This window comes from Cibotium barometz, chromosome 13 (assembly GCF_041138505.1).
Source record: "Cibotium barometz isolate CiBa-2024 chromosome 13, ASM4113850v1, whole genome shotgun sequence".
In the NCBI taxonomy this organism is placed as follows: domain Eukaryota; kingdom Viridiplantae; phylum Streptophyta; class Polypodiopsida; order Cyatheales; family Cibotiaceae; genus Cibotium; species Cibotium barometz.
In genome coordinates this window covers 44734385-44796614 of record NC_141058.1, presented here as the reverse complement: position 1 = coordinate 44796614, position 62230 = coordinate 44734385, and the positions used below count along the sequence as shown (strand labels likewise).

At 40.7% G+C, this 62230-nt stretch overlaps 1 protein-coding gene across 1 annotated transcript; it reads right to left on the bottom strand.

The window, feature by feature from the left end:
• Nucleotides 1–23113: 23113 nt before the first annotated feature.
• On the bottom strand, nucleotides 23114–33186 carry LOC147632725 (ras-related protein RABE1d-like). The gene is made up of 8 exons (XM_086807556.1): nucleotides 32861–33186; nucleotides 32595–32667; nucleotides 24777–24877; nucleotides 24627–24692; nucleotides 24442–24539; nucleotides 24036–24098; nucleotides 23808–23900; nucleotides 23114–23738 (listed from the first exon to the last, which is right to left on the bottom strand). The coding sequence occupies exons 1-8, from the start codon at nucleotides 32931–32933 to the stop codon at nucleotides 23658–23660; spliced, it is 648 nt and encodes a 215-aa protein (XP_086663682.1). The 5' UTR covers nucleotides 32934–33186; the 3' UTR covers nucleotides 23114–23657.
• Nucleotides 33187–62230: the final 29044 nt, after the last annotated feature.

The following is a 62230-nucleotide window of genomic DNA, read 5'->3' as shown; positions in this document are numbered from 1 at the left end:
TGATTGGACTACATTTGTGACAAGGTCCATCATACAACAAGTGTCCCCATAACAATAAAAAGGCTTTAAGCAAAACAAGAGAACAACATTTTACAATGTATAGGATTCACTCTGTAAAGTGACTTTCTTCAACAACAAGGTTGGCCTTGTCTTTCTTCTTGTCTTTGTAGTAGCACTTGTGAGGTGGATGGTTGTTCGTTCCACAATGCACTTATCAGGGCATTTAGAATGAGAGGTCATAACAAAAGTGGATGCCATAGGAATGAAGAAAGAAATTAATTTGTGTTCTTCTCACCTCCCAAAAAAATGCTCATGAGAGCACTTGCAAATGTTGATGAAGTTGGCCCGTGTTGATGTAGCCCTTCAAGTGATGAAGATTTTGAAAGATTGATGGAGTGCTTCAAGTGCTGATGTAGAAGAGATTCCTCAGAGAAAATAATCTTTCTTGAAGAAATAGGGTTAAGCAAGTGTTTAATTAACACTTGATTAGTGTTAAAAAACACTAAAATGAAGTTTTGGAATGAGCTTTCATGGAAGCTTCATATCCCGCCTGGTTTTTTTGATGTAGCAACCGCGTTTTGGGCTAAGGACTGAGGTGAAGGACCTTCAGACACAGGGCTTCAAAAGCCCTAAGACAATGTCAGCAGAGAGGGAGCCGCTCTACAAGCGCATGTGCGGTACGACCAGTAAGCTAGGGAAAACAATGCGCCGGCCTGCTATTCTGCTAATGCCGCGACTGGCTGTTCTCGTACGCCAAGCATTGATTGTACGAAATGGTGCACCTAGACTTAATGAGCAACTCTCTAGTTGAAATCACACCCTAAAGCGGCCTGGAATTACTCGGAGTCCTCCACTAGCAGGGGGTTGGTGAAAAAAGGTGAGATCCACTATTCAAGGGGGAGAATATCACCCTATTTTTCCTAGGATTTTGCTCTTGATACCATGTTAGATTTAGGATGGGAGAGTGAATGAGCCATTCATCATGAAAGAGAGTTGATAACATTCATATCATTGATCCTTATCAAATGAACAACTACATGAGGCATAAATAGCCTTGAGAGATACGTCCCATATGACTGGATACATGAGTGGATTGACATCATTGCTTATGTCATTAGGAGCTACACACAACCTTAGGCTTGTACATATCCTATGCCCCTTTTGATATATGGCTAAGGGACAATGTTGGGCTTATATTTTAACAGGCATCTCTTCATGGAATGGAAAATAAAACAAAAAGAAAACATAACTATCTCACTTGGGTGATACAAAACTATCCATGGAAAATCATGGAATACTAGGAACATGGAAGATGAGAGGAGCATCAGCCCCCAATATATGGTATACCACTCTCCAATATATCAAGCATGGGGCTAATGACACACGTGCGCGCGCGCACACACACACACACACACACACACAGGGAGGATGTGTTTTCTTTTACGTTTTCTTGTTTTCAAACTCAATTTGTGTGTGTGTGTTTGTGAGATCGAGAGACAGAGAAAGCGCAAGAGAAGGTGTGTTTTCTTTTATGTTTTCTTGTTTTCAAACTCAATTTGTGTGTGTGTGTTTGTGAGATTGAGAGACAGAGGTATACCACTCTCCAATATATCAAGCATGGGGCTAATGACACACGTGCACACACACACACACACAGGGAGAGGATGTGTTTTCTTTTACGTTTTCTTGTTTTCAAACTCAATTTGTGTGTGAGTGTGTTTGTGAGATCGAGAGATAGAGAAAGCGCAAGAGAAGGTGTGTTTTCTTTTATGTTTTCTTGTTTTCAAACTCAATTTGTGTGTGTGTGTGTGGAGAGAGAGAGAGAGAGAGAGAGAGAGAGAAAGAGAGAGAGAGAGAGAGAGAGAGAGAGAGAGAACATAGGATGGTTGATCATTCATGCCACCCTACGTGGTAGTTCTTTTTCACCTCATTGGCCATCCTACGTGGTACCCTTTTTTTAGAAATTATAAAAACAAAGTTTTGCGAGTATGTACGATGTTGGCCTATCCTACATGGTAGGTATTTTTTATATTTTCTTCAAATAATTATAAATAAAATAAAACAAAACTACCACATAGGATGGCCATTCTACACGGTAGTTTTCTCTCTCTCTCTCTCTCTCTCTCTCTCTCTCTCTCTCTCACACACACACACACACACACACACACACACCCTCATGCACGCGCGCACACACATACACATAGTCTCTCTTTTTCTCTCTTTCTTAGCAAACACACACCCTCTCTCTCTCTCTCTCTCTCTCTCTCTCTCTCTAACACACACACACACACTCGAACCCCCCTCCCTCTCTCCCTCTCCCTCTCTCACACACACACTCTAACACCCCTTCTCTCTCTCTCTCTCTCTCTCTCTCTCTCTCTCTCTCTCTCCCCCTTTCACACACACACACATGCCTCTCTGTCTTTGTGTCTCTACCTCTCTCTCTAACACACACCCTCTCCGTGTCTTTGTGTCTCTACCTCTCTCTCTAACACACACCCTCTCTCTTTCTCTCCCCCTTTCACACACTCACACACATGCCTCTCTGTGTCTTTGTGTCTCTACCTCTCTCTCTAACACACACCCTCTCTCTTTCTCTCCCCCTTTCACACACTCACACACATGCCTCTCTGTGTCTTTGTGTCTCTATCTCTCTCTCTAACACACACCCTCTCTCTCTGTCTCCTCTTCTGTCTCTCTCACACACACTTTCATGTATAGCCCCCCCCCCCCTCTCTCTCTCTCTCTCTCTCTCTCTCTCTCTCTCTCTCTCTCACACACACACACACACACATGCGTGCGCATAATTATGGTAGTAGGAAGTAGTGGTAACAGTAAAGACAACTTATTGTGCTTGCACCTTTAAAAGAAAATTCACACGATGGGTCATACCATGGACCAGGCTTCCACCCACCATGGCCCCCTATCAAATAATCAAACAGATGTACCTAGAAGGATGTTAATGGTGCTTATGAATTTTACAGTTCTTTCACTAGTGGTGGGTAAATAATTGCTTGTGTTTTCTCGTGGAGCAGCTTCAACTATAGTTAGCCAACTAAAATTAAGAATGACAAGCTAGTTATCTCGCTCATTGTTTGCTAATGATTATTTAGGAGCTTGGTAGAGTATTGTTGACTATGTGATCTACTCGTGTTTGTGGAGTTGTGCATTAAGTGTGACCTCACGGGCATGAAAATCAAGAGATTTTCATAGTTATGGCATGTGGGCATATATTGATCTCCTCACCTTGGACATCACTTGTAGAGGTTTCTTGATTATGTTAGCTCTCTCTCTCTCTCTCTCTCTCTCTCTCTCTCTCTCTCTCTCTCTCTCTCTCTCTCTCATCACACACACACACACACACACAAAGTTATGGTAATGGAAAGTAGTGGTAATGATAAATACATCTTATTTTGCTTGCACCTTTTGAAGGGAAATTCAAGCAATGGTTCAACCATTAACGAGGCTTCCACCCACCACGCCCCCCCCCATCAAACACATGTACGTGGAAGGATGTCAATGGTGCTCATGAATTTTGTAGAGTTCTTTCACCAACTGGGATAAGTAATTACTTGTGTTTTCTAATGGAGTATGATGTTGAGATGCTCCACTATTAATGATCCATGAACCATTCATGTGCCAAGCCTTTCTTTAATTGCCACAAATAACTCCAATTCTACTTCAACAGTGTACTTGGATTCCTTCAACGGCTTCCGTGTTGCTTCTCCTCATAATGCTTACAAGATGATTCTCAAGGTTTTGTATCCTTGTTTGATTCATCATCTCATTATAGTTGTTAAAAACTTGCTATGCTTCAGAAGCTATGATAGTATGTTGAATCAGGGTCATCACTAAATCAATGATTCTAGTGACATAATGTATCGACATTTCTTTGCCTCCACACCAAAGTGAGAGCAAGAACTGGTGGTATGCTTTGTAATGGATATGTGGATCTAGAATAGGACCCAACTTTGTATCAACCCCAGTTGTGGTTTTCCTACTATAAATCAAGAATGGAACTAATCTTGAATTTCAAAAGAGCGTTATTTGTCCCATCCAACTTCCCTTAAGGAGAAGTAAGAGAGACAACATAGGAAAATCAAGAAGGATTTCAAGATGCAAGATAATTCCACCAAGTTTGAAAACTTCTATGTGAAGATGGATTTCAACAAGACCCTATCTTTCTTCCAATTTAAGATAGCATTCTTTGCTTCACAAAGAAGTCTAAGCTAAGACATTTAACCATGAATTTAAAAAGGGGTTGCTAGTAATACATTGATGGCCAAAAACATTATGGGATAGCTACATCTACCTGGGAAGAGTTTAAGCAAATGTTCTACTATTAGTTTTTGTTAGTGAACTTTGAAGAATGAGTGGGATTTAGTTACACAAGATGAAGGGGAGTTGGTAGATTCCTATATTGACAAGTTTTGATACACTTCATAAGGTTATTCCTTGTATGAAACTTTTTTTGGGGAAAATAAAAATGAGAAAGTTTGATTTGGACTAAAAGTGCTTAAAGTTACCCATCATACTTTGAATTACTTAATGAACTCATCCACAGTCATGGAGCACCTACACATGGAGTCATACAAGGCAAGGAAGTAGCTCAACTATTGGTCTACTTCATTCATTTTATATGATTTCTTATTGGATAAATTAATTTTCATAAAGATTGCAACCAACATATGCCTAAATGTACCTTAGAATGGAGGGAGATATGTGCATGTGGTGTCTGTAATTAGCACTATATCAAGACCATGAGAATTTTTTAATGGTCCTTTGAAAGGCAACGATGGAATATTATTGATCCCATGGCATACATGCATGAACCCTAATAAAGATAACAAGAAAGAGAAGCTCACTTTTGTGCATATGGGAAGAGACCATCTGATTCCCTTTCAAGGGATTTAATTCTTGTTGTAAGTCACACTCAAATCTATAGGCAATGAAGAAGTTTATTCCTTAACTTTTGTTAGAGACAAAAAAGAGAGAGGTAGTACTCTAGAGGACGATTTAAACAGAGGGAATCGTTTCTTGTATCAGTTCCATGATTATTTTGTTGAAGCTCTTCCTTCCACCATAACACTTTATGGATCTTGGATAGACTTGATTTTTGGAAATTCACCACCAAATAGAATACCTTACAAGGTGAGTGAAAGTCAATGGGAGGAGATTATGCCTCAAGTAAATGAACTCTTGGAGAAGGAACTCATTTGGCCTACTTCTTGCAAATTCTTCTAATATGAAAGAAGGATGATAATTATCGTATGTGTGTGGACTACAAGACTTGAACAAGATCACAACCAAGAGAAGATTTTGGGTTTTGACACGGGGGATTGTTAACAACTTAGACAAGTTGGATGGCTCAAATTACTTAGCCATATAGACCTAAAGAGTGGGTAACATCAAATACTAGTTCGGCCTTAGGATCATCTTTTCAAACAACTTCTTGGTTGTCTCTTGTGGAACGATCAACGCTTCAATCACATTCCCCATATGATGGTATATATCTTAAAGGACTATCAAAAGATTATAGGTACTTTCTTCAATAACAAATTGAATTTCACGAAGATGGAGGAAGAACATCAAGCATATCCCACCATTTTGAACTTTAGCAAGATAAGCTATGTAAGAAAAGTGAATTCTTTCTAACAAACGTTCATTATCTAGGACACAATATAATGGTTTGAATTAAATACATGAGATCTATAGTTTTTCTTGGGTTGTGCTCATACTACAAGAGTTTCATCAAGCACCTTGCTTATATTGTCTCTACTTTGCATAATCTAACCAAGAATGTGCTTTTTAAGTGAGCAACCACTTAGAAGTAAACTTTTGAGAACCTTAAGGAAGCTCATATTTTTAACCTAGTATTGATCATATGGGATCTTTGTAGACTATTCAGTATGGATTGTAATGTGTGGGGTGACCACATTGGAGTGTGTGGATTACGGTATGTGTGGTGACTACATTATTGGAGCTATCCTTAACACTAGTTTGGTAACATTATGGATATAAAATTTTCCTTTTACTATATTGGCCAACTACATTGGAGCTATCCTTAACGGTGGTGGTTTGGTAACACTATATTGGACATACAAGTTTCCTTTGATAATTTTTTTAAAAAAAATATCTCTCATGAGAAACTTTGTTTGATAATTTCCTTATCCATGCTCTACATTATACCCAAAAAAAAGGCATGCAAAAAATCATATATCAAAGTTGCTAAATAGAGATTGGCATAGCGAGGATTGAAAATAAATAATGTTTTAGAAAAATCATTGTTTTCAGAGAAAAATAAAATAAAATTTCCTTAACCACCCCCAATGTCTATGATGAAGAATTTATGCAAAAAATATTGGCACAAGGAAATAAGAAACCATGTCAGTTGCACCATTATTTTTATACCTCTTTGCACCAATAGGCAAAATGAAAATTCAATTCTAAAGCTAGCATTGAATCGGGGAGAAAGGTAGGAAATGATCATGATCCAAAAGAGAGAGAAAGGTAGGAAATGACGTCTTTCATGTGTCAATAAAATTCTATGAGTGTTCAATATTAACACAAGATAAAAGTGTCCTAGGACACTTTTATGTCTTGTTTGCCAAACTATTCTTAATCAATCAAGAGTCTCAAAAAATAGCGTATGAGAGAAAGAAATTATAACCTTCTCAGATATTTATGAGAGTGTATGAATAATTCTTAGCTATGATTCACGCCTTGAAAATATGGAGACACCAGCTTTTAGGTGTGGAGATCATTAAAATAACTTCAACATTTTCTAAATCTAACTAAGTTTTTTACTTAGAACCCCATGAGAGGGGTAAACTTTCTTTCTATGTTTCATTTTCAAACCTTACACATATTTGTTTTAAAAAATGTAATGGTGGATGCCTTATCTAGGAGGCCCTAGGTCTGTGCCATTCAGTTGCCTATCATTAGGAAGTTTCTGATATGTAATATTCTTATCATTTAGATGTTGATTTTGCACATGTATTGGTAGACATAAATAAATCGAAAACAAATCTATCATTTAGAATGCAAGAGGGGTATCTTAGGATGAAAAATTCTATGTATCTTGTTCGGAATCTTACGAAAAAAATTTTATGGAGTAGTGTTATGCACTTGTGCATGCATGGCATAACAACATTTTACCATTTGCACATGCTCTCAAATGGTATTTCTTTTGGATGAGTATATCAAGGAGTATGTTAAGCAATGCTCTAAAACGGTATTTCTTTTGGATGAGTATATCAAGGAGTATGTCAAGCCATGCTGACCTTGCTAGATGGTGAAATTTGACAAGCATAAAACTTTGGGCCTACTTTGACAGATGCCTATTCTTTCTTAGCCATGAGAGAGTATAGCAATGGGTTTCATTATAAATTTTCCCATATGAATAACTTGATTTGGTCAATCAGTGATATTTTTTTTTCTTTTGGCTGAGTATACTAAAGGATACCAAAAGGAGTATGTCAAGCAGTGTTAACCTTGCTAGATGGTGAAATTTGACAAGCCTAAAACTTTGGGTCTACTTTAACACAATTACCTATCCTTTCTGAGAGAGTATAGCAATGGGTTTCATTATAAATTTTCCCATATAATAACATGATTTGGGCCATCACTGGCATGTTTATTTAGCAAACATGCACACTGCATACCTGCTTATAAGGAAAAACATATGGTTTTGACATTTTTGCCACCGATGTTTGAGCATCATGGAGCACTATGGTATGCCTCAATATTGCTATTGTTAGAGAAAGGGACCCAAGTACTACGAGTCTCATTTGCCGGGCACTATTCACTAATATGGGTAATGAACTAGATTTCTCTTTGGCCTATCATCCTCAAACACATGGGCAAAGAAAATTTACAAATTCATCCATGCTTGATCTGCTTTGTGGGAGAAGCTTTAACACTATTGGATTTTCATATAATAGCATAGTTTATTATTCCACAAGGAAATATGTTTTTGAGGTAATATATGGAAAATAATGTTTATGTATATTCTCCGAACAAAGGACCAAATTTTTTGCTCTTGGCAAGCATGTCATGGATCTTGAAACAAATTATGCACAAGGCAAGTAAATAGCTCAAATATTGTACTATATTCATTTTATACGATTTTGTATTGGACAAAATAATTCTCATAAAGATTGCAACCAACATATGCCTTAATGCACCTTAGAATGGAGGGAGATATATACATGTGGTGCATATAATTGGCACTATATCAAGACCATGATATTTTTTTTAATCGGTCCTTTGAAAGGCAATGATGGAATATTATTAATGCCATGGCATACATGCATGAACCCTAATAAAGATTACATGAAAGAGAAGCTCACTTTTGTGAATATGGGAAGAGACCATGTGATTCCCTTTAGAGGATACAATTCTAGTTGTAAGTCACACCAAATTTATAGGCAATGAAGAAATTTATTCCTTAACTTTTGTCAAAGAAAAAAAGAGAGAGGTAGTACTCTAGAGGATCCTTTAAACAAAGAGGGAATCATTCCTTGTATCACTTCCATGATTATTTTATAGAAGCTCTTCCTTCTACCACAACACCTTATGGATCTTGGATAGACTTGATTTTTGGAAAATGACCACCAAATAGACTACTTTACAAGGTGAGTGCAAGTCAATGGGAGGAGATTATGCCTCAAGTAAATGAACTCTTTGAGAAGGAATTAATTTGGCCTACTTTTGCTAGTTCTTCTAATATGAAAGAAGGATGGTAATAATTGTATGTGTGTAGACTACGACTTGAACAAGATCACAACCAAAAGAAGATTTTGGGTTTTGATATTGGGGATTGTTAACATCTTAGACAAGTTAGATGGCTCAACTTACTTACCCATATAGACCTAAAGAGTGGGTAACATCAAAATACTAGTTAGGCCTCAGGATCATTTTTCCAAACAACTTCTTGGTTGTCTCTTGTGGGATGATCACTGATTCAATCACGTTCACCATATGAGGACTACATCTTAAAGGACTATCAAAAGATTATAGGTCCTTTCTTCAATAACAAACTTAATTTCATGAAGATGGAGGAAAAACATCAAGCATATCTCCCCATTGTGAACTTTAGCAAGATAAGCAAAGTGAATTGTTTCTAACAAAGTTTCATTATCTAGGACACAATATAATGGTTTGAATTAAATACATGAGATGTATGTTTTTTTGGGTTGTGCTCATACTACAAGAGTTTCATTAAGAACTTTGCTCAAATTGCCTCTACTTTGCATAATCTAACCAAGAATGTGCTTTTTAAGTGGGCAACCACTTAGCAGTAAAATTTTGAGAACCTTAAGTGTCAGAGTCTGTTCGATACCCCCAACTACGTGGTTCTGGACACCTAGTTGGCTCCAAATGAGCAATGACTAATGCAGCTGTGCCCAATGCAAGAAGCCAATGCAAGGACGTTGAGCTACTTGTCTACCTTAGTGTGGGGAGACTGATTATGAATGTGCAAAACAGGTTAGTTCCTAAGGTTGTCCTGAATCTGAGAAGTATTCCACATCTAGATAGGACCAAACTTAACATAAGATTAAACATTGAATAGACAAAGATGACAAGACAAACAACAATAAGCAAAGACTAGTAAGATAAAGACAAATCCATTCTTGAGTAATATAGCACCATGCCTTAGCAAGAACTCTGCTCATGAACAACCCACTCAACTCTCATGTTTCCCTTTTTGGTATTGTTCCTCTCCTTTTTGGCCCAAGTAGACCCGACATGAGTCTTTTACTATCCAGACAGGAATGCACTCATTCCCTACCATCTCAGCCAGGTAGACCAAGTCTACTCTAACTCCTCTATCCCCTTATCTGATTATTTCCCATTTTTTCCCTTCACAACCGTGGGTACTACTCCTCCTCTCAAGAAGCTGTTACAAAACAAGAAGGCTCGGTTTGTTGCACAACGGTCAATCCGATCTGAGCGACAGCCAAATGGGCTGATTGCTACTACTAACACGTGGCATCACGGTGGACATTGTGCCAACAGCAAAGCCCACACTCGTTGTTTAGAAAAATTGTGTGTTCGGATTGCCTCTAAATATGGATCCTCCCATCCAAACTCCCTATGGGTTGTTCTAGCCGCCTTCATTTGATACCTCTTGTGTTGCAATGCCTCTCCTGAGATGAACTTGATGGGGAGATCCTGGGCATACCTTGGCTGATAAGCCCTCTTCCTGCTGCTTAGACATGCCCTATGCCCGTCCTCTTGTCATCGGCTCTTTGGAACTGTACATCAATGGGCCTTGCCTCTAGATGCCTTGCCCTTGCACTCTTCATTGTTTGCTATGGGATGATAACACCTCTTCAAAGACCGTTTGCTCAGGTTCCTTGGCCTTCTTTTCCTGCCAAACTCCATTTCCACCCATAGGACGGTATTCCTGGTTCGACGAACTGCGGCAATCCCCTTCCCCTTTCTTCATGGTGACTCCATTTGGCAAGCGGCTTTAGCAGAGTCACTCTTAGAATGAGATTTTGGCTCTTCACGTGGATCTGCGAGTCATAAGAGCCCCCTACTTCCACACACTATGCTTGATCCGAGGGAGGGGCTTCTTCCTTGTCTTGATGCTTCTACCTAGGAGTTGCTCTAGCCATGTCTCTCTGTCTTTGACACTTACAACTTACAATACTTACCTGATGCTCCTAACTAGTTGGAAGGTCTTAGGGTGCACAAGCTATTTGGATTAAAGTTTGCATATATTTAAGGGCAGTGCCCTTCCAGACACCCATGCTCCTTTGGCCCATTTCCTCTTGAACTCTTTTTTGCAGGTCTTCTTTTTTCCCCTTTTCCCTTTTTCCCCAGCCTTAGAAGTCCTCTATCATTTTATCTTTTGCTCTCACTTCCTGGATGCATACCCTCCTCACGGCATCCACCTGCTCCTATCTTTTCTTGAGGTCAACATGCTATTCGCACTTCTTTTGTGTGTACCCTTCTCATAGCATCCATTTGTTCTTGCCTTTTCTGAAGGTCAGTGTGAGTTGTCAATGCAACATTCAGCTCATTCACTATCATTTTTCCTCCTCTTCCTCTTGTCACTCTTGTAGGTGTGGTAACCTCCATCCTTTTTGAGGGCCTTTATTTGTCTGGCGGTCCTGTTTCTGCTGCTCTTTGAACTCTTCAACCAGAGCCTCCAACTCCAACTCTGAGCATAGCCTTGTCGTTTTCCTTCTCCTTCAGCTTCTTTGTAGTTGCCCATGCATGTTCCTTTAACTGCTCATTGGGGAATGAGGTCCATTGATGACCCTTTGTATATAAAAAGTTCTTTCCCGTTCCCATCTGTTTACGTTGGCTGGCTTCGTTCTATCTCCCTTCAAGAGGGTGAACCTCCTTTTCCAGATTTCCACTTCATTCTTTAGCTGCTCATTTTCCTTTTGCAACTCTTTTTCCTTGCTGGCACCTCCCCCACTGGTTCCGGCCTCCTTGCCCTCTTGGTGGCTAGGTGCAACTACTTCCAAAGATTTTGTCGGTTACACGCCTATTAGTTGGGCTGGATTCGGATGTCCGGATCCTCCCTCTGGATTTTCATCGTGTGAATGGTAGGGCACCATCTATCGCTGCAGCAAGGAAGGTGTCGGGGCTTGCATTACCGCCATTATCAGTTTGTTTAAATATTCCCCCACACCTCCTTTAAATCCTCAATTGCATGCCCTTCCCATTGCTCCATATTTTTTGCCTCCAGCTCGTAGACTTCTGAAAATTCTTTGGCATCAAGGACAGCTAGCTTGGCTTGTGCCTTGACCATCTGTCGGCCTTGGCCTGCGCCTCCTTTATGACTCTGAAGGGCTACTCTCTAATCAAGGCAACTTGGCCTTTTGTTATAGCCTAGCTTTCCTTGGCCATGTCCAAGTCTTCTTACAATTGCACATAAGCTTGTTCCTTCCGGGTCATTGCTTCCCTTTAATCTCTTTGTTGGCCTTCAAAGTTCTCATGTGGTTACATTAAAAAACCATAGAACTCTATCTACAAAGAAACTTTGGAGTTCTTTGCCAAAAGGCTTGTCTAGATTTTCATAGGCTTTTTTGGAGGTTGGGAGATCTGCAATATGATGTATGAAGTCATCAGAGAGGTCAAGGGCTATGAGGCCAAAGGCTCTTTGATCCCTAAGCTTCCATGCTTTCTAAGTTGTATCTTCAGTCTCGGGCATCTTCTCTTCTCCTTCAATGAAAGAAAAGGGCAAAGGCCCTTGCCCATGAGGCTAAATTTTAGTTTAGTTTGCCAACTATGGGAACTTTTCCCATTAAATTTATCAATGAACATATGAGGAGCCATGATATGCTATGAATTTGGGAAAGTCTTTAGCAAAGGAAAGTTTCCGATGCTAGTGTCTAATCCCTAACAAAAAATGCCCCAAAAAACAAGGTTTCTAAAAAATAGGGTTTCTAGAAATTAGGGCTTCCAAATAATGGGGTTTTGATCAATGATGCTTTAGCATGCTATAATAACACTTTAATGCTTGATTTATACCCTTAATTTTGAAAAATGATGGAGTAATTAGGGTTAATTGCTCTGATTAAGCAAGATTTTGTAGAACATTAAAAGGCCCAAATCAATTTTACTTTCCTAATTGATTAAAGCTATTTGAATTTTTTATTGTTGTAGGTAATTTTCTTTGTGTCGATTTGATCTCGCTTATTTTCTTTGTGTCAATTTGATGCATGCTCTCCCTTTTTTCTTCAAATTCAATACTCTCTACCATGTGTGTTGATGTGTTGCTGATTGATTGAAGCCCTTTGATTTGTTGTGATTGATGTAGGTGATTTTCTTTGTGTCGATTTGATGCATGCTCTCCCTTATTTTCTTTGTGTCAATTTGATGCATTGATGCATGCTCTCCCTTGTTTTCTTCAAATGAGTTGCTCTTTGATTCGTTGATTGATGTAGGCGATTTTCTTTGTGTCGATTTGATGCATGCTCTCCCTTATTTTCTTCAAATTAGCTACTCTCTACCATGTGTATTGACGTGTTGCTATCTAGGAGGCAGCTAGTGGGTTGATGTTATATTCTCGTGGTGTGGGCAATGCTTAGAGGAGACAATGGTTGTGCTTAGGCTTAGCTCGCCTAAGTTTATCCTAGCTAATCTAAACTTAGCCATGATGTTGGTGATGCACACAGCTATGATGGTAGGCTATTGGTGATGTGTACATAGTTATGATGGCATTGATGATGATGTGGTTGATTGGCCATAGAGATGGTAGCGTTAGAGAATCTGTATTGATAGATGGCTGCATAAGAGATGAGTTGTAGGTGTAAGTAGCAAACAGCTCATCCTTTTCACAATCTGACCATGAGTGCTTGCTGCACAATTTGTGAGGTCCTTAATGACTGGGCTGAGAATAGGCGACGGTGACGTGACACGTTTCCCTTTCCATATATGCGCTCTTTTCGGGGCGGTAACCTCGATTTTCCCACCAATTCCACATTACTACTGCCAGTTGACTCCTCAATCTTTATACACATTGCAATCATATTTACATATGTAATGCCTAATTTTGGATTTTGTTCTTTTCTATTTTCATTCTCTCGAGAATCCTGTCTGGCTTCTAATCCTTGATCTTGACTGGACTCGGATCCTTCTTGTTGGACATTCTCCATCATCTGATTGGACTCAGATTCTGCTTGTTAAACATTCTCAAGATCCAGATCTAGATCTAGACACACTTTTCTTTCTTGCTTTGTCATTCTTCCATGATAAGGCTTCAGCCTATACCCATTCACCAATTTTCGTAGGCTTTCTCCATCTAGACTTGCTAGCTCAAAGGTTCTTGTCCCCATTTTTCTGACAATTCTAAATGGGCCCGTCCATCTCATTTTCAATTTTCCTAGGTGGGGTCCCATTTTTTATGAAAAAAGCAGGACTGCATCTCCTTCTTTGAAGATCTTGAATTTCATGTTCCTGTCCATCTCTGCAACTTTCTCCTTTTTTGTACAATTTTGACTATCCATGCATTGTGCAGTCTCCTTTCATCCAACTTAAGGAGTTGCTCAATCATGTGCACCTTTGATTCTTCTGGAGAGAGCCTTTCTGCTCTACTACTATCCTAAGGCTCTGTGTAAGGAACTCCATGGGCACTACTGCAGGACTGCATCTCCTTCTTTGAAGATCTTGAATTTCATGTTCCTGTCCATCTCTGCAACTTTCTCCTTTTCTGTACAATTTCAGCTATCCATGCATTGTGCAGTCTCCTTTCATCCAGCTTAAGGAGTTGCTCAATCATGTGCACCTTTGATTCTTTTGGTGGAGAGAGCCTTTCTGCTACTACTATCCTAAGGCTCTGTGTAAGGAACTCCATGGGCACTACTGCCTCTAGTTCATACACCATGCTGAAAGGCGTAAGTCATGTTCATTCTTGTACGTTGTTCGGAATGCTCACAATGTTGAGTGTAGCTTTGTGTCCCAGTCGGTCATGTTCTCATTCACTATCTTGACTAGGATTCCCTTCAGGATTTTGTTGGTGGATTATGCTTACCCATTTGCCTGCAAGCAGTAGACTATTGACTTCTTATGTATTATCATATGCTACTGTGTTAGCTTCCTGATCACTTCATTAAGGGAGTGGGGGCATCTGAATCTTGTCATGATAGTTTCATAAATAAACTATTGACGATGCCTTACAATCTCTCAGGGCCTTTGCCTTTACCCATTTTGTGTAGTAATCTGTAGCCACCAGAATGTATTTGTTTCCTGTTCCTTGAGCTGGTGGCTTGAATGGGCCCACAAAGGCTCAGCCCACTTCTAGAATACCTCTAGGGAAAATATTGGGTTGTGAGGCATTATGTCTGCATCATTCGGTTTCCCTAGCCTCTAGCTCATATCACACTCCATTGTGAACTTGTGTGTGCGTATTTTAATGCAGTCGGCCGCCACAATCCTACCGAGAACACTTTTTGCTCTGTGACCTCTCCGAAAAAGTGTCCTACGCTTATTCCTTGGTGCGCTTCTGCCAACACAGCCTATTGCTCATGTTCGGGGATGCATCTTCCCAATGTTGATCAATGCCCACCCACCATAAATGACTTGCTCCAGAGAGTCAACTTTTTTCTGTGATCTCTGAACATGTACTCCGGAAAGGACAAGTCAAACAGAAATTGTAGCATCTCATCGTTTCAAACTGGTTCTTTCTCCGTCTCTATGAGGAAGAGCTGCGCATGCGGGAAATCATCTTCCACCCTCTTTCGATCTTCTCCTGACTCTAGTTCTGACAAGAAATCTGCTACTACTACGTGCTTGTTTTCAGAGGTGTGCCTTATGGTGAACTCGAATTCTTGTAACAAAAGCATACATCAGGGCCAATTTTCCTACCAGGTCTAGTTTGTTCACCAGACACAAGAGGGCTTTGTGATCTACATGAAATTCAAACACCTTTTCCACACATAGATAGTGCCTAAACGTCTTGATCGAGTAGATCATGCACAATGACTCCTTTTTTGTAGTGGAGTAGTTCTTTTTAGGTCTGGACAACCTCCTGCTTGCATATGGTAAACTGGTATGAACCAACCTTCTTGCACTTCCTGCATCAGAGCACTACCAATGGCGAAATCAGAGGCATCAAAAAATACATGAAATACTCTTGGGATTCCGGAATGCCTCCAGACAGGATCCTGACCAGAAATATTTTGCATCTTTCACCGTCATACTATATAGGGAAACTGCCACATTCGCCATGAACCTCATGAACCTACCAAGCCACTTGATTTAGTCCCAGGAATCTGGCAAGTTCTTTGCCATTCTTGGGTGGTTGCAGCTTTACAATGATTGCGACCTTCGCGCCGGATCCATAGTTAGCCATTCTACAGATACTATGTACCCTAATAAGAGGGATCTACTTGTTACCACAAAGGCACACTTGGCTAGATTAAGGCTCATTCTGGCCTTCCTGCACTTCTCCAGACACATCGTGAGGTGTGTTACATGGTCTTCTTTCTTTTCGAACACACTAAAATCATACACAAACACCCTCATGAAGAACATTAAATATTCGTAGAATATTTCCTGAGCCATCCTTTGGAATGTGGCTGAAGCATTCTTCAATCCAAAAGTCATTACATTGGAGGCAAAAACCCCCATTTTGTCATGAAGTCTTTTTTTGTTTTATCCTTCAGGGCCATCCATTACCTGGTTGGACCAACTGAACCCATCCAAGAAGGAGTATGTCACATGCTCGGCTATCGCGTCCAAAGGGAATCTATGAATGGTAGCGGGAACGGATCCAATATAGTGGACGCATTCAGCTTGTGGTAGTTAATGCAGACCCTTAGCTTTTTATTCTTCTTCGGGATGATGACTATTGATGAAAGGCATTCGGCCCTGTCCACTCCAAGGGTGATGAAAAGCAACAGTAGCAAGCCCCAGCTATCTACTAGGTCGCCAAAAGACCTCAAGTCAACAGACCGTATGGAAGAGGAGGTGGTAGATTTGGGCCAAGGGGAGCTTGTTTTTACTACAATGTTATAGGACATACAAAATGATTGTCCCATATTTCAGCACCGTCACTGCAAGAACTGCAAGAGGCAAGGCCGCATAGGGAAGCAAACCCAGAAGGAGTTGATGCAGCTATAAACATGGTAAAAGTGGACCATGGGGTAGGTAAAAAACAAGAAAAGCCACTAGAGGTGATGGCTGTGACAAGATCACAAGGACTTGTCAAGACGTATGAATAGGAAGGAATGCCGAGCCAGAACAGAACTAGAAGCCAGAACAGTGGGTAGGGCAGCAGAGAGTCCATGAACAAATCACCAAGTTGGTGCAGAGTGCATGAGGGATGGTGAGGACAATGCAGGAAAGTCCACTCTTGGGAGAGCATTCTAAGGAAGATCCGGACAGAATAAACCTGATCAAGAAAAGGGAAGAAATTGGAGTAGGAAAGAAGCTGGTGTGCAATGGTAGAGCAATCGAAGAAAGGATGTTGAAGTGCCAACTAGAGAGCCAATTATAGCCCACAGAGTAGCGAAAGTGTTGCGAGAAAGGAAATGGAAGAAAATATGGAAGGAATTCGGATAGGAAAACTAACAACAAGGGAAAGGAAGGAAAAGGAAAGGGTCGCAAAGGAGGAAGAAGGGGGAATGAAAAGAGCCAAGGGATGCCCACTGACAAGAAGAAAAGCAATAACTCCGGAGTGAACATAATATCAAATAACATGGCAAAAAATCCAGGTATATCACAGACATGCAGCTAGCTCCATTCCAGATCCGCATGGCTGACCAGAGAAGGGTCCGACCAGGTGGTATAATCAGGGGAGAACAAATAAAATTGGTAGGATGTATGTTCATTGTTCTGTTCATAGTCCTCAAAATGACGGAGATAGCAGGTGCATATCCCATGCTATTGGGAAGACCGTGGCTCATAAGTCGAAGGATTATGCACAGCTGGGATACAGACAAGATCACAATCCGGAGGGGAAAAAAGGTGGTCTAGGTCTCGCAAGAAAAGAGAAGCTGAATCTGGCCAGCCAACCGATGCATGAAAAGGGCCTAAACTACTTGGAAGGGATAGAAGACGATGAAGAAGAGCAGATCATGAAAGAAAATCCAGATCTGTTGTCACTATTTGAGGTGGATATAAAAAGGATTGTATAGAGATATGATCCAAAAGTCCTAGTGGCTCACCCTGAAGTGCTACTATAAGTGTTACTAAATGAAGAAAGTGTAAAGGAAGAGGAGGAGGACACTCAGGACAATGTGGCATAACTACAGGATGAGTAGGAGAAAGCCATGATGGCTCTCAAGCAAGAGGAAGCCCAACTCTAGAAGCGAAACATCAGAGTCGAGAAAGATGAACTTGAAGAAGTGAACCTGGGGGACGACCAAGAGCCAAAAATTATTAGAATCAGTGCCAAGCTGAATCAAGAATTCAGAGGAAGACTCCTGGAATTGCTAAAGTGCTACAAAGATGTGTTCGCCCTTGGAATTTCTTAGACATGAAGGGGATTGATCCTAGCTTTTACCAACACAAGATAAACTTAAAAGAGGATGCAACTCCTATTTGGCAGAGCAGATGTGGCCTTGATTACTACACCTTGTGCACCAGACGTATGATCTAAGTCCAGATCCTCCGTGTCCTCCGACAATCTTAGCTAGGGCGGCCTTTAGTTCCTCTTGAACATTTACTACCTACTTCTTACCTTTCTTTTTCTGGGGCTTTTGCTCTTCAGCATCATCCGACTCCTGGATGTACTCTAATTCTGAGGTGTCTTCTCTGGAATCTGATTCGGACGTTTCTTTCTCCTTCTTCTTCCTATTGTCCTTGTTGTTCTTCTTGGGGTCTTTGCTTGTTTGCTTCAAGATCCCCTTAGCTTTGGTTACTCCTGCACCACTTGTTCAAAGGTGAGGGTATCCAAGTCATATGAGGCCATTGTTTTCTGGAGCTTTTCCCTCAGTCCTCTTGCGAACCACTGGTTCAATGTGGCTGGAGCAGGTCAGTTGGGATGATCCAAGCGCATTAGCAATGCTCAAAATTCGGCTGCATAGTACTCTGTTGACCTATTCTTCTAAGTTAGCCTCTGCAACTTTTCCAGCACTTTTGTTATGGTCTTGTCTTTCCTGAATCTTTTCAAGAAAGCTTTCTTCAAATCTTCAAATGTCTAGAAGATTTCCATACCATATTGTGCATACCAACTCATGGCCTTGCCACCCACCAACGTTGTCACAAAATGCTCTGTCTTTTGCGACAATGGAGCTCTGTTGGCCAGGAATGTGATTTTGAAGGCAAAGATGTGGGCATCTGGATCCTTCTCGCTATTGCCCTTGAATAGAGGGTACTTGAGAGACATCCTTTCCACAACTGTCGATTCTTCTTCTTCTTGAGCTTCATGTCTACTATTTTGTGGTTCCTGGTGATCTCCTTCTTGATTTCTCAATGGTTCCTAAATCTCTCGTGCGGCTAGCATGGAATCCCTTCTAGGAGTCTTCATGGATGATGTAGTTGTCCTTTGTGTTTTGCAGCTTCGGCCTATATGTGACAGTGCCGTATTTCTCTATTTGAGCTACCTTCATTCTCCATGCATACTCTATTGTACTCTTATGACTCTCTCATGAACATTCTTGACACTAGTGTGTGTGCACTTCCTTTTTAGATCTATTTCAACTAGCTTCACTTTACTGACTCACTATGCATGATTGACCTTTCTACTCCCTTACCTGCTGGCACACTAGTTTCCCTGCAAGATCACCAAAAGTGTTGGAGTCCAGTCGAGACCCGGCACTTTCGTGGTTCTAGACCACCTAGTCGGCTCCAGATGAGCAGCAACTAATGCAGTTGTGCCCAATGCAATAAGCCAACGCAAGGACATTGAGCTACCTTTCTACCTAAGCGCGGAAAGATTGATTATGAATGCAAAGCAGGTTAGTTCCTGAGGCTGTCCTGAATCCGAAAAGTATTCCATGTCCAGACAAGAGCAAACTTGAAAGTTTGATTCTAAACGTAGCATTGAGTCAATTGTCCTTGGGGAAAAATGTCAAGTTTTTTAAAGTATGGAATGATCATGATCCAAAAGAGAGAGAAAGGGAGGAAATGGCGTCTTGGATGTGTCAATAAAATTCTATGAGTCTTCAAAATTGACACAAGATAAAAATGTCCTAGGACACTTTTATGTCTTGTTACCAAACTATTCTTAATCAATCAAGAGTCTCAAGCAATTGCATTTGAGAGCAAGCAATTACAAGCTTCTTAGATATTTATAAGTGTGTGTGAATAATTCCTAGCTACAATTCACACCTTGGAAATATGGAGATACTAGATGTTAGGTGTTGAGATTATCAATAACTTCAACATTTTCTAACTCAAACTAAGTTGTTTAATTAGAACCCCATGAGGGGTAAACTTTCTTTCTATGTTTCATTTTCAAACCTTACACATACTTGTTTTAAAAAATGTAATGGTGGATGCCTTATCTAGGAGGCCCTATGTCTATGCCATTCAGTTACCTATCATTAGGTAGTTTTTGATGTGTAAGATTCTTATCAGTTAGATGTCGATTTTGCTTAAGTGTAGGTAGCCATAGAGAAATGAGCAACAAATCCATCATTTAGAATGCAAGAGGGGTATCTTAGGGTGAAAAACTCTATGTATCTTGTTCAATATCTTACAAAAAAAAATTGATGGAGGAGTGTCATTCACTTGTGCATGCATGGCATAGCGGCATTTTACCATTTGCACATACTCTAAAATGGTATTTCTTTTGGATGAGTATACAAAAGGATATCAAGGTGTATGTAAAGAAATGCTAACCTTGCTAGATGATGAAATTTGAGCAGCATAAAACTTTGGGCCTACTTTAACAGTTGCCTAATCTTTCTTAGCCATGAGAGTATATCAATGGGTTTCATTACAAATTTCTGCGTATTAATAACTTGATTCTGGCCATCACTGATGATAGGTTTATTGAGCAAACAAACACACTTCATACCTCCTTGTAAGACCATTTAAGGCAAAACATATGGTTTGGACATCTTTGCCACCGTTGTGTTCAAGCATCATGGAGCACCATGGTATGCCTCAATATTGCGATTATCAGAGAAAGAGACCCAAGTACTATAAGTCTCATTTGGCGGGCTGTATTCACTGATATGGGTAATAAGCTAGATTTCTCTTTGGCCTATCATCCTCAAACAGATGGGCAAAGAAAAAGTGTGAATTCATCCATACTTGATTTGCTATGTGGGAGAAGCTTTAACGCTATTGGATTTTCATATAACAACATAGTTAATTATTCCACAAGGAAAGATGTTTTTGAGCTAATATATGGAAAAATGATGTTTATGTATATTCTATGAGCAAAGGAGCAAATTTTTTGTTGTTGGCAAGCATGTCATGGATCTTGAAACAAATTATGCACAAGTGGAGATAGCCATCAGAAGGTCTCAAGAAATCAAGAAAATCAAAGATATGTTGTTGATGTGCATTAGCTACAAAGGGATCTCAAAGAGGGAGATTGGGTCTTGTTGAAATTTGAGAAAGCCATGCTCAAGAAGCACTTTGGGAAAGATCCTGTGTATCCTAAGCTTTGCAAGTACTACCTTAAACCATTTTGGATTATAAAAAAGATCAATGAGGTAGCCATTAGACTAGGATTACCAAAACATTGGAAAAATCACAATGCTTTTGATGTGAGTCTTTTCAGCATCTAGTAGAACTCAAAGCCACCAAGACATGTTACTAAGGATCCACCGAAAGTGGAAGAACTCCAACCTAAGCCGGTAGTTTACCATAAAGAGCTTAAACTCAAAATGGGGAAATTCATCAAATTTATCCCACGTGCAATCTGTATGACAAGCAGCTGATTATCACCTGCACAGCCAACAACAGACTAACTCATCTGTACAAAGTGCCAGGGTCGCAATTTGTCAATGATTGGAGGTCCATGTTAAAGTGGCAAGCAGGAGATATTGCCATTGGTTGTTAGAAATGGCAAACCATGAGCAAGGCTGATTCTGCTCGGACTGCATTTGGATCTTATTTTGTTATTGATTGGAAGGTCCATGTTGAGTACTTGAGTAGCAAGCAGGAGACATTGCCAGAAAGCAACCATAAGCAACGGTAGTTCTGCTTGGGCTGCATTTGCATCATATTTTGTCATTGATTGGAAAGTCCATGTTGAGTACTTGAGTTGCAAGCAGGAGACATTGCCCATGGTTGCTGGAAAAAGCAGGAGACATTGCCCATGGTTGCTGGAAAAAGCCAGGATAAGATCTTTGCGAAGTACTCGTACTACATTCAAGATGCATTGCATGTGGTGGCTAATGAAAAGCAAAGCTACAAAGACTGGGCTCCTGCATCCTAGCAAGGGATCTCTAGCTAATGAGAAGCAAAGCTACAAAGAGCGTTCCTTGATTCTAAATTGGGTTAGCAAGGAATCACAGAAAGGAGTTAAAGCCATGAGATAGACCAGTTCTGTGGAGTTTTCACATCACCACCAAGTTTGTTCTGCAAAAGTTGCTTTTATACTGTTCCTCAGAAATGAAGGACTCGAAGTTCCAGCAGAGCTTTAAAAAGAAATCTTTTGCAGCCCATCTTTAGCCCTAGTGTGGCATGCCAGAATCTGCATCAGCATCCATGCTCCTTTTGCATCATGTGTATTTGTCATAATAAATTGGAACATTGACTTCTCTTGGGGGTTCTGACCACGAACACTTCCTATCGTACTCTAAAAAATATATCCAACACTAGTGGTGGATATGTGGGGCATATAACTACTCTCAAATCATATATGGCAACAATATGTGGTGCTTCGGTTAGAGGTCGGAAAAAGTGTATATTAAGCAATTGAGGAGCATATATATACGCTGGCCTCTCAAGTACCCTTTTTATAATGTGGTACTTCATGGAGCAAAAAGAATCCAGGGGCAGCATCACGCCTAGAGGGATGTTGAAAAACATGCAGAAGAAAGTACTCACAGATTACTCCAAAGTTCAACAACAAACTTCCTCCTTGTTTGTCCCTGCGAGATCCTCAGAATTCAGAAGTTAGTGTAATTTACAATCAAACTCCCCTCAGCACTGTTACCAAAAATTGCATGGGAAGTTTACATGCTGCAAAACACAAGCTGCTAAGTAGTGGTTTGCTGGATGGGGGTTCTCATAACCTCTTCAAGGACCCACTTGGTAATGAAGCAATTCTCCAATGGCAGTGCTCAGCTGGCAAACTGTAAGACGTACCACCACTACACAAAAATCCCCGCTTTGTGCAAAAAGAGACTTTGTACGGAGCTTGACAGAATAGGTGCCACGAACTACTAGTCACACCCCACTTTTGGATCTGAGACATGGCAATGACATTGTAGATCTGACCTTGAGAGGCCATCCAGGTTTATGCTCCAGAGACTAAGCAGCATGACTTCCGGAATGCCCAGGTTTTCCTACTTTTCACATTTTCTACCCTCAGATCCTCAAAGGTGTGTCAGCATTTCTCCTTTTTTCTTGCAAAAGGGGAGCACGAAGAGGCACTCCATGGACAGGACATCCAGAACGAACTCTTAATATAGACATGTACTTACGTGATTGGATCTCCTATGATGATCGGCAAGAAACAACTTGGCACAGAGAGAGGATTTTAAGGACAACAAACACTAATTAGAACACCAGAACACACTGAGAGAAACACAACCTGAAATCCCTCATTCGAAAGCTTCATTGACAATAAAAGAGTGCATCCATCCTTGCCCTTAGCGATTCAAGGTGCATGCACTTTGAGCACAAGGATCTGTTCACAAGGCATCCTCATGACCCAAACTACTAGATATGGCAAGCAAAAGCAAGCTCCACATCTCTTTCAACAAAGAACAATGCAGAAACCATTTATGAGTCCTGCATTTTTGGAGCAGCAAGTGCTTCAAAATGTTTGTTTACAAAAAAAAAAAAAAAAAAAAAAAAAAAAAAAAAAAAATCATGATGTGACATGACCATCGCTGCCGTCAGGAATTGCAAACCATTTAGTATAGTGGTGTCAGATGTATGCAAGCTCCACCCATTCATTCCCTGTTCAAAAGTGCCCACTTCTCCAAGTCTAGGCACTTGCTTTGAGTATCCATACAGCCCTCAATAATTCCTGCAACCAACCACCATGGCTCCACAATGCAATCCCCACAATTCCTAGGTTCACAGCAGCATGCTACTCCACTCCATAATTGAACCTTTCAACTACAGCAGGTTGATGTTCGAGCATGCTCTGATGACCCATTTGTTGCATCAGGCACCTTGATACTGATACCAGATGGCTGCAAGGGTGGAAACCAAGTTAGATCAATACATGAACCCAAGAATTTGAATGCACAGACCGTACTGACCTCAGGCTTGGTGGCTGTATCTGCTAGCCGCAACTTTATGTCTCGTGCGATGGTTAAAAACACATTTTCCACATTCATGCTTGTCTTAGCACTCTGCCCAAATCAAAAGAATGGTGCCACATTAACATCCCAAATGGTAACAATGCCTACCTCACAGACCATATGAAAGCATCAGCTGTAGCCCTTCCAAATATCCTATATATCCATCTTACATGGGAGACCACTTACAGTTTCAAAGAACTTGATGCCAAACTCATCAGCAAGTGCTTGACCCTGTGCGGTGGGCACAGCCTGCGAGACAAGTCACAAAACCAAACAATCAAGCACCTCATCATATGATAGGCTCTCACTCTGACACACAATGCTACAAAGAGCATAAAAGTGAAAAATAAAAAGCATAATAGTGTGCCCCCATGCAAAACGATAACCATAAGTGAAACGCCACGCAAGTAAAAGCAACACCAAGCTTGCCGGGCGTAAAAGCTGGGGCCAAAGCTGCCAGTGAAATTGCATGGCCACATGGGCAAGCACAAGGCAGCACAGGCAATACCACAAGGGCAACAGCAATGCCAAGTCTGAACTTGGATGTGAAATTCTCAGACACAACTAACACAGCATGTCCATAAAAACTCACCCTCTTGCTCTCATCCATATCTGCCTTGTTGCCAACCAAGATTTTGTTGACATTGTCGGAAGCATTCTGTTCTATGTTCTTGATCCAGTTCCGGATATCTTAGGTTACAGAAGTTAAGCACCAAGAAATCACTACTACGCACAGCAATAATTAAGAAACATCGTATCGCCACAATGGAGGGATACTCTGAAAGGATGTCTCATCCGTAACATCATACACCAGGAGGATTCCCATGGCTCCTCGGTAGTATGCTGAAATCGCACTTGATTAACAATGCATTCATTACAATATACAGGAGTAGAACCAACGGCTGATTAAATTTCAGTCTCCCCTACCAGTGGTGATAGTGCGGAAGCGTTCTTGACCAGCTGTGTCCCAGATTTGCAATTTTACACGCTTTCCATCAAGCTCCACCGTTCGGATTTTGAAATCTATCCTGAGATGCAACGACCCAAATGTTAAATCAAAGTACCTACAAATTCCCTTCAGTAATCAGAATTAAGAGATCCACACTTTTCATAAGACTTTGCTAAAAACTGTCAGACCAAGAAACTTACCGAATGCCTTGGTCCTCAATTGGCAAGATCCTCTCTGGCACAATTTTTAAAAAGCTGAATTAAAGAAAAGAATCCCCCAGTTCACCCGCACCTGGTCATGGTCCTGTGCTCTATCCACAGTTGGATCCCTGGAGGACTCTATGGCAGCTGCTCCCTCATCCCCGTCCAAGACCTGCAGCTCGTCTTCTTCTGTTCAGATGTTGGAAGCCACCAAGCTTGTCTGCCAGCTAGGTAACAGCCAGCCAGCACGAGACCCCCTGCGGGCAGCCCTCGTCAGGGACCAAGGACAGATCACTAACATCCAGTGCACCTACGGGCAGGTGTCCCCCTGCCGCCCCCCCCATCAGACAACCGTTAACGAGTCGTTAGCATCGGAGATCTCCTCAGAGCCACCTTAGGATTCGATTTCCCAGGATCGAGTGATGCCCCCACCTCCCCAAGCACCGCTTCACCACTGGTTGCACGCGGGAAGATCCTTCCCGACGAAAGCCACACCTCCTGGTCCCCAACTTTCGGGATTCTCAGGAAAGGACCCAAGCATGATAGTCCCTGTGCAAGCTCAGTGGCTGATTCTTCAAGTTGGGGAGACCAGACTCGCATCCTCAACATCTACGCTCCCAACAGATTGCACCACGTTTTGGACTCAGATGCGCCAGGGTCTACCCCCTTGTAGATGCTTGGTGCATGGGAGGAGACTTCTTTTCGACCATGCCCAAAGGATTCTCAACCTGGCAAACACATGGCACCAAGACCGCCACCAACAGTCAGCACAAATCATGGACCTCCTTCAAGACCTCATCATCGTCAAGAGGAACCCACCGTCCCTTCCTTACTGCATCGCGCATGGATGAAACCATTGCCCGTGTCTTGATCTTTTGGTGGTGGTGACTAGGCAACATTGTATCAGCATCAGGCTAAGTGTTGTTGCTGTCTGCTCAGGTCCAAGGAGAGAAGCGCAACATGTATCAAGACCCCCAGAAGCTGGTTGGTGTCGGGCACACCCAAGGGGAAGGTTGCATGAGAGTTGGTAGCCAATTGAAGCTGCCCCATAAGCTTTTATGGAGCACTCCAAGGGATGAAGTTCATCCAAGGGATGGAGCCAAGGGTGCTAGGATGTGGACTAGGACCCAGTCGGCCAACAGTGGAGCATCTATTTGAAGAAGTCGGCAGTGAATAGATTTTATGCATGTCCAAGGAATTGGCCAACAACAGGTCGGTTAGTTTATTATTCCTTCACAAGCCTATAAATAGCATCTCCTTGCTCATTGTAGATCATCTGGCATGACTAGGCGATGGGCACAACACACGGCCACCTTCAACGCAAGAAGCAAGGAGAAAAATGCCTTGATCGGGTGCATGAAGGAGCAGAGAACGTGGGGTGGGGCAGGTCATAGATTAGCATTTTGTTACCCTTTTTGGGAAGGCCAAAGGCCTCAGATGATGTACCTTTTTGTACTCTACGAATATCCTGAATATACAGCCATCTCTCTCTCTCTCTCTCTATTCTCTATCTATGATGATTGCTCCTGCATCAAGTGTTCCTATGTAGCACTGCTTCGGGCTAAAAAAGGACTCCCGAAGCTTTCGCATTCAATGGATTATAATCCATGGGTGGCTCGAAGTCTACAATACTCACCAGCATTTAAACTTATGTGAGTCTTCTTTATATCACCCTTTTGGAATTCTGAAACTATACTCTAATATCTACAAACACTTAGAATCCATGTTAACTAGTGTACTTTACACTTTTGATGCCACCCATATTGAATTTCCTAACATAAATCTTGAAGATATCCCTGACCTTCATGAGTATATGAAATCTCACAAACCTGGCCACCCACCCCCCAACTCAAGTCATGGTTAGGAAGAGGCACCATCTTCATCTTCCATCTCCACTTATCCCGTATATTCTAATGTTGCTAGTAAACTACTTAATCCCTATCCTAATGCCCCACCTACTAATAAGTCTCAACTGACTGCATCTTTTCTACTCTCACTCCTCAACAGATAGATTTTCCCACTAACCCTCTCGCCCCCGAGGAGATATTGGCACCTCACCCGTCTCCCCAACGGCAACCTCAGGAGGTATGCTATATTGTTCCCCATGTTACTCCCAAATCATCTTGGCCAAGTTCCCTAGCAGTGAAATGTGATCAAAAAGATCATATGAGAAAGTAAGGGAGGTAATCTTTGCCATGAATAAGGACAAAAGGGATCCTTCTCTTGTTACAACATCATAATAAAATACATGCCGATTCTGGAAATCACAAAAAAGCTAGAGGAACAAACACACGTTACGAGTAAAAATCTGAAAATAGTGGCGAGGAAAAACTTATCCCTGTTTGTGTGTGCAAGAGGAGGGTTGCGAAATCTACCTCCTAGCACTTTTGTCCAACGCTTGACCAAAGGAATCAACCTCTAGCTTCTTCTTCTTTTTTAATGCCCAAACTGCTTTTTCTTTTTTCTTTTTTTACAAGCGCCCCCCTTCTAGAATCCCCAAAAAGTAGATAATCGGCTAGTTTTAGAAAATTTTCCCAAAATTCAGCGTGCATGCTTTCTTTGTTTAACAACTTTGAAAAGCTTTTCTCTCTTCCTGGCAGCCTGTGCAAGCACAGAGCACAACAGCTCCTGTCAATACCTACATACACTTTCACACATCAATATGGACGATGCTCTCTTTTGCTGACTGTTGACTCTACTGGCCACCCTCCTTTAGTCTCTCTTTTACTCTGCCCTGTAGGAAACCAGTCTCTCATGCTTTTCTTCACATGAGACCTGTCCGCTGCCCACATAAGCCTCTGTGCGCAGGCTGCAATCAGCCCTCTGCCACAGGTTTCAGGGCACCAAAACTCTGTCAGAATACGCAGCGGAAATGATGACCAGATCTGGGAACCCAAGAGCAAAGGCAATGCAGAAAATAACAGCACAAGAGAGAGAGAGAGATAGAGGCGTGTAACTCTGCTCTATATACACAAAGAAGATCCCGGAATGATACAACAGTGGCAAGGGGCTGTGGGGCCATTTTATATGGCCCCCAAACAGCAGTCGGCCTGCTGTAGGGCAGCCGACAGGGCCTGAACCTCCACGACCAGCCATGATCACCAGTCGGCCAGCAGCAGGGTGTCGGCCAGCTCATGTGGGAGGTCGTGGACCTGAAGCAACACAATCGGCCAGCAGCAGCATGTCCAAATGCAGTCGGCCAGCTTCAGAGGTCCTCCTTCCACCACAGGGCTACCACCCAAGCCACAGAAAAATAGGGAAAAATGGGGACAAAAACGGGGAGTGAGGAAAAATGAGAAAACACCTACAAGGGCTGGCACACCCAAGGCCCTGGTGTCAACATAAAGACAGGAGATGACTTCTAACACCCCTTCTCAGCTCCTGGCTGTGAAACCAACCACAGGGAGCTGGGGTGCCATGTGAGCAAATCCTGAGATAGCGACTTCGTGAAGAGGTCCACCGTACTGTCCTCCGTCGAACAGAACTCTAGCAAGATGTCATCAGCAACGATCTGTTCACGAACAAAGTGCCTCTGGATGACCATGGGTTCCTCCAGTGAAACCCAAACCTGCAATGCAACCTCTGCAGCCTCACCACCTCGCAAGCAGCATCACAAGCAGCCCGGTACTCTGCCTCTGACGACGACAAGGCAAAAGATGACTGCCTCTTACTGCTCCATAAAACTGCTCCTCGGCCTGAAGTAGATCTCCTCGTGTCCGGATCTCCTCCCCAAACTAAGTCACTCCAACCATGGAGTTGGACTCCATCAATCAATCCCCCTCCTGTGTAAAAGAGTCCATGATCCGTCGTATGCCGTAGAAACCACAAGATATGCAGTCCTACCTCCCAAAGAGTCATCTACAACCATGAGCTCAACTGCCTCATCAGGAAGCTCCCGTCCAATCTGGTGTCCATCAACCAAATCAATGAACCATTCTGCTTCTGAGTCAAAGAGGCATCACACTGCTCACAAGGATCAACACCTGTTACGGTGCAAAGCCAAGTCCTAGAAACCTGCTGAAGACCACGCAAGGCCTTCTGAAACCTGTCAACCACCCCCTCTGAATCTGGAACAAAGCCTGGAGAATGCACCTCCTTCTGCAAGTAATCAACTGCCACCTGCCTGGCTTTCCGAAAGGTCTCTGTGGAAAGAACATCCCCATCTACAGGAATTTCTTTGTCCCGAATACTGCGAGACATCAGAGCATAAGTTACCTGTTCAGTTTCCTCTGACTGACGAACACAAGAACCACCAACATCACTACTGGAAAGTTCTTGCCAACTGCTGCCATCAACTGGCAAGCTATCCACCATCTGGACCCGGAAAGCCTACACCTACAATGTATCCACACTTAAGTGGCCATTACCAGACTGCCACTCATCACAATCCTGAGGACCTGTTAGAGAGAGTGCTGAAAGCTTGTAAACTCCATTCTCCACTCTGCCTTCCCAAACCGTGTTACAGCCTTTTGACTGTTGGCCAGTTAAGGCCTCCGAACCTCCACCCTAAGGAGGATTCGTGAATCGTTCCTCCTGGTCCAAGACCATGGGCACAAGCTCCTCCCACGTGATGGTGCTGAGCTTGCCACTGGTAATCAAAGACGAGCAAAATGCTGAGTACTGAGAGGGCAAATGCGACAGCAACATTATGGCCATGTCTTCTAACGATATCTCCTTCCCAACCTGAAGAACTTCCTGCTAAAGAGCCTGCAGCTTGTTAATATGCTCTCGCATCGTCAACGACTTTGCAGGGCTCATAACCCGCATCTGTACTTCCAAGGAAAACCTCTTCATTGGCAATACCCTGTTGTAAAGAGAAGCCAAAAGCTGCCATATACCTCTGGCCAGCATCATATGCTTTACATGATTGATTACCTGTGGTGTGCAGTGGAGGAAGATAAACGAACGGACCCTGGCGTTGACACGATCCCACATCTGTGCCTATGCCTCTCGGTCCTTTCGAATCGACGGTAACTCCCCTTCCTCTACTTCCGGCCGTGGAACCCCAACAACGATGAAATCAGCGAGGTCGTAAGACTCCAGAACAGATTCCATCATAACCTTCCATATGCCATAGTTGTTCCCATCCAACTGACGGTCCACTGGGAACGTGGGGAGTGTAGGGATCTTCACATGCCTCTCGGCCATCTCTAACAGATCTGCCATTGCGGGGATGGGCTCTGAAAAAGGGTGGGTGGGTGGGTGGGAACAAAGAAGAACTTACACCTGCAAGTGGCTGTCCAGCAAATCAGCCCGCCGTCCTCTTGCTTCTCCTCTTCCCAAACAGTCCCATACAGTCCACCAATCAGCAACACAACAGTCCCTCTCTTACTCACACAAATCCCAAGAACTATCAAGAGCCTATGGCTCTGATACCATGTCAGAATACGCAACGGAGATGATGACCAGATCTGGGAACACAAGAGCAAACGCAATGCAGAAAATAACAGCACAAGAGAGAGAGAGAGATAGAGGCGTGTAACTCTGCTCTATATACACAAAGAAGATCCCGGAATGATACAGCAATGGCAAGGGGCTGTGGGGCCATTTTATATGGCCCCCAAATAGTAGTCGGCCTGCTGTAGGGCAGCCAACAGGGCCTGAACCTCCACGACCAGCCATGATCACCAGTCGGCCAGCAGCAGGGTGTCGGCCAGCTCATGTGGGAGGTCGTGGACCTGAAGCAACACAATCGGCCAGCAACAGCATGTCCAAATGCAGTCAACCAGCTTCAGAGATCCTCCTTCCACCACAGGGCTGCCACCCAAGCCACAGAAAAATAGGGAAAAATGGGGAAAAAAACGGGGAGTGAGGAAAAATGAGAAAACACCTACAAGGGCTGGCACACCCACAACAAAGGCCCTGGTGTCAACATACAGACAGGAGATGACTTCTAACAAACTCAACCCCTTCCCTACAAGTATGCTAGACATGTCCGCCTCAGTAAAAATCGAACCCTGTCTGGGAGTTGAACCAGAGAAAAGCTAGGGTTTCATAAGGGTTCTCTGCACATCTAAACGCGCGATTTTCAGATCTTTCCCCTCTCAACATCCATGTACCCTATCAGCACAACCCTAAAAAACATAAACTTTTTCTTGAGATGAAAACTTAGGCATGGCAACGAGCAGATCTAGATACCTTCAATGAATATGCATCAAATCAACCTTAGCACAAAAGCGTAGAAAATACCTGGTTCTTGCAAATCCATGGAAACCAAAATGGAAAAGTTCCTAAGACCTTCCATGCATCGTGATAGATTAGTACAAACCCCCTAAGAGGGATGCAAGCTAGCTCACCTCCCAACCGTAGGTTCTGTGCTTCAAACCACACCCGAGCCAAGGACTAAGGTCCGACTCCCATAGATCCATGCCAATGTGTCCCATAGAGGCCTTCGGCATGCCAATCTATGCTCTGCCACATGTGTGGGCGCAGTCTTGGTCAAACTCTGACCAATAGTGAGGTTATGACAATAATAACCCATGTTTAATTTATATAGTGCTCGCTGTTGCTATTTATAATCATCTTGTTATAAATAGCCAATACACATAGATTTATTAATAATAACCTTGGGCGCCCATATTAGTTTGCTTTCTCCTAATCCCAAGGCTCTCCTAACCTTGCTGGATTAGGCCACTAATCCCGAGGATTAGCACAAGGTATGTAACATGCTCCCTCACCCCCATCTACCTCTCCATCTTGGCTTCCTACTGTTCTATACAAATCTAATGTCACATCACCATGTGCATAATCCTCTACAACTATGAAGACATTGCTGGCATGGATGGCATTTTGGATCTACACGCAGACATTTATAGAGGGAACCAAAAAATCTTCAGGCTGCTTCCTGTGACTGCTGCTTTGAGGTTGATTTGCTTCCAGTAGTACAAATGTGAAGGCTGAAGGCAACCTCCAAAATTGATATGTAAGCTTTTTCTTCCCCAAAACTGAAAATTTTCATGGCTGAACTTGGTTCAGTACCGACATCTTGAGCACTAACCGAAGAAAATCGAAATTGCACCCAAACAGCGTGTCGAAGATGTGTAGGATGGGGGGAGAGGGCTGATATTCACACTTGGTTAGTTTGGTGAGCAGCACACTCTTGCCTATTTTGAAAGGCCTAACTCCCACACACAACCTTGTCCCTTTATAGATTAGGGTTCACTGCTCATGACATGGGCTGAATCGTCTGCTAAACCCTGACACGTGAACCTTTATCTTTTTTTCTTTTGAAGACCTAGAGCTGACTTAATGAAAGAGACCATGTGCACATTCACTCGGAAGTGCTTTGTGATTCTCTCTCATCCCCCTAAATATCCTCATTGAGAAGCCCTTAAAATCATTGGCAGGCTTTTAGCCTAGTGCATTTTTTCCACTTCCTGATGGAGAATTCCCATTTTTTTATTTCAGAAAAAATCGTTAAATTTGAATTAAGTGAAAAAGATTGTAAAAGCATGTCCGCAAACACGGCCAATGATGACAATTTTCTCTACAAATTTCCAGTAACCAGTGTTTCTAGCTGTTTATTTAATAAGAGCAGAAAGCCTAGAATTGACTGCAAATACGCCTGCAGAAACCAGATGGATTATGGTGACTTACCCTATGGTTGTAATAAAGCTCGTGGTAAACGAATCATCCGAAAAGCGCAGCAGAAGGCAGCTCTTCCCAACACCTACATACCCCCCGCCCAAAATAAAAAGATGTTCTTGTCAAAATGAGGGGGAAAAAAAAGGATCCGAAAAAAGGCAAGCACAGCAGAGGGATCGGCACCCCTGAAATCTGATCGAAGGAAGGGGAGAGGGGAAGAAAGACAAAAAACAAACCGGATCCTTCTCAGAAAGCCAAAAAATGGCGATGAAACTCACCGCTGTCGCCGATAAGGAGGAGCTTTATGAGGAGATCATAATCCGTCCGAGCCCGCGGGGCTCCTGCGGCCATCGCGATGGAAGCGAAGCTTTTCCTGCAATCAAAGGCCTGCTATGGAGAGCTCGTTAAACCTCCCTAATGTGTGAGACTATGTACATAAGTATTGAAAGCTTACGACACTTAACTTCGACACTAAGGTGGGGGATTTTTTTTTTGGGGGGGGGGGGGGGGCGGGGGGGGGGATGGTGCTCGATGACCCAAAAGTGCACTTTGGAGCTATTGATTAGAAGAGAGAGAGACGCACAGTGCGCGGGCGCGCGTACACACACGCACACATGCATACACACACTAAACTTTTTTTGTGAGAATTAATGTGTATGACATATTGAAAATGATAGGATACAAAAAAAAGTTTACATCATGTCAAGTCCACAAGGACCTATTAAGTCTAATAAACAACTAGACTAAGAACATCCAAGGGGGTGATGTTAGTTGTAATAATTATATCACCTCGTATAAAATAAAGATGACTCTCAGAAGCCATTAAGAGTCCAAGAACTTGAGATCCTTGATATTGGAATGTATAAGGACATTATTGAAAACCCTACTATTTTGCCATGCTATATTATCTATAAAGCCTCAAATCTTATCATTTAGAAGCCTAGGTGCATTTCTTTAGAGAAGAATGCTCACATACCTAAAAGCAAATTAGGAAGGCTTTAGGTTAAAACAAAAGAACTAGGCACATATAGATCTCCAAGTCCATTTTAAGACATAGCATATATATGAGCAATGCCCACATACCTAAAAGCAAATTAGGAAGGCTTTAGGTTAAAACAAAAGAACTAGGCACATATAGATTTCCAAGTCCATTTTAAGACATAGCATATATATGAGCAATGCCATATAGTTTTAGTGTAGATACCACGTATGTTCCTCTAGCATGCAACTTATATTGTTATAGTAATAATTTTTCAAGGAATGGTTTTTTTAACAAAGAGGAGAGGTAACCCCCATATTCCCTTAAACAACATCATTCCACCAATCCATTGACCCAACATCTATATTGTAGGCTCTGTACACTACCCAACATCTATTTTGCAAGCTTTGTACACTACCCAACATCTATTGCAGGCTTTGTACACTGCCCTCCTAACACAAAGAGAGGTGTATAAAGCTTTTCTATATGTAGCTAGCTAGTGACACTTCCAAACCACTGCCAGTCCTTGTGTCTTATCTTCATTTTGTCCTAGGGGAGAATCAGAGAGTTTAGCTTGACCTTGGTGATAGTCTAGGCTAGATGTTATGGTAATTTCAATTCACTTTTTATCTCATGTCAATGACAGCTTTTTTCATTGCTATAAGGGGAAATTTAGCATCACATACACCGTCGCGCTGTTGGATGTCGCTTAAATGATACCTGTAGAAAGAGATTCAAAAATATCATATATAAACGACATATTATTATGTCGCATAAACGACATAGTGTCACTTCAGCGATGCATATTATTTTATTTTGGGTAAGCGGCACTAATACTGTCAGGACTATGGTCCTACAGAAGTCGAACCCTAGCATAAGTCGAAGGTGATCGGTGAGCGATCGTTGGCGCGTCGTTGGCGAGCGCGCGAGAATTCTCCCTTACTTGAGTGGCACAAGGGGGAGGCTTCACCATCCAAGGAGTGGGGTTTTGAACCCACCACCTCAAGCTCCAAGGCAAGTGTGCTAGCCACTTCACCTTTTTACTTGTGTTGTTCTTCTCTTCAAAAGAGCTCTACTTATTCTTTCAAGGAAGGACACAAACTACAAGGAAAGTGACACAAACTACAAGGAAAGTGACCTTTTCACCTTCAACTTTCCTTCTTTCAATTTGTGAGAGGAGTTTTCTATGCTCCAAGTTTGGAAGTTTTTGGTGGACGGATCTTCAACGACATGCTACATGCAACACACTTTTTTGCATGCATGTGTTGATTGACGACTCAAGTGGTGATTTCTTCTCGATTTTCGTGCATGCAAGAGGAATTCTTCTACGACGCTTCAATTGGAGTTCGCTTTTGAAGGTAATCCATTCTCTATTTGTAAGCACGTGCATACCATGGCCTCAGCGGAACCGTCTCATGTTCACTTCGATTTTGAGAATGATATGCATGATGTTAGTGAGGCACACCCTTAGGGTGGTGGTGTGGGTGATTCGCGACAGGCTGTTGCGCCTGATCGGGATGACAACATGACCGATGCCGAAGGGGGTGCGAGTCCAATAGATGATTATGGTTTGGTAGACACGGTAGAGTTTGGGCGTCTCACTTCAAGGGTAGTTGCACTTGAGCGCACTATAACAAATGTCAATACCAATCTCACAAACATGAGCACGCTTTTTATTGAATTTATGGCACGTTTTGCAAGTGGATCGGCGGCAAGTGGAGGGCCTATTCCGATAGTTATGCCTCCTCTTGTTCCAAATCCTATAGTAGAATCTATTGCACCATCTGCAACGCAGGAAGCGGCTATGTTGAAAAACGTGAAGCCGCCTGTGTTTAAGAGAGAGGAGCGCAATCGTAACAAGGATGCGGTCCATACATTTTTACACAAGTGGACGGACTTGCATCGCTTACGCCGCACTCCCGCTGCTGTTATGGTCACTGAGACGAGTCTCACACTTGAAGGTAAAGCCTACAAGTGGTGGATGAGTCTACCTATTGAAACTCGCCCTAAGACTTGGGAGGAGTTTGCGGTAGTATTTAAAAAGGAGTTCTTACCGCAAAACGAGAAAGATCGGAGTTGGACAGCCTGGGACAAGTGCAAGATGGAAGGTCTTACACTTAATCAGTATGTGTCCAAATACCGTGAAGTCATTCTCAAGCTAGACGGTTTGGACGACTTTCAAAAGGTTCGTGGGTTTGTTAGAGGCCTTGATAAAGAATATCAGGCAAAGGTTAAAACCCAGTATCCTAAAACTTTGGAAGCGGCTATCCAAAGTGCCCTTATCTTTGATGACACCATGGATAAGAAGGGCATGGATAGACCGGCCAAATTCAATGGCTCGCAATTTAATGCTAATAAGCGTAAACTTGCCAGCAATTCTACTGAAAACACAAAGAAGTCTAAAGGGTCAAGTGGTCCGTTGTCTCCACAAGACTTTGAACGGGCCAAGAAGGAGAAACTATGTTATCATTGCTTAGGTAGTGATCATGAGAAGAAAAATTGTCCACAGTTGCCTCGCAAGAATAAGGATAAGGAGAAGGTCAAGGAGAAGGCTGTACACATGGTGCAAACACTTCCCTTGGATGCTGATCCTAAGTATTCTGCGGTAGAGGTTTCGCACACTGCCGAGATGCATGAGTGTAATCTCACTGCATCTATGTGGCAAGAGACAGTTGGACCACATGATTTGGTCCGTATGCATGGCTCCATTTATGGTCATCGAGTACGTATTCTCATTGATGATGGTGCCACGCACAATTTCTTGAACTATGCATTAGTTAAGAAATTAAAGTTGCCGGAGACAAAGAGTTCTCATCGTTATGTGGTGTCCACCATTCAGGGGGATGATCACGATGTGTGGGATACTCTAGTACGGCAGGTGCCTGTGTTTGTGCAAGAACACACTATGGTTCTTGACTTCCAAGTGATGAATTCCAGAGGGAGACTCACAGCGCGGACTGGCACTGTTTCATGTGCAGGACAGTGCACACATGTTAGGACGGGAGTGGTTGTATGGGTTAGGGTCATCACTCAAAAGGAGTTATGAACATAATACGTTTACGTTTGAGGCCAATGGTAAGCATGTTTTACTTATTGGGGAACGTGATGTACCCCCAACACCACTCATATGTAATGCCGAACTCTCTTTTTTGGAGCATAGTAATCAAATAGAAGAACTCTATTTTTGTTATTGTGTGTCTCAAACTAGTGGGTTTAATGTGCATGATGTTTCTTCTTCAAATGAATCTTCCTCAGCGATGCCTTCTTTCTCTTTACCTTCTTCTAAAATCTCTTTAAATAATCTTAAGCAACCAGTTAATGCTTTGTCTTTGCAACAACTGTTACAAGAATTTAAAGATATTTTTCCTAATGAATTACCAGAGGGTTTGCCACCCGAACGAGCTTTGCCTCATCGCATTGATGTCGTTCCGGGCACCAAACCAATTAGTAAGCCGTCGTACAGGCTTAGTGCGACTGAAGCAGCTGAGGTGGAACGTCAGCTTGCTGACTACCTTAGTAAGGGCTTCATTCGCCATAGTGCTTCACCATGGGCATCGCCCATTCTTTTGGTGAAGAAAAAGGATGGATCCATGCGCATGTGTGGATTATCGCTCCTTGAATGCGGTAACCATTAAGAACAAATACCTGCTACCTAAGATAGATGAGTTGTTTGATCAACTCAAAGGTGCGAAGTATTTTTCTAAAATTGATTTACGTTCAGGATATCATCAAGTGCATATTAACGCTGATGATATAACCAAGACTACGTTCCGAACTCGCTTTGGACACTATGAGTTTTTGGTTATGCTGTTTGGGCTTACTAATGCCCCGGCAACGTTTATGACGCTTATGGATAGCGTACTAAGGCCGTACTTAGGCAAATTTGTCATTGTCTTTCTTGATGACATTTTGGTCTATAGTTCGACTTTAGAAGAGCATTTGGAACACTTACGAAAAGTTTTTCAGTTACTACGCGAGAATGCACTTTACGCGAAAGAAAGTAAGTGTGAATTTCTCAAGGATAGCATACAATACCTAGGTCATGTAATTTCTGCAGACAGAATTGCTATGGATGCTAGTAAGGTTGATGCTATTATGTGATCGCCAACACCTTGAAGTAAGGAAGAACTTCAAATCTTCTTGGGAATGGCAGGATTTTATCGCAGATATGTGAACGGTTATGCAAAGATTGCCGCTCCCATGACTGATCAATTGAAAGGTGCGGCAATTACCTTTCAATGGCGTGAGGAGCAACAACGTAGCTTTGATAAGCTTAAAGTTGCTTTGGCTACAGCTCCCATCTTGGCAATTGTGGATCCTCAAAAACCATTTGTGATTGAAACGGATGCCAGTGCTAAGGCAGTGGGTGCGGTTCTCATTCAAGATGGTCATCCTGTTGCCTATGAGAGCAAGAAGCTCAATCGTGCTCAACAAAACTACTCAGCTTACGAGCGTGAGCTCTTTGCCATCATATATGCCTTATGAAAATGGTGACATTACTTATATGGTGCGCAATTCGAGCTTGTTTTTGATCACGAAAGCATAAAGTGGTTTATGAACCAAACAGATTTGCAAGGTCGAAAGGCCAGATGGGCTGAGATCCTTCAGGAGTATGATTGCAAGCTACGTTATCGCAAAGGACGTTACAATATTGTAGCTGATGCTTTGAGTCGTATGCCGAAGATTAATTCGCTGCTATTCACAGAGTTGAAAAGCGAATTGTTAGAATCTTTACGAGGCAAATGCAAGCAGGATTCAACATACTCAAAGGTGTGGAATCATGTTCAAATGAGGGGTCCCTCTCACTCAAACGGTAGTGTTTCCAGTTCTTCCACACATGGTTCTTCTTTATCACAAGATGAACTACAGCGATGGAAAAACTTTTCCATCGATGATGGATACTTACTCCACAAGGAGAGAGTTTGTGTTCCATTGGACTTAGACACTAGGCGCCAAATTCTTTTTGAGTGTCATGATAGTCCAAGTGCAGGTCATGCGGGCATTCGCAAAACGTATGCTCTCGTAAGAAAGCATTTCTATTGGCCTGGACTTCACAAGGATGTTACTGACTATGTTCTGCAGTGTCAGAAGTGTCAAGTGAACAAAGCAGAACGTCTTAAAGCTGGCGGGTTACTGCATCCATTAGAGATTCCTGACGGAAAGTGGGAAAGTATCTCTATGGATTTTATAACGGGCTTGCCCACAACGAATCGTGGACATGATGCCATTTGGGTAATCGTGGATCGATTAACCAAGCTTTGTCGGTTTGTGCCTACTAAGAAAACAGTTACAACTCCAGAATTAGGACGCCTTTTCGTGGAGAATGTTTACCGACTTTATGGCTTACCATCCAATATTGTCAGTGATCGCGATCGCAAGTTTAACAGCCATTTTGGCCGAGCAGTATTCAGTAAGTTGGGTACTATGTTGAACCTTAGTACAGCTGATCATCCGCAGACAGATGGTCAGACTGAACGGGTTAATCAAGTGCTGGAAGATATGCTTCGGGCATATGTCAGCAAAAAACAATCTGATTGGGAGTCTTATTTGCCTATTCTTGAGTTTGCTTACAATAGTGCAAAGCATGTCTCGACAGGCTTTAGCCCTTTCATGTTGATGTATGGTTTTCAGCCACGTTCACCAGTGTCGGTGGGACTGGCGAATGAGAAAATCAGTCAGGTTAAGGATTTTATCCAAGACCATATGGATATGTTGCGCCTTGCACGATTAAATGTTCGTCAAGCGCAAGATCGTTACAAGAAGTTTGCGGACCAGAAACGTAGGCCACTTCACTTTCAAGAAGGTGATTGGGTGTTTCTGAAGGTACCAGACAACTCCACCAGTTTAAAAACGGGTCCCGTACCAAAATTGTCGCCCCAATTTTGTGGACCGTTTAAGATACTCAAGAAGGTGGGCCCAGTAGCCTATAAACTTGAGTTACCAGCACATTCCAAGGTTCATCCCATCTTTCACGTAAGCCGTTTGAGGAAACGCCTTATGGGTCATGAAAGGCCGGTGGATGATTCTTTCTTGGTAGAATATGTGGAACCCCCAATACTGCCTCATGAACCATAAAGAGTATTGGATTATCACATGTTATGTACTCGCCACCAAGTTCTGAAACAAGCTCTTATCAAGTGGAAGGACTGTCCAGAGGAAGGCTCCACTTGGGAAAACATTAGTGTGATGAGGAAACGTTTCCCCACTTTTGTTTTCGAGGACGAAAACTCTTTTCGAAGGGGGGAGTAATGTCAGGACTATGGTCCTACGGAAGTTGAACCCTAGCATAAGTTAATAGCTTTCGGAGTCTCGAGAGTATTATTAGTGCTAGCGGGGTTCAGGGGTTAATGGGCGTTAGGGTTTGGTCGATGTGTGTACACATCTAAGTTAGCACGGCTCTTAAGTAAGATGGGCAGCCGGGCTAGGAGGTGTGGACACAAGCCAGGGTTTTGGTATAAAACCCAACGAGAAACCCTAACTCGTGATTATATGGTTGGGAGGTGAACCGACTTCCACCCTCTCTTCTTCTCCACGCCTAGGCTATGGCGGCTTGAGGAAGACGCAGCCGTAGTGGAGGCGTTACAAATACATTTTTGCGTTGGATTAAAATATATATCACTCTCACACACACACACACAAGATTCTCTCTCTCTCTCTCTCTCTCTCTCTCTCTCTCTCTCTCTCTCTCTCGGATCAATCATACACAAAGCTACGTCTCATTACTCAATCATTCGCACAAAAATGGACGTCGCATTACTCAAGCATGGAGGATTATATGACCGATAAGCACGCTAACTTAACACATTATATTTGTACACAATTTTGAGAAATAGAAATGCTCATGTGTGTGTGTGTGTGTGTGTGTGTGTATGTATGTATGTATGTATGTATGTATGTATACATACATATATATATATATATATGTATGTATATGTATGTATATGTATATATGTATATATATATGTATATATGTATATATGTATATACATATATATACATATATACATATATACATATATATATACATATATACATATACATACATACATATACATACATACATACATATATATATATGTAAACATACAATCTGATCAAGTCAAGAATATAATCTGATCAAACTGGGAATACAATCCGAAGCCAAGAATATACAATAAAAAGGTAGCATATATAACCAAAAGCGCTATACAAAGTGCACGTAAATACACAAAGAATGGGTGAAACAAAATGTGGTGGGTGAGTCAGCCTAGGACTGGTCATCATCATATAAATGGTTGTGCTCATCGCACTACTCATCGCCATGGCCTTCTGGACTAATCTAATTCCTCTCTGCCCTCCTCAGTAGCTAAACCAGTCGCAATTTGCCAAGCTACCTCCTCTATGTCTGCCTCACCATGCAATTCCTATGGTTTATTACACCAATTAGCTAGTCTTTAACTAATATATTTAGAACTAAACTATAATTAATGTTTCTAAATCAAAATGGCTTACAAAAGAATCTGCTAGAGCTAGTTGGGTCTTAAGTTGCTTATTTCCCTCGTATGTGGCTATCTCTATCTCCCGAGGGGTGGGCAAGCAACCATAGTCCTTTTCCTGTTATTAAAACATAACGCTATGGGTATGGTTGAATGCCTAAGTCCTTAATTATGACTATGGCTTATGGCCTAAATGGATATGTGTATGGGTATGCATAAGTGTTTATTGTTATGGACATGCACATATATGCACATAGTATAAAACAAAATGTAAACATTTTTAAACTTACAAAAGTGGCAAAATGAAGCCTTTCTTGCCCATCTTGCCGAGGTGTGACGTATGCCTAACTGTCACTCTATCATGTGCGGCCTCCTACAAATTCAAAAAACATGTATACATAAATGCAAGACTTAAGTCATTGACTATTATACACCTATAGAATGACTATTACATACCTTTTGTTGATTTTGTTGAGTTGTATCTCTTTTCGAAAGGCTTTCCACGCACAAATGCATATTTCCATTACATTTCCAAACCACGTATTAGATGTTAGAAGAGAAAATACCATAAATGAGTACTCTAGCATCACTAATGCATAAAGCAAGAAGAGATATTCAACGTTAAAAACCATATGCAAACAAGTTATTGTCATTGAGAACACTAGCTCTTTGCAGACTTATCAAGCATATTATATTATTTTTATTTTTGTTCATTTCAATAATTAGTTAATCTAATTTTTACATTTTTCTATGGCAACCAGGTTTTGACTCATCCTCTGGTACACCACCTCCTCTAGCGCGCCTATGAGCTGCTATGGTAGGGCGAGAAGGAGAGTCCTCTTCTTCCACGACATCCTCTAGATCCATGCCCCATGCACATGATGAGACACAAGCTTATTACGAGGAGAGAGTTCCATGTTGGTGTGTGAATTGTCGAGGCACTCACCGATGGACACAATGGCAATGTCGTGCTCATGAGCTTAAGTATGGCAGATGTCGTGATATTCCGACACCACCAGAGTGACAGAATCAGCCTATGGTAAGCGATGCGTACTTTTTATTATGCATTGTACATTCAAGTTTTACATGATCTTGATAGGCAAGTGATAAAAAGCATGCATGTAGGTGCGATCTTCGTGGACTAGGCTAGTTGTACCTCAGCTTGATGATTAGAATCAGGGGCATGGGATTGAGCTTCCTCGCACACAACATGGTTAAGAAGTTTTTTAGTTACAAATGGAGACATGGTCTCATCCTTTGCCTCTTGTTCCTCAATCTGAGATGTCTGGCGATCATCCCTTGCCCAGTCTCCTCCAGCCTCTCATACAGACATATGATTATACGATATGGAGGGTGGCTCTGGGAGCATCACTTCCGACTGATGGTTCCGACTGATGGTGGAGAGGTTTTAACCTTTTGGGGTGCTTTCTATTTGATTGCACCATCGACAATTCCTAATGGTGGGCGATGTCTTTTCTCATTGCACAAGATTTGCACGTGCCATCTCATTCAAAGGTAACTCATTTTGTGGGCCTATCTATTCATGGGGTCCATGGCATTAGCTTGCTCTCTACATCACGAGTATGACGACATATGGGCTATGTACTAATGTCGCCTCTCTCATCGAAAGAGACATTAAACATAATGAGGGAGAGTGACTTTATATTAAAGACAGGCCCTACAATCAAGGAAATATATCAAGGCTAATCAACAATAGTAGAAGAAGGCATGAAAGAACTAATTATACTTTTGTGGAGTGTGATAATGGTCATGAGTCAGGGCATATGAGTAGAGATATGCCTAGATATGTACATTGTAGTGAATGCTATTAGACCATTATGTGTTGGTGAGGAATTAGTAGTGAATTACAGTTAGCGCAGACGTCCGCTTGCGCTAACTATAATTATGTACATTGTAGTGAATGCTATTAGACCATTATGTGTTGGTGAGGAATTAGTAGTGAATTACAGTTAGTGCAGACGTCCGCCTGCTCCTCATATAGAGTAGATCGATTTTTAGCCTAGAATTTTGTAAAAGGCCATTGGCCCTTGTCATCGTCGTAATTGTCATTGTCATTGGTCTGTCATTTATATTTTTGGTCACTATGTCTCGTCGCATTCAAAAATAAAATATCTTTGAGTTTATTTGAAATAAGTGTTGCATATGATGTCACTATGTTTCGTCACATTCAAAAATCAAATATCTTTGAGTAAGTGTTGCATATGATGTCATGATTTGATTAGCTTTTATGGTGTGTATATTAGATGGTGGAAGCAAAATTTCAATACAGGATATGCTTTGCATAAGGCTATGGCATGCTTTGTTTTCACTTCTCTTACTACTTTGGTGGTGCTTGTCTTATTCGTTTGTATTGTGTGTTTACACTTTCATGATTCCACATGGATCACAGGTTCTAAATTATGATATTACAGAGGATGTGCCCGTATATTGCCAGGGTCACTCTTGATGGTCGGTAGAGTGTATGAGGATTCTACGAACTCATCATGCCACCATGAGAAGAGAGCTCACATGTTTTTTCGTCCATCTACTCCTTAAAGTTTCTACGAGCAACCAAAGAACCTTACCTTTTTCCAATGCATTATCAACAAGTGTTCTTTTATAAGAACTCTGATGGCAGCCCATGGTGGCGAATTGTGCATGTGAATCCTCGAGGTTGATGAATTTTGGATAGCATGGTCTCTGCCATACTCGAGGATATGGACCAGCAAGTTATCCATCACAATACAGTATTGCCCGTCGAGAGTACATGTCCCAACCTCGACATGATAGTGAGTGCACATGTAAACAGACCAACACCATTTACATCTCACCGAGGAAGAGGAGGATGGGGTGGATGGAGATCTCCTAGCGTTTGGCACTGATCAGGTTTTAGAGCCTGTAATGTCCACCATATTATTGATCCCTCTTGGACTAGACAGCTAGAAAGGAAAACGATGAGGTACTCTTGCTAATTGACCTTTTTGCTGAGACTACTCCTTAAAAGTCAGGTATAATCCTTTTCTACCCTATCTCCAAGGAGGCAGATACAATTTCAAAGCCGAATGCAGTAAACTTTTTCTTTGCTTGCTTTTTTTAATTTGATAAGTTACTAACTGCCGGGAGGAAGGGGGAGCCTCTTGATCATATAGTAGCCATACATGGCTACTCTACGACCAAGTAGCCATACATGGCTACTTAGGGGTTCAATTCCCCTTAGGCTTTGGTTATTTTTGTGCAGGCCATATGTCATCAACTACATCATGCATAGTATGGACTAGATACTACGACATACCCATAACATCATCATCACTGCCCAATAGTGGGGGTAGAACATTGTATCAATATATGCTCCCACAAGCAAAGACTAATGCGATAAGATTTTTCTTTGCTTTTTGTTTGCTTGCTTTTTTTTGTTTGATAAGTTACTAACTACACGTGGGGTGGAAGGGAAAGCCTCATGGTCATAAGAGTAGCCATACATGGCTACTTAGGGATTCGATTCCCCTTGGGCTAGGGCTCAGTTATTTTGGTGTAGGTGATATGTCATGGAGCATGTTATGGATAGAAGATTGTTGATTGACGAATTTATTATGGATAGAAGTTTGGTTTTTAGCATGCATATGGAAGTGGCACAAAGGTAATACATGGATATGGTTCTTGTTTCTTATTTTATGTCATTTCAAATTGTTAGCGTAAAATTTGCTTCCAACTCGGTTATGGTCTAGCCAGAAAGTGCCCATGCTTGTTGGCTTTCATCTATGTTAGTCAGTTGGCATATAGGCTTATCGGGTTGGCCATAGGCAAGTTGGAAGCGTAAAATTTGCTTCCTGCACCATTTGGTCCTTTCACAGTGTTTCACACACACTGAGTAGAACCAAGGTATGAACGGGGATTTTCCACAAAAGAAAGCTGAAGCATTTACTAGAAAAGTTTGGACTAAAAGATGGCTCCAGTACATGAGTAGCATGGGATTTAATTTATCAAAGTGACTTATAATGCTTATAAGTCAGTGTGTTCACATATCTTTAATCAAGGCTATACAGATTTAATATTTGGGGCATGGAAAGGTTGACAGAAAGAGGTGCCTACATGACAAGCTTGGGAAAAGCATGCAGTTGATATTTTGGGGAAAGCGAGCGTTACAGAGCTCTCTTTCTGGCCGCTTTTGTTGATCTTCATCTCATTGGCACCGTCGCACGTTCTGGGTAAGATCTTGCTCTGTGCACTTTCAATCATATCTAGGGTTTTGCCTTCTTTTGTACATTGGCATTATTTTTGTTAATATTGCCATACATTTAACGCTCACCCTCGCACTAGCTCTTCTCTCAGCTTTTAACAGAGGTTTTTAATTGATACTACTCTTGCTAATGCTCTGTTGTTCAGTCATTAAGATTTCTTTTGACATTGGACTTCTGCCTCCGTCAGCTTCTCAGCATTCTTCTTGAGCATTTGACTTATGCATCAGTTGAATTTTCTTTGTCAACTCATTTAACTATGCCAGTCAGTATTGCCTTATCTGTAGCTCAGCCCTTCAAATTCTACATTCAATGTCTGGCTTTTAGTCTTCAGCATTCAGTGCTTCTCTCTCCACTTTTAGCATGTGGCTCTTGGCTTTCAGCATTCAACACTTTGCTCTACATTCAGAAGCCTATTTTTTTGTCTACGATTCCTATCTTTAGTAGTTAGCGCTTTGCATTCTGAATTTAATAGTTGTTTGGCTCGATTTACTTTTAGCATAGTCACATGACACGTTAGCTTCCGATCTGCTGATGCCATTTCACCTTCAAAATTGTTGACTACTCCACGTCAGCTTCGGATTTGCTGCTTATGCCATGTCACCTTCAAAACTGTTGACTCCGCGCATTAGCATTAGACCTACTGACTTTATATCAACTTTAGATTTGCTGACACCATGTTACCTTCGGAACTGCTAACTCCATGTCAACATTAGACCTTCTGACTCCACGTCAACTTCGGATCTACTGTGCTGATGCCATGTCACCTTTGAACCCACTCCTGCTGACTCCATGTCAGCATTAGACCTGCCGATTCCACATCAGCTTCCATTTTGTTGATTTCTCATCAACTTCGGATCTGTCTATACATCAGCATTAGGCATGAAGTCTTCACGTCTACATTAGACCTGTTGATTCCATGTTTGCTTCCGTCTTGCTAATTCCTCGTTAGCTTATGGTCAATTGATTCTGACCTGCTACTTTTCCATCTGATTTCACATCTTGAAGAGCAATTCAACGGAGCTTGGACAACATCTGGATCAGTCTACATTTGGTCGACATCGCTCTTACGTTTGGCAGTCCTCATTCATATTCATTGTAATTTCTCAGTCATTATTTATATTCATTGTAATTTCTCCAAAGAAATATAAGCAAACACTCCTACTTGCATGGGGGGGCCTTCAACGTTTGGTAATGTTGAAATATACAAGTGAATAGGGTGTGTGCGGGACCAAGCCCTTGGCAAGAGGCTATAAAAGAGAATCTATAAATGTGAGAGAACCTGTGAAAAGGTGAGAAGAATCTACTGGGAGAGAATAAAGGGTAGCATGAGAAGATTTAGGAAGTATGGAGATATTCTAGGAGAGATGGAGAGAATCAAGCAAAAGAGGTAGAGTGAATCAAGGAGAAATCAGTGGGATTTGATGCTTGGATGTAAACACTATAAATTGAGGCATTGTCCTAATGAGAATTTACTGGTTTTTGATTATCCATGCCTACATTAAGCTATTTGTTAATTACTCACTAATCACGTCTTAATTATCCATGCTTACATTAAGCTATTTGTTAATTACTCACTAATCACATCTTAATTATCATCTAATCACTTTGTTAATGATGTTGATTCTAGCATTTGATCCACCATAGCTCATCACATTGCTATAATTTTAACATGGTATCAGAGCCAAGCCTAGAATCCATCAATTTGTTGTGAGCCCATTATCTTACTAATTACTTTACTAATTAGGATTAGTAGAAAATTAATATTTTTCACCTCTTTTTTAACTAGTCTCTACACCCCCAGCTAGTGGAGGAGCTCCCTCTCACTCTAGGCACAACATTAGCTCAAAACCTTTTAACCCTAGCTAGCCATAACCATTGGGCTCCAGCCCATGCAAGAAAATCGTCAAACCGTCAGTGCATTCAGGAGGAAATCGTGTTTTTTCCAGCGTAGTCTTTTTTGAGAAATTTGCAGATCTTGTCTTCATCCAATCAAATTGGTCTAATTCCTCATAGCTCCAGGGGTTTTCAAGCATGCTCTACAAGCTGGTGAAGTCAGAAATTGATTTGATCAAGTCTACAGTGAGATCCAAGCTCTTCATCAAATCTGCAGGTGACTTTGGTAAAACAGAGATTAAGCATTCAATGGTTGGTCAAATCTTGCGTTTCTTGGCTTAATCCTCTACTAGACTAATTTCTATTGATGGCCTTGAAAGCATTTGAGCTCATTTGAAGTCTAAGGAACCAGATCTGGGCTCCCCGCATACTTTGTTTTTTGCACACAAAACAGAGGATTAATTTACTAATCAGTGATTAATCAATGCTAATCACTATATTTTGGTGCAATTGAGGGTTCAAATCAACCATTAGTATTTGATACAGATCCCTATAACTTCATATTGCAATTCGGAGTTGGTTTGATACTCCAACCATTCCGTACAAATTAGGTAATTTCTGGTGATTTTATGCTGATAAAATTATTGTAATCATGTCTTAGACACCAGATTGAGTTATAAAAGGGTAGACACTGCTCTTGAATCTTGAAATTGGATCAAGAGGTAGGACCCCCTTCACATCATCATGAGTACAGCACAAGAAATAGCCAAATTTAATGGGGAGCAGTTTTACACATGGCAGACAAAAACCATGTATCTGCTCATGAGAAAAAATCTGTTGGGGCTAGTTGAGGGAAGAGATGAATGCCCAGAGGTGAGAGGGGAAAATGAGTGGAAGAGTAGGAATGAAAAAGCATTGAGACTTATTGCACTCAGTTTAAATGATGAAATCATTCATCACATCACACAGGGATACAATGGGCAAAAGATGCATGGGATGAACTCAATAAATTATTTGGCACACAATCTAAAAATTCAAAGATAAATCTGTTAATGCAATTCTACAAATTGGATATGAGGAAAGTGAACCTTTAATCACACACTTGAACAGATATAAAAGCATTAAGCAACAACTATTGGCAAAAAGGTAGAAGATGATGAGGCACTAGCAGTGCTTCTGAAGAGTGTGGACAAAGGTGAATATGAAAATATTGTAGCAACACTAAAGAATGTAGATAAATTGAAGCTACACGAGATAGAAGGAGCTCTACTAGAGCAAGAGAGCAGAGGCAAAGAGAAGAAATGGCTCGACTCAACAGCAGGAGAAGAAAAAGCATTCTTCACCCGAGGAGGATTCTCTCGAGGAAGAGGCAGAGTAGGAGGAAGGACCTTCACTTGCCACAACTGTGGAAAGCCCGAACATATGGCAAGAGACTGCTACAGCAAACCCACTGGAGAAGGAATGACATCAACAAACTTCATGGAGGCTCCAAAGGAAGTGGAGTTGAATCATCTTTTCTGAGAGAGAGAGAGAGAGAGAGAGAGAGACCCCACAACCCAATGTAACTTGCCCCAACAAAGTAAAACCACCTCTGAGCCACCGATGATGTAGGCCACGTGGCAGATGTATGTGTGAGCACTTTAGTCAAGGTCGCGGGCACTTATAGTAGCCTTGGACACATAGAGAGAGAGTGTGTCAAGGACTATGAGTTTAGGGACTTGAGGCACTGGTCGCAGACTATCAAGTAAGAGAGTGTGTCAAGGACTATGAGTTTAGGGACTTGAGGCACTGGTCGCAGACTATCAAGTAAGAGAGAAACTTGGTATAGGGTCCATCCAGGTGTGCTAAGTTAACTTGAGGGGAGGTGTGCTAGACACTAGTCGTGGACTATCAAGTAAGAGAGAAACTTGGTATAGGGTCCAGGTGTGCTAGGAGTATTCACTTGAGGGGAGGTGTTGAAATATACAAGTGAATAGGGTGTGTGCGGGAACAAGCCCTTGGCAAGAGGCTGTAAAAGAGAATCTGTAAATGTGAGAGAACCTGTGAAAAGGTGAGAAGAATCTACTGGGAGCATGAGAAGATTTAGGAAGTGTGGGGATATTCTGGGAGAGGTGGAGAGAATCAAGCAAAAGAGGTGGAGTGAATCAAGGAGAAATTAGTGGGATTTGATGCTTGTATGTAAACACTATAAATTGAGGCATTGGCCTAATGAGAATTTGCTGGTTTTTTATTATCCATGCCTGCATTAAGCTATTGTTAATTACTCACTAATCACGTCTTAATTATCATCTAATCACTTTGTTAATTACTCACTAATCACGTCTTAATTATCGTTTAATCACTTTGTTAATGATGTTGATTCTAGCATTTGATCCACCATAGCTCATCACATTGCTGTAATTTTAACAGGTAAATTGGGACCCCATATTGTGTCGACTTCTATTTGCTTTCTATCTCTCTTCTCTTCTCTCTCAAAGTGGAATTGCACAGACTCACAAGTATAAAGAAGGCTTTGTTGCGTGTTACAACAATCAACCTATTGCATGCTACATATGTGGCTTTCTCATTTCATAATGTATACTACTTTTATACTCAAAATTGTGTCAAGCCTTTAGGCATGAGTTCATTTTCCTTTGAGATGTGATTTTTCAAGCATGTTCATTTCTATTATCATTTCAAGCATGTCCATAGTAGTTTGTATCATCATGTCGAATCATTGTTGCCCAACCAAACACGAGAAGACAATTCACGATATGCAAAACTATATGTGTATGACACAGAACATGAGTTACATAATTGTTTAGATGGTATGCCTAGGTTAGATCCCGATGTGTTGGGAAGGTTGCAAGAAATGATGCATGAATGTAATCCATATACCAATGTGTTTCAGTTTGTGGGGGGAATTTCTACAAGGTAGTACACATGCAGAGTTAAGGATGGTAATCTGTGAGACATGTTATACTTCAAGGCAATATTTGGTGCCAACTACTAGTGAGGTCGCTACTATTATGCCAGGGCAAAGGGATGATTTTGATCTTGGGTTTCAAGATATTTAAATCTATTTCTGTAATAAAGTGGAGAAAAGAATAAGTAACTTGCATCGGTCATATATGCCACTCATATATGTTCTCCTACATGCCACGAGGAGATGATGGGTGGCATGTACATATTCCACATGTTGATGTGTGTATGCACGCAACAACTGGGACTCATAAATGTGTCACTCAAAGGCAATATTATGCATATCGATTGCAAATCAGACCTAATACCATTGCATGCCTATTGTGCAGGGGAAGACTATTTGTAGTAATGCATTGTTGCTTCTTATAGTACTATCGAGGAGTCAAGATTAGTATGGATTCAAAATAACCAAGTGAATTTACGTGTTGAAATCTAGCAGCAGGGACTATCTGACATGGGTTTAATGCAGCTGATGGTGCACAAAGTGTATTAGGGAGTGCATTAGGGTGAAGAGTTGTGTTGCCATCTTCTTTTACAGGAGGGCCTCGCTTTATGTATCGGCTTTACCAAGATGCCATGGCAATTTTAAGGAAGAAGGATTCAAAATAACCAAGTGAATTTACATGTTGAAGTCTAGCAACAGGGACTATCTGACATGGGTTTAATGCAGTTGTGATGGTGCACAAAGTGTATTAGGGTGAAGAGTTGTTTTGCCATCTTCTTTTACAGGAGGGCCTCGCTTTATGTATTGGCTTTACCAAGATGCCATGGCAATTTTAAGGAAGAAGGGTAAGTCAAACCTATTTATTACCTTCACATGCAACCCAAAACAGCCCAGGATCGACGGGATCTTACTACCTGTGTGTTTTACAAGAAGCATAAGGATATCATGAGGATACAAAGAAAAGTTTGTTTGGAAAAGTGGTTGGCTTTGCATCTATGATTGAATTTCAAAAGAGAGGTCTACCACACTCACACACTATTGATTCTGGAAGATGAATTTAAGCCAAGTGACATAGCTTAGTATGATCAATTGGTATGTGTTGGTATGTGCTAAGCTGCCCAATAGAGAAATGTTTCTAGAGTTGCATGAAGTTATCAGATAGTGTAATGTTCTAAGAAGGTATGTTGATCCCCAATGCTTTTTGTATGGTTGCACGTAACTTCACTCAGTCTACAGAAGTGGATAGTGATGGTTATCCCATTTACATGCATTGAGATGATGGTAATAGTGTACAAGTAAAGGGAGTTCCAGTGGACAATAGGTGGATCGTGCCATACTCTCCTTTCAAGTACATCTGCTGCCATTGCAAAATAATGGGATGTTTCGAGATAATATTTGCAACAATTTTTGTCTTTTGTGAACCTACATTTCCTGGGCATTTGTGGGAAACATTCTCATTAGATCTTTCAAAGGATATATTCCATGATTTACAAGGTACAATAAATGCAAACTATTAATGTCTGTCAAGCTATGGAAAAAAACGAGGCTTTGTTGCAAGTAAAGTGCATTCTTCAGTTGCATAGGAGAAGGTTGTCCTCATTTGAAGGAATGCGAATGGGTTGTTTTGCAAGAAGAGATAACGTTTGATCCTTAAAAACAAGCAAAAATGGCCAATTAGATGCAAATGACTCTCAACAATTGTCAGTGGGCTATTTTAATTAGATTCTCCATCCAATTAATAGGAATGTTGGTGATGTATTCTTTCTTAATGGTCCTTGTGGATGATCTAGAAAGACCTTCCTCTACAATTGCTTGCTTTGTTGAGTATGTGGAGATGGCCATGTTGCTCTTACATGTGCTTCATCTAGTATAGCTGCCTTGTTGTTAGCTTCGAAAGATGCAAAATTTGCACCTTGGGTGAAGTTGGAGTCCACTGATTTGCATGGGTGTACGGCTCACTCTTGATTCAAGATACCATTAGACCTAAATACCACTAGCACTTGCAAAATAAGGTCAATAGTCAGCTTATAGAGGTCTTGAGACTGGCTAGATTGATAATTTGGGATGAGGCACCAATGACACATCAATATGCCTTCAAAGCATTAGATAGAACACTACAAGACATAATGTCCAATGACAAGCTCTTTGGTGGAAAGGTCGTGCTTTTTGGTGGGCATTTCAAATAGATTTTGCCAGTTGTTCCAAAGGGAGGACGAGAGGACATTGTCAATTCGACATTGTGCTATTCAAAAATCTAGAGAGAGACCAAATTGTTAAAGCAAAATAGAAGAAGGTGTTGTGTCAATCCCTCCCAGAATGCTTCTTCAGATAGGGTATATGCAACAACTCATTAAATGGGTGTGCATGGGACTTTTGAGAACTAGAGGACTAAGCAAGTTTTTTTAAAGAGCGTGCTATCCTTGCACCTCGAAATGTTGAGGTTGATGCTATTAATGACATTGCTCTATGTGCAATGCCTGCAGAGAACAAGGAATAATTGAGTGCAGATTCTGTGTCTAGAGCTAGTGAGGGTAACTTTTTGTATGCAACAGAATATCTTAATAGCTATAATCCAGGCGGTGGTTATCCTGCTCATCATCGATTGGTTTTGAAAGAAACTTCTCCTATTATTTTGTTGCAGAATTTGGATCCAAGAAAAGGATTGTGTAATGGGATGAGATTAATAAGCACTTCCATTCTAAGGTTCTATAAGCATAAATAATTACAGGTACAAATATTGGGGACATGGTTTTCATCCCTAGAATAACATTCATACCAAGTACTTTGTAGCTTCCTTTTGATATGAGATAAAGGCATTTTCCTGTAAATCTTGCATCTACCATGACTATCAATAAACCATAGAGACAAACACTATCAGTTCTAGGGTTATACTTTGTGACACTTGTACTTAGCCATGGACAATTATGTGTGGCTTTCTCCACGAGTGAGACCCTCAGATGCTGTGAAAGTATTTATTTCAAACACTACATCTGAAACTGTCATGAGTACTTCTGGCATTGTTTTCACCATGAATGTGGTGTTCAAGGAGGTCTTGGAATTGGCTTTGATTCGAATGTATACGTAATTTGGTAAGTTTTTTTTCTTTGAAAGGAAAATTTTTAGGTCATTTACTTAATTGTTTGTGTGATTTAAATTAATTTTGGTATTTCCTCTATGCTTACAAATTTTTTACATTTTTGGTTCTACATAGACATTGATATATATGCGCTTCATATAGGATTAGAATGAGGAGTTATTTTGTGCTCACTCCTCTGACTCCTTTTGTGTTTCGTTGACTCCTATGCTTGGGTGGAAGATACACAATTGTAAAAGCACTAAGGGAGTTGCTTATGTGTCTTCAATAACAACACTAAATTTCTTTACCTAAGAAATTATGCAAATCCCTTTTCTATGGAGAGCTCCTGTCCCTACTCAGTTTTGGTTGAGCTCCTAGACATGGCAAAATTTGTGAGTTAATATTCATTGTGAAGGAGATAGTGTTCTCTGGTACATGCATGAATATAAGGGATAGTGTTATGATAACAAGTATATTCTTCATCTATCTATGTTTATTTTGACTTTTTGGACGTGATCCTTTTTGGTCTTGAGTGAGTGTTTTATTTTAGCTTGATGGGGTTGTAAGCTTTAAGAGTCCATTTTGTGTTGATGTGTTCTTTTTAGCTACTAAAAGCCTATTAGCAAGGAGCATATGGGGCATGGTTGTAATGAGAAACTATTTATATAGCTTTTTTGAGGTCAATCTCCACTCTTGTTGAAGAAGATGCAACATTTATCGACCAAGGTTGGTTGAATATCATGATTGTATGATTGTAAAGCTCTTTGTCTTTGAGAATCTATAGTTTTTATGGGTTGTATATATTAACTAGGTACGAATCAAGTCCACAACATAGGCAGTCTACTTTGTTGGCTATCATTGTGATGCAAATTAAGTTTAAGAAATTTATGTGCTTACAAAGCTTTCTATTTTAGTCTTTGCATACATATTGACACATATGTACTTAAATAGGATTAGGATGACAAGATCTTTTACATTTGACACCGACTCTACTCTACTGAAGTTGAATACACATTGACAGGTATGTACTTTAAATAGGATTAAGATGATAGGATCTTTTACATTTGTACTTTAAATAGGATTAGGATGATAGGATCTTTTATATTTGTACTTTAAATATGATTAGGATGACAGGATCTTTTATGTTTGTCATCGACTCTACTGCTGAAGTTGAAGGTACACAAATATGTATGTGTTAAGAATTTAGCTTGTGTGTTTTTAATAATAATACTGAAGTTATTTACCTAAGAAAATATGGAGATCCCTTTCGATGGAGAGTTTTTATATATGCTAAGTTATTGGTTGACCTCCTCGATGGTAAGTCTTTGTGGGTACATATTGTTATGGCTCACCTAGACCCCCTTCGAAACACATCCAACAAGAAGATTACTTGGTCAATCGCAACTGTCATGGGGATCTTTCTAATAGCAGATCTCGTAACCCTTCAAGCTTCACAACTCCTTGAGAAGCAATTCCACCACACCTCCTACCGCGAGCGTTGTCACACGGCCACGTTGCACTACATGTACTCGTCCCTCCTCTCACCTCACTTCACTCACTAGCATGGATTAGAGAGAGATTAGTAAGAGGATTAGTAAGTGCAAGACTCTATTGCACAATGAGAGAGTTCTCTATATTATGAGAGATATTCACTTATATACATGGCCATAAGTGTTCACACTCACTTAAACTGTGGCCAACCGGGCACTTTAGGCTCATAAAAGGCCTAATGTTATTACAATGACTACTCTCATAATATATCCATAAAGTACATCACTTGGGACTTCATCCTAACTTGCTACTACATTCTCTTGAAGCGTAAATTGCCATAACTATTCTGTCATACCATTACGGGTGCCCATCCAAGTTGTAGATTTGGACACCATTGCTTCATATCTTGAATGTATGACCTTTTGGTGTATCTACCTTAACTCCTTGATGTAAGATAACGGCAGTTTCTCTTGTTAACCCTAGAATTGGTTTAGCATTCCCCCCTTCCTGATGCTGATCGCGTCCTCATGATCACGTTGAAGACCTTTGTGTGGGGAGAATTGATAAACTTTGTTGATGGCTTTTGATGTTGAATGATGCTCAATGGTCGTTGTTCCTTCGGAAGGAATAATAAAGGCTAGTAAGTAAATTAAAAGATTAAAGATTAGTGGGAATTCCTAATGGGGTAGGGGTGGCGAGGGTTGTTGCAAGTGATTGAATTTTTATATTTTTGTGAGCATTATTTACATGGGTTATATTTTTTGCTCACGTTGTTTTTGACAATCATAAGCAAAGTTACATGTTATTTGTGCTGGTTAGGAATATAAGAGATGTAATACTGGGGGAGAAGAGAAGGAAGGATCCGGAGGAAAGTAGACAAAATCATCAAAACGAGATTGTGATTCTCAGTTCCTCATCTGATTCCTCGAAGAGACATTCATCATTTGAAGAAATTGGCCTCCGATGATGTCCCTTTTTGTGGCAGGATTCTTGTCAAATGTTGTTTTGTAGGACCTGTTCCCTGTATGCTTATGCCCATGTTCTTTTTATGCTTTTATGTATATTTAAGTGTTCAATGAAGTAGATATACATAAAGTACATGAACTGAGTCAAAGACTCTTATTGAGTTGTTGCTTGTTGAAGTAGCCACTTGTTGGCGAGGTATGAAAGAATTACATCGACTTGTGAGAATAATTTAGATTTTTTCACTAAGGATTAGAGATCAATGACAACTCTAGTTGTCGTTTGGAGAGGGTGCAACTTGAAGGAAAATTGGCGATGGGTTGTACCATTGACTAGGCTTTTTTCCACCATGGCCCCCCCATCTAGAGACGTACCTAGAAGGTTGTCGAATGATGAGGCCTTGGTGCAAATGTTCTCTAGTCCATGAGTATGGATATTTACTCATGGATCAGTTGCTACATTAACTTAGCCAAAAGAATAATAAGCTATAAGCTTAACAAAAATGGAATGGCTATTGAAGATCGTCGGGGGTTTCTTGTGATATTCTACCATTTTTAGGTAGGCCATTTGTGTGACTCCCTTGTGTTTTTGTCTTCTTTTTCTTTTTCTTTCTTTTTTTTCTCTCTTTTTTTTAAAAAAAAATGTGTGCATGTGTAAAGCAAAACATTTTAATAGTAGCGACTACTTTAATAAAAACCCATGTTTGATGTCAAATAAAAGGTATCATGATATAAGAACAACATCAACTTATTTTATATAAGTAGAAAAGCATTAGATTAAGAAATCAATTGTTGTAGAGATTGATTAATCCTCCATAGTGTAACTAGTGTGACATTTGGCAAGCTCAAAAAATAAAGAACATTAAGTAGTAGTAAAAAAATGTACAACATATTCTAGCATACCAAAGGGCATCTTCTCACCTCCAACCATTCATAATATAAAAAAGGTTAGAACCTTTTGAAGTTTTATGAGCATGCAGGCTTCAGAAAAAATGCCTACATGTTATGCATGTCATAGTATGCTCAATACCACCTTTTGAGAGCTTGATTCTACCATATGGAAGGGAAAGACCTAGAGGACTTGAAAATAACGCAACAAGAAAGCTTTCTTAAGCAAGAAAAATGTTCTTGACATATGTGTGTGTGTAGTTTTTCCAAGGCCTAGCCACGTCTCACATTACCTATGTACACACACACACACACCAACTTTAGTCATGGTCTCATGTATGGAAGACCTACATTGACATCTACATATAGCCCCACAAAAAGATACACCATCAAAACTTTAATAGCATAGGTTCAGTCAAAGTAAATTTTTTCAAACCCTATGAACACTTATACATTCATGAATATTTTGACATAAATTTTGACACAATGAAGATTAGACAACAACCCTTTAACTCCTTAAGGAGATTTAGGAAATTCATGGCATTCATGGATGACAATTGTAATCCTCTTATATAAATAAGAGGATGCATATATACAACATACATACATATATACATACATACACACATATATATATACATACATATATACATACACACACACATACACACGCACATATATACATATGCATACATACGTACATACACATACACACACACATACATATATACATATATATGGAGACACATACGTATACACATAAACACACACACCATGTATGTGTGTGTGTGTTTAGATGTTTATGATGCTAGGAGAAGATCCTAGGAGGAGGAATTCTGATTGCTCAACATAAAAATTAAAACATAACATATACTTGCACAAATTAAGAACATAAGCCTTAATAAACCAAATTAAATAAACAAGAGAGATGGAAAATAGAGTAGAGATCATCGCCAACACAAGATTGGGTTGAATCTCCTTGGCTTGAGTGTGGCCCTTATACCACTCTACCACATTTATATGTATCAGAAAAAACTCTTGGTTTTCAAAAAGATAACTTCCAAAAACAAAGCACAAGTGCTTTTGAGTTTATGAGCATGAAAGCTCTACAAAAATATAGTAAGCAATAATCTAAAGTCTTGGGTCTACCAAAAGTATAAAATATTATTTGGTGTGTGTACAAAGGTATGAGGCCTTACTGTTGATGCCTAAATATGAAACCATAAAAGGTGTTTACATGTCTTCCAAAATATCTCATAGTGGTCCAAACACATGTTCCACCCGCGACTAGCACATAATCTGCCACTCAATTATTGTCTTCATCCAAAATAATATTAGTCAGTGTCCACGCTGATTAAACACGTTAATTTTAACCATATCATACCAGCACACATAGTTGATCAAACACATTATTCCTGGAGATATCATACCAGTGCATATATTTGATTAAACACATTAATCCTCCTAACCTTATCATACTAGCACACATAGTTAATTAAACACATTAATCCTGGTAGATATCATACCAATGCACATAGCTGATTAAACACATTAATCCTGGTAGATGATATAAATAAAAGGCACATCCAAATAAAATATCATGAAATAAATTAATAGGCGTCCCCATAGAGATTACATTTCCTCTTGCTCGGGTTGCAATTGCATGGATGGTATGAGTGGATGAGATTTTAGTAAGAACGGGAATTTTTTTTGGCATCCATTTGAGATATTTAAATTGGATGCCCATTATTTTATTTTGGGATATTTTATTCGGATGCGCATTTTATTCATATCATCTACCAAGATTAACGTGTTTAATCAACTATGTGTGTTGGTATGATGTCTACTAGGATTAATGTGTTTAATCAATTGTATACGCTGGTATGATATGGTCGAGTTTAATGTGTTTAATGTTATGTGTGGTACTGACTAATATTATTTTGGATGAAGGTAATGATTGAGTGGAAGATTATGTGTTAATCGTGTGTGGTAGGTGGAATGTGTTGGACCACTATGAGGTATTTTGGAATACATGTGAACACCTTTTATGGTTTCTTATTTACGCATCAATATTTTTGTAAGGCTAGTAAGGTCTCACACATTTATACATACCAAATAGTATTTTATACTTTTGGTAGGCCCAAGACTTTATATTATTATTTGCTCATAAACTCAAAAGCACTTAAGCATTTTCTAATACATATAAACATAGATGAGTGGTATAAGGGCCACACTTAACTCAGGGGAGATTCAACCCACTTTGTGTCAATGATGATCTCTACTCTATTTTCCATCTCTCTTGTTTATTTAATTTGCTTTGTTAAGGTTTATGTTCTTAATTTATGCAAGTATATGTTATGGTTTAATTTTTATGTTGAGAAATTAGAATTCCTTCTCCTAGGGTCATAAACATCCTGACATATGTATGTATGTATGTACATACATACTTGCATACATACATACACACACACACACATACATACATACACATATATATGTATGTATGTATGTATGTATGTGTGCGTCTGTGTGTGTGTGTGTGTGTGTGCGCACACACACACACACACACACACACACACACACACACACACACACATATATATATATATATATATATATATATACATATACATACATACATACACACACACACACACACACATATATAGGTAATGTGGGGCATGGCTAGGCCTTGTATGTAATGTAGATAAGGGGGACATAAACTTACATAGAAATGAACGGTGTGAACCAACAAAGAGGGTGGATCGAGGTGTGGTGTCCCATTTCTTGACATGTGATGCATTTAATTGGATGTTGCTTGAAGAGGTAAAGGGAGAATGGGGATCTTGGCAAGAGTTTAGAAATGCGTTGTACCTAAGAATGAGATGTTCAAAATTTGAGATGACTAGCAAGGTCTCAGGTCTCATATACATTGATGGAAAATTAAGGGAATACGTTAGGCAACTCATGTTATAGATTTCAAAAATGAGCAAAATCAACAGATGTGTATTTGTATGGTCTACAAGCATTGGTACGAATGGATACATGCAACTCATGTTATAGATTTCAGAAATGAGAAAATTCAACAGATTGCATGGTTTTTGGTATGGTCTACAAGCATGGGTATGAACCGATACGAGCAACTCATGTTACAGATTTCAGAAATGAGCAAAATCAACAAATTGCATGGTTTTCTATATGATCTACAAGCATGGGTACAACCGATACAGGTAACTCATGTTACAAATTTTAGAAATGAGAAAAATCGATAGATTGCATGGTTTTCTATATGGTCTACAAGCATGGGTACGAAGGGGGATGACTAGCAAGGTCTCAGGTCTCATACACATTGATGGAAAATCAAGGGAATACATGAGGCAACTCCACAAATGAAGAAAATCGATAGATGTCTATCTGTATGGTCTACAAGCATGGGTACAAACCGATACAAGCAGATGTTTATCTATATGGTCTACAAGCATGGGTACGAACCGATATATGCGACTCATGTTATAGATTTCAGAAATGAGAAAAATTGATAGATTGCATGGTTTTTTGTATGGTCTACAAGCATGGATGCGAACCGATACAAGTAACTCATGTTATAGATTTCAGAAATAAGCAAAAACAATAGATTACATGGTTTTCTATATGATCTACAAGCATGGGTACGAACTGATATAGGAAAATCATGTTATAGATTTGAGAAATGTGAAAAATTGATAGATTGCATGGTTTTCTATATGGTCTACAAGCATGGGTATAAAGGGAGATAGAAAAGTAGGAACCTCAAATATTTAAGCAAGCCTTTGTCATAGCAGAAAGAATAGTAGATAATGACGGCCTCTATGTAGCGGTAACTAGATGTCGACCCAGCTAGGGGTCCAAATAGAACTCCTAAACAAATCATAGTCGAACAACGGAGCATAGAGGTGAATTATCTAGTTTAATCACAATGGGACCCAGGGCTAGCGGAGCTGTGTACCTAGGATCAGCTATGGTCAAAATTGGAGAGGGCCAAGAGGGGCTTTGATGTATAATAGTTGGTATGGGCCAGCATATCCCAAAGCCCTCATGGGGATGCGATAGTTTTCCCAAGGCATAGCCACGTCCCACATTCACCCCCCTGCATAAGAGCTTGAAGCCCTCTTCAAGCTATTTTATCATGTTATCGAAGGGTCATCCGTGTTGTAAAATTGGATGACTAGGGGGTGGGCTATCTCGAGCATGTTATCTTCTGATAGCCAACTACAATTTTTCATAGGCCGACCCTTCCATTTAGTAAAAAATTTGGATGGATGCTTTCGATTCAATCGGGACTTCAAAATGACCTTCGGTTCATATTGTGGGTCTACAACATTGCTAGTGCAACTGCCTCAGATAGTTGGTATCTAACTTTGTTGCTTCCAAGCACATTACTTATCAAAGAAGTTTGGTCAAGAATATGGAATTTGTGTAGGATGGTCAAACTATTATGTGTGCCAACAATGCCTCCTATCTAGTAAAGGTATTGGTGAGATTTGCCTTGCTATTACTTGTGGTAAGGATATTTATCTTCAAAATGTACTTTTTATTCTAGGCATAAAGAAGAATCTACTTTTTGTGCCCATTCTAGCAAGGGAGGGCCTTAATGTTGAATTTGTAGATGATAAATGCATTGTTTGTGATAGAGAACATGATAGGCAAATTGTGCTTACTAGAACTCTTAACCAAGTTTTGTACAAATTGTGCTTATTGGAACTCTCAACCAAGGTTTGTACAAATTGTGCTTACTAGAACTCTCAACCAAGGTTTATATAAATTGGACATGTATGACAAGTGTGATGATGCTTGTCTAGTAGACACTTCAAATGTAATGAAAGATACCCATAGTTGTTGCATGCTAGGTATAGCCATACATCTATTGGTGGTTTAATGCTTTTGTAGAAACATGGGATGTTAGAGGACCTGCCTCAACTTGATCCCCCACCTAGATATGTTTGTGAAGGATATATCCTTGCCAAGGATGTATCAAGCTTTCCTGCCAACCTTTCCCAAAGAATGCAATAGATGATATTTTGACAGTGGTGCTTCTAAGCACATTACTTCTCAAAGAAGTTTGGTCAAGAATATGGAATATGTGTAGGACGATCAAACTGTTATGTGTGCCAATAATGCCTCCTATCCAGTTAATTGTGAGATTCGCCTTACTTCTACTAGTGGTGAGGATCTTTGTCTTTAAGTATACTTTTTTCTAGGTATAAAAGAATCTGCTTTCAGTGCCCACTCTAGCAAGGGGGGTCTTAATGTTGAATTTACACATGATAAAATGCTTTGTCCATGATAGAGAACAGGATAGGCAAATTATGATAACTAGAACTCTCAACCAAGTTTTGTACAAATTTGGACATGTATGACAAGTGTAATGATGCCTGTTTGGAAGACACTCCAAATGCGATGAAAGATGCCCAATGTGGCATGCTAGGTTTGGCCATACATCTATTGGTGGTTTAATGCTTTTGCAAAAATGTGGTATGTTAGAGGACCTACGTCAACTTGATCCCCCATCTAGATATGTTTGTGAGTGAAGGATATATCCTTGGCAAGCACTCCTGCCAAACTTTTCCAAACAATGCAACAAATAGAGTTGGTCCAATGCACACTCCGGATATTTGGAAGGAAATCTTTACTTTGTGACCTTCATTCATAATTACAACAAATTCGGCTGGTCTTACCCCACAAAAGCAAAATCAGAGGTATTTTCTCATTTTCAACATTTTCTTGCTATGATTAAGAATAAATATAGCTTAAAAGTTCAAACT

Bases quoted from the DNA above. Each gene is read 5' to 3' on its own strand.
- LOC147632725 (XM_086807556.1), bottom strand. From the start codon at position 32,933: ATGGCCGCAGGAGCCCCGCGGGCTCGGACGGATTATGATCTCCTCATA. The intron at 32,668-32,860 runs GTGAGTTTCATC...GGGGGTATGTAG, and splicing joins CCTCCTTATCGGCGACAGCG to GTGTTGGGAAGAGCTGCCTT. The intron at 24,693-24,776 runs GTAGGGGAGACT...GTGCGATTTCAG, and splicing joins CTTCCGCACTATCACCACTG to CATACTACCGAGGAGCCATG.